Here is a 72,089-nt window from a genome sequence, read left to right as displayed (position 1 = left end):
TGGTAGAAAAAGGGTTGATTCTCCCAGAGGTTGGTGCTTCACTCACATCCTTTGATTAGAGATCCAGAAGCTTGCCTCAGATCATCAGGGGATCACATACTCAAATCACAACTTCAGCAATTACTGGAGAAGATCAGAGCTGGAAGCTTGTTTGGATAAAGGGGAAACAATATAAAAATGGCTATTTGTTAGTTGTTTCTAAAATTAGAAAACAAATAATTTTCTTTCTGAATAGATTTCCTTCCAGCAGAACATATCAATATGTTTTCTGAAAACTGGTGAAAGAAATCTGCATGGAATGTTTTTTCATGGAAATTGCCATTTTGACCACAGTTCTATAGGCATGTGGTGATTTAGAGGAAGTTTTGATTGGTAATCATAGTGCAGATGACTATTGAAAAATTTTTTACATCATCTAAAATGGTTGAAAAGTTGTAATTTTCTGTTTCAAAATTATACTTAGTACACTGTTTTTATGTTAAAGAGAGTGAAAAACCACAGTCTTGTCATTTTTGATTGCCACCTTTATATCAAGTATCTAGTTCAAAACTTCAGCACTTCTGGTTTCTGTTTCAATTTGAGGGAAAAAAAGTTTATTTGGCAAGTGTAGATTTGCTTGCAAACAGAACAGGTGTGTTGTGCATAGTCCTATGGTTTTATTCAGTTTGGGGAGGACTGTTTCTAACAAGGCATCACTGAAAGGGAATTCAGCATTTCTGAACTGTATCAATTGTTCTAACTTTACTGTGTGCTGCAGCACAAATATGGAAAAGAATTTCACTTCCACTGAATTCAGCACAATAATCTCTGAGTCAAGCAAGAGAATCAAACCAAACTAGACTGTGACTAGAAACATGTCAGAAGCTGCATGAAAAGGGGGAAAGCTAGTGAAATTATTGCCATGCTGCTAAGCTACTCAATGCCTATGTAGGTGATTGGAATATGTAGTTAGGAAAAAAGATGTAAAAATAACTGTTTTGATGCTGTAGAGAAGACAGGCTCTTTAAATATTCAGAACTTTTTTTCCCATCCTGGAATACTCTGCTCTCTGAATCCTTCTGCTCAGTCTTTCTCCCTGTTCCTTGCTTGATCAGCAGAAGGCTGTGTGCTCATGCCCCAAACAGTAACATCTTGGAGAGGGGCCTGGAAAAGCTGCTGCCTCCAAAACTCCTTGATTGCTGGTCCAGCTGCTCCAAGCCACTGCCTTGCAGGGCACTGCCTGCCAGGGCTGCACCTGGGGTTTTGGCATTGGCAGAAATTGTCTTCTCCAATTCTGAGAAAAACCTGCAAGAGCTGATGCATTGATTGAACTTGGATGAATTTGTACTGCTCTGGCAGTGCCATAGGGACTTTAAATACCCTTTTCTAGATCACTTTGAAGTGATGCAAAGCTGTGAACACACTTCAGCACAGTTGGGACTGAGGCCTGATTTTTATGTCCTGGTCCTTAATACCAGTCATACCCAATTTCAAATAATTGCTATTGGAAGAAATGGGAGAAAAGTATTTTCAGGCAGTTCATTGTGCTTTTTAAGCTAGATAGAGCATGACAGATATAAGGACATAGCAGAAAACCATACTTGAAGTCACCCCCAATTTAATCACTAAATACTTCTATGTTTTAAATTAAAAATAAGTATAGGGAATAAATCTTTGGTAGAGCACTAACACAACAATTTGAATATAGATTGAAAGCTTTAGTGCTTCAGTTCTCTTTAATCTGAGTTCAAATTTATTTTAATGGGCTATTTAGAAAGAAATAAACATTTCAACATTTTTATACACAGCTGGTAAAACTGGTTCCTAAAAATTTTCCAATGTGCTATTTCTGAGTATGTAAGACAATGTAGCCCACAATGAATGAGACTATTTGTTGGAACATTTCACTGGAGCCAATGGTGAAAAATTAGCTTTGACATGGTGAAATTTATGACCTGAAAATTCAGTGAGGTGCACTAACATAAAATGAGGACCAAGTTATTAGAACTGTACTTGAAATATTTCTACTTCTGTTTTAAAAATGCAGTGTTTCAAGCATAAGTGGATGTTCTTTTACCTAGCTGCACTAAACTTTCTGAGAATGCATGGTCTGATGATTTTTGTTTAATTGTTTATATTCTTGATAATCTTACTGATATTTCAGTGGGCCCATTTCTCCAGCCTTGGATGGCATCCTGTCCTTCAGGTCTTTATAATCTATGTTTTTTTTTCCTCTAAGTTCCCCATGGCTGATTTTTGTGTCATCCTCAACAAACTGAAGAGCATGACTGAATCTCAAGCCAAAGAAATCAGAAAGACATTTGCTACTACTGACCCTGAGCATACCAATGTGATTGGTTATGACACTTTCAGGTAAGACAGTTTGGGGTTTTAATATTTTATAAAGGCACATTCCCCAAAATGTATAAAGCATGACTGGGTTTTGATGCTTTCTGCCCAGTAGATGACAAGTGGTGTAGATTTTTGCATTTACTTGGAATTGGGTGTGAAAAAGAAAGTAACTCCATACTCCAGAAAAAAAAAAAAAAAAAAGGTGATAGTTTCAAGTAAGCTGAAAAAAACAACAGAAATCTGTCTATTTTTTATGGAGCTGACACAGACAAGGGCACAAGTCAGCAGTAATATATATGCTGAAAGATAAAGAAAAGTCCATCCTGAGAGTCAAACAGTAGTTTTGAAATTCAAGTAGGAATGTCCAAGTTGACTCCTGAAAATCATGTTAGGATTTTGAACCATTGGTAAAGAAGACAGTCTTTACAGAACTAATGTGTGTTGAAATTATAGAAGGCAGTGCTAAGCATGTTTAAAAAAGATTGGAAAGCAGTGAGAACAATAATTGATATTTGGATAGTAATTTAAATGGATTCTGGCAATGATCCAGATATGGCAATGGGCAGATGAAGAGGTACTTGAAAGAGGAAATCATGTTCAAATGCAAACTGATTTCAATTTATCCCACAGCCAGAATACTTGAGTGCATGAACTGTGTTAGGCACAGTACTGGTAAAGTTAATGATATGAAATAGAGGAAAAAACTTTACTTAGAAGCATTTGGTTTTCACAGAAGTAATGCACTGTCTATTTAGGAACTGTCATAATAACTAAGGCATGTAAGTAGATGAATACTGCATGGAATGTCATCTCCATAGGAATGCTAACCAAGGCAGGAATTGCTTCTGAAATATCACAGATGAGAAATAGATCAGCAGAAAGTTCTTTCAGCAATTCAAAGTAAAAGTAGTGAGAAATTAAAACAAGCTGATATTCAGAGCTGAAAAATAAGTGATTTAAAGGTAGGATTTAAACTAAAAGAGGCCACAGATTCTGGCAGCTTTTGGTCAAAATATTTCTGAACTCAGATATTTTACTGAACAGAAGCAAGATTTGGAATTGCTAATTGCATTTAGAGGGAAGATGTTATTACTTGAATAAGAAGAGAGAAAATTGAAACTTCATGTTTAATGGGAGAAAGTTTCTGGCACCTGGAAAAGGTTTTTAATTTATGTACTAGGTAACTATTTAAAAAAAAATTGTTTTAGTTCAAATTATGAAATAATTATCTGCAAAACTTTGTGCATGCACTAAGAGCAACTCAAAGGTTTGGAACATTTGTGTGATAGAATTAGGGAAGCAAACTTTTAGAAGGAATGATTGTGCTTTTAAATGGCAGGGAAAGGTTTTGTTTTATCCAGAAGAGGCTCAGTTGGGTGTAAATTTAATCATGGACATAATCTGTGCAGCTGTGAACAGCTCAACTGTTTAATTTAGGGTGGTGCTATTCTGTGACATGGAGAGAGGTATGCCTGATCATGTGGTATTGAGGAACTTGTTTTCAGCTACAAAAAATGCAGGAGCCCCCTCCATGAGCAGAAAATCTGGGGAGCCCAAATGATGAGGGTTTTCTGAGCCTCAGAGCTCACCTGGGCCACTCTCAACACCCTTTAATGGTCCCCATCCTTCCTATGGGGGAAGGCATGGGGTCTAACAGGATATTCACAATTTCAGAGGAAGAATTTGCCTCTAGGGAACCTTGAACATTTGTGCTCTGTAGTGATAGTAGGTTTTGTTTCTGTTGGTTTGTATTACATCCAGTAATCTAAGGACTCTCATTATTATTATCCCTGTATCTTCTTTTAGAATGAAAAAAGCATTTTTAATGATGAAAACAAGAGCACTTCTTTACATCTATGAAAATTCCTAGATACTTTCCTGTGAATAGAATGTGTGTTCCTTCAGTTTCTTATTGTGTACATCTTTGTTTATTTTTAATCTGCCATGACATTTGATGACTGTAACTAACAACAAATTATAATTTTTAATACAGGCAATTATCTGTATGACAGTTTCAATGATAATCCTCTTATCTTAAATACAGCTGAGGCTTTACAGCTGAGCTCTGTATTTGGCTGTTCAGATTTCTTCCTTTCTACATATCTAATTTTATATAATCTGCATGTAAAACTACATCCATAAGTATGATGTAGTGAAGACAATTGTAATTATAATATTTAACTTCTTTCAGAATCCAAATCTTCAGTGCTTCATCCAGGAAATAAATGTGTGATGTACACTGAAGTTATCCCCTAAGCTATCATTAGAACTATTGAAAGCTTTGTTTAAAAGAAAATTAAAAATAACTAGAACTTAGATGCCTGTGCATCACACAGCTCTATCCAGTCTGCTTTTTCTCATAGGCTACTGGCAAGACTGTTTGCTGTTAGAGACAAAGAACCATGTGGGTCTAACAAAGATGCCTATCTTCAATTCAGCTTGAGCAGCAGCTCTCTTGAGCAATTAATTATGACTTCTTCTTTCTGTAATAAATACAGATTGCAATCTGTCTTATTCTTCTAAAACAAAACAAAAAAAGAGAAGTAAAACAAGAGATAGCTAAGCTGTGGGAAAAAATATTGAAGCTTGTTTTTTTTTTTTTTTTTTGTCAGGGAGAGTTTAGATGTCATTCTGTTTGTGAGTCTTGGGTCTTACTCATTAGTCCCTCACAATCACTAAAATATTCCTTAATTGCCATGTGAAATAATTTTATCTGTGGGTTTTGGTGATTTGATTGTCACTGACCAGATTGAGAAAATAAAAGACTTTTAAAATCCTGACACTGGAAAAATCTGTGCCATGTATGGAAATCCAATCTGTGGAAATGGCTGATGCTGCCTACAGCCCCCAGCTCTGCCAGCCCAAGCACTGCAGTGCCAGCTTTTCACCCAGCACTGTCCTCTTTGTGTGTGCAGTGGTGTTTATTGCAGCCTGCAGGAAGGAGGCTCCAGCTTTCACTGGATCTCTGAATGCTGCTGCAATATAAATAATAATATCCAGCAAGTGGAAAAATAATACTGACAAGATAATTAATGATAATATTAGTAGATGGACCAGGTCTTGGTCATTAATTTTGTGTGATCTCAAATAAGGTTTGCTACTGTCAACAACTTGTCACTTCCTTGTATTTATTTCCTGCCACTGCAAATGAAAGATCATTCTGATTTATTTATTATTAAAAAAAGAAGCCATTGAATCAAAGTAGACACTTTACAGTATTTAACCTTTCTTTAATAGTTGTGTAAGTGTAATCATATTGCATGAAGTGATCTTTTCATCTGAACAGGACCACACAAGCCTCTGAGAGGATGCAAGTGAAGAACTATATTTCTTACTAAAAGTTTGCAAGTTTGGAAGGGTCCTAAGTTTCTGTGTTTCAGTTCACATGTAGATGTTAAAGAGTTCCCTCATCAGATTAATTCAACAATTCAAGTATTCTCCAGGCAGCCATTTAGGTCTTGTGTCAGAACTTTGTGCATCACTACTAATTTCTTCCATTTGTTTTCAAGGACTGGTGTTTAATCACAGTGATTCAGTGTCCTCATGGGTATCACAAGGTACAGCACTAATTGCACCAGCAATTACGGTGAAGTTTATTCTTAGTGCAGTTTATCCAGAAGTATTACATATAATTAATCTAATTTTGACCGAGACACAGAGGCCTGTGCTGATGCTTGCTTGTTAAAAAGCCTGGCTGAACGTGAGTGTACCAGAGGCAGATGTTTGGGATCATAGAGCCAATGTAGTTACACTAATCCATATTTGATAAGAGGCCTTGTAACAGCTGAGGGAGCTGACACTGTCCCATCAAATGGATCTCAGGAAAATTTCCTCTTCTTTGTGCTGGGCTGATTTGTCTGAGTAGCACACACTGACTTGCAAAAGCACATCCCAGGCTCATCCCTGCTGGGGTCTGATTTTGCACTTGCAGCATCCAAGTGTGAGCTGCTCTTGTTGCTGCCTCCTGCCTTACATTCTTGCAGGGGATCTTGTGATTTGGTGCAATCCTCTGTATGACATCTCTGGTAAAACACTTCTGTTGTGGTTAGCATGTATTTTTGTATATATAGACAGCTACTGAGGAAATTTGGACATCCTCCCCCAGAATTAGTGATTATTAATTGGTTTTAGCTTATTTACTTAAAACTAACACAGGCTGCTGTTTTTGTGAACAGAAATTGGGTAGTCAGCATCGCTGCTGGAGGATTTTCAGAACATGAAATTATGACTCTTGGGCGTCACTATGGCATGAGAGATGAGAGTCCAACAGACCTGTACCACCTCCTTTCAGTGGCTCAAGAAAAACTGAAGAAAAATGCCTTTGAAAATTTTGAACAACTGATGGCAGTGTTTTTGTACAACGACCGAGAAAAGTAAGTTTGCTCTCTTTATCCCAAGCTGTTATTTGAGAAGCTCTTCTTGTAAACCCACCTACTTTGTGTTTGCTGCTGAGCAAATGGCATATTGTGGCCAAAGAATATTATGTGTAATGTTAAGGCTCTCTCAGCACTTGGCAACAGACAGGAAGAGGACAGTGGTTTTGTCTATTTTGCATTTTGTGTGTGGACTTTTTATTGTAGATATTGTACTGAACATTCTGTGACATCAGATACCAGTTTCATGGGCAAAACACAGGATGTTAAAGAGGAGATATAATGATTTAAGGGGGAAAAAAAGGAAAGCATTTGGATTCTTTATGTGACTCATTTGCCCTTTATGTTTTCTGATGTCACAGATGAAGAATCACAGAGAATCACTGAGGATCTCAATATGAGAAAGGCTACAATGTGACCTTCAAGTTTCTCACCTTTGTAGTACCAAAATTTCATAAAACTTTGCTTTCTTTTTCTCTATCCTGATATTCCTCACATGTTTTCCTATGCACAGAAACATTCACTTGAAGTAAACCTGGAAAATACCTAATGTATATTTTTACCCTTGTCTTTCTGGTGTGCAGGTGTGGAGTGTTGCCCTATGAGACCTGCAGGACTATTTTCAAATCCTTTAAGTTGCCACTTCCTGATGATCTTCTAGAAACTTTACTGACCAGGTAACTTAAGAGCAGATAGTGTGACCTGCACGCAATGGTGCAAATTAATGCTAAATATTTACTGCAGACGTAAATCTTCAGAATCTGTCATTTATCTAATATAAATAATTTTATCATGAAGATTTTGTCTCTACATACACACAGACTTTCCTATTTATAGAATATTTATAATCCACTGAGATGCAACCATCTTAGCAACTTCTCTTCATTTTGCCTGGCAGGGTAAATCATCTGGTGTTTGGCAGAATTATATGGAATTAATCTTTCCAGAGTCAGTTACTGATACTTATCATTTCAATGAGATTCACTTTTTTTGCTTTAGTTGTTTCTGTGTGTAGATGGGAGGTAAAAACAATAAACTTATGAAAGCACATCGTGTGAGTTCCAAGGAACACACTAACTTGAATACAATGAAGTGTCTTTATTAAGTACACAGCCTCAGTAGTAAACAAAATTGGTTTGCTATTCCTATTAATCTCATCTGAAACATATTTTATTGTCATTTTTAAAAAGGAAAAGGATTGTTGGCATGGCTTTGGTACTTTTCCATAGCATATTTAGCTTTTTTGAGACAAATGGCTTTGCTAGCTGTATTAATGGGAATTAATACACTATTAATATACACTAATGCACTAATAACTACTATTTAGTGCACTTGTATTAAAGACCAGAGTTCAGAGCAAGCTGTGGTGCTCTGAACAGTCATGTCTTGTTGAGTTTGGTTTTTCTGGCAAATTTTCTAGTAATAGGTTTAAATGCATACTTACTGGTTTCTTCTTTCCCTTGAGGGAAATATTTAAATCACATGTTTTTTCTGTGCTTTCATACTGCATTAAAAACAGGAGCAGGTCTTGTCTTCTGTCATGTTTAGATGCTTTCAGGTAAATATACTTCTTAATTTCAGGAGGAGTTGCAAATTATGTATCTGGGTTTAGTCAATAATGAAAAGACTCTTGGCAGGCAGAAATGTGGAATCCATTTTGATAAAGCTTCATACTGCTGTTCATCACTTCTGACACTGAGTTATAAGCATTATTCTTCAGAAATGTCTGAATTTTAACAGTATTTAACAGATATTTTAGAACTCCCACCCAGCTGCCCAACACAATTGCTGAAGGACAATTGGCAACTCACATTAGACAAGGGGTTCTTACAGATTCCACTTCTTAAGGGCTGAGCTTGAATAGATGCACAACAAGGCACTGGAAGCTTTCCTTTATGTACTAACTTGTTCTGATAAGAAGCAGACAAGCCTGACACATCCTGAGCTCTAGGGACAGGTTTATTGTTTGTGAATTTATACCAGGGAAAGCTTTTGAGCCCTGAACCTCTGCCTTCCTAAGCAGTGAGTGTAGGCAGTTAAAAAGAAAAAGCCCAGTACACTATAATAAAAATTACAGATAAGCTTACAACACAGGGAGGAGATCAAGGGCTGGATTTCACCCAACTTTAGCAAGGTACCCATGACAGCTGGATGAGGTTTCAGCTGTTGTAGGTTCTTTCTGTAGGTGTTGGAGGAGAGAGTTATTTCCTCAGCCTGCATCAGGCTTTCATTTCTAAATTCCCATCCATTTTCCTTAGTTTCTAAAGGGGCTGAGGCCAGCCTGTGTTACAGATTTCTGTATGAGAAAGGTAAATGAGAATGGTGTCAATCTGGGCCTCAGAAATCAGTGAGAGAAGTGCTACATTTGACAAGAGCCTTGTGGAAGGCACTTCTAAGTCACAGCATCAGTGCTTCAAAGGTGCCAGTTTAGGTGGTGTCACAGCACTGCAGGTAATGAGGAGAACATTCTTCATCATGTATGCACTTGGCACTGCTTGGGAAGTTTGTTGTTTTATGAGGGTGCAGAGCCAGGGAAATATTTTTTTAAACTCTATTTAATAGGACTTAATTTCCAGTAGTCTGTAAATCGAAAAGTTGAGTCATCTTAATGAGATTTAAACTTTTCCTTTCTTTCTGTTTCCTGTAGTTTTTTTCAACAGTGAAGAACCATGAAACAGGCAGGTTTATTGTTAATGAAGAACAGTTTCATTCTTGGAGAGTTTGCAATTCAGCATGGGCCAAGTTGGTTGCAGTCTTTCTTTCTTTCTTTCTTTCTTTCTTTCTTTCTTTCTTTCTTTCTTTCTTTCTTTCTTTCTTTCTTTCTTTCTTTCTTTCTTTCTTTCTTTCTTTCTTTCTTTCTTCTTTCTTCTTTCTTTCTTTCTTTCTTCTTTCTTTCTTTCTCTCTTTCTTTCTCTTTCTTTCTTTCTTTCTTTCTTTCTTTCTTTCTTTCTTTCTTTCTTTCTCTTTCTCTCTTTCTCTCTTTCTCTCTTTCTTTCTCTTTCTTTCTCTCTTTCTTTCTCTCTTTCTTTCTTTCTCTCTCTCTCTTCCTTTTCTCTCTTTCTCTCTCTCTCTTTCTCTCTTTCTTTTCTTTCTTCCTGCATTACTGCCTTCTTTCTTGCCTTCCTTCTTTCTTTGTTTCTTCCTGCCTTCCTTCCTTTTCCTGAGGAACCATGAAATTTTGTGTCCACTGATATTTCTAAAACAAGTGGTGGTTGTTACCCTACTCTGTGTATCTGTATTTATGAAGGAAGAAAGTGGTACAATAAAAGTTGCTGGACTGATTCCACAAAATCAGTATATATAGCTAATGCACTAGCTGGACCCTATTCAGCTATAAAATGATGCTGGACAATGTGATCAGATAATAGTTGAAGGCTGAAGCTCTGTGTTTATTCAGCTTTGCTATCTGAGATTAGGTGGCAAAGACTTTCTCCAGGACTTAATGACTCTATTTTTTCATTTTGAAAGGTAGTACTCCTAAAGTATTTATTATTTACATTTGTAAATTATGCTGCAATGATCTGCCACTTATTAAAAGCATAGGATGGGACTAGACATTACTAGAAATTTTGTGGTCACCTCCAAATGACCCAAGACTTTGTTTACTGTACCCAAAGACAACTCAGTTGCCATGGAGTGAAAGGAAAGTTAGCACAAAAATTGGGGTTTCAGAAGACCTTTTCATATTGTCCATCTAGTGTAAATTTATATTTTTTATATAAATAGGATGTTGAAATTGTAGGATGTAGTTACCCAACAATGTGTATGTTTTTCCAATTTACCTGACATGTTAAAACCTATTTACTTTCTCCATCAGCATTTTCTCACTATCTTTTTTTTTAATCACAGAAAAATACAGAATTCAATCCCATTGTATTAAGCAATGCAGACAGTACACAATTGTTTCTTCCAGAAAATTACAGTAATCATTATAAACATGTCTTTAAATTTATGCAGGCATAATTAACAATTACAGTTTGTTTAATAAATAAATTTTGCAAAGTGCTGAAGTAATGAGTTTAGGATTTTTCTGTTATTTTTATTTACTACAATGCTAAATTGATGCTAAAAAGGCATCCTTCCCTGGAGGATTTATAAAAAGCTGGTACATAAGGAAGGAAAAACTGAGAGAAGAAAGAATGGATGGCATGTTTAGAAAAATTACCTGTTGATTATTCTATGTTTAGTTGCTGATTGTAGGTCTCTAGTTTTTTTAATTATGCTTTGAAATTTCTGTTAAAATCAGCTGTGTAGTTTTTCACCTCTACACTTCTGGGGTGAGTCTGTTTGAAGGGTACTTGTTTTGCAGAGGTGAATCTCCAGTCCCTCAGGTAGCAGTGCCTGATGACAGAGGGACTCCTGCATGATTATCCCAGTTCTCAAATCACTTTCAGGTCAGGTCAGATCATGCCAGTTTTTCCCAGGATTGTGGCTGGGTAATAATTTTTTACCTGTTTTCCTACCTGTAATGGTTTTTTTAAGGCTGACCCTTTTCTTTCCAGAAGCAAACCCTCTTTTCCTGCTACAGCAAGTGTCCAGTGGAAATGATCACAAGATTTTTCTCCTGCTGCCTTCTTGCTACCTTTGATGTCTGAGACTCCCTATGCCATTTGTGATTAAAAGGCTCTCCAGAATTCATATTTGAATCTCTTAAGACAAATTCTTCCTGTTGCTCAGTTTGCTGAGGAGCTGATGGTTCAATACATGGTTGTTCAAGACATGCATAAATGTAATATAAATATAAATTTTAAAAAGGAGATGGTAGCCATTATTATTTAATCACGACTTCTTGTGTTTAGTGGTTTAAGTCCTTTAATATGAGCAGTTTTTAACAATTTAGGTGCACACCTGTGATAATTTAGTCTCTGTAGAGCTGTGTTGCACAAAGTGTATAAAACACTCTGAAGAATCTCAACATTTTGTTGAAGGTAAAAGCAGCAGATGCTTCTGCTCTGTTATTATCAGATTAACTTGCTAATAAATGTTGTCTGAAACAAAGAAATTTTAAAAACTCTGTATAAAACTTTCACATAAATCTTTGAGGTATAGATTACTTGATGGGAAAGAAAAATGTATTAGTGAGTAACCTTTACTCACCAAAGCATCCTCAGGAATAATCATAAACTTGACCAGATTTTTCATCTATCTGGAGTGTTTGATTTTGAATGTATTTTTAGAAGCAGAAATGTGCAATTCTTTCAGTAATGATAAAGAAAATAAAAAGCTCTGCAAGCTGATAGGGATGGAGGAGTGACTTTCATAGCCTGAAATCCCATGCATTGGTGAAGTAACAGGGCAGAACTGAAGAGAAGGGTGGTTTAAAGATATCTTTGGTGCATCTACTTGATAAGACAAATGTAATTTCCTTTTCTGAAGAGCACTGTCTGTCTCAGCATTATTAACTCCAGCCACTGAAATGCATGACATCTCTGTCCTAACAATGCACAAATTGATAACATCTCCTCAGTCCATCTGGGTGCTCTGTGCCAAATCTCTAGTGTGTGCTTTTAGTAGGTGGATACAATAAATCACAGCATTAAAAAGATCTAATGACTATATTTTTTTTCTTTCTGGGTTATTCTAGAGTAGTATTTTAAGATGCCTTCTGTAGCTATTTAATTATGGGATTTAGGAATCTCATTTCCTCTGCTCATGTTAAAATTCTTGGTTATAGAATATATCAAACCCATATTGTCATCTCAGCTCACTAGTGCTGTCACATCAAAGGACTTTTCTCCTTGTAAATGTTTGTCAAAAGCAGCAGCAATGCTTTCCTCAACCGAAAGTTTAAGTATTTACACACCTTCACTCGTTCTTTGTTTAAAAGTCCTGCTTATACAGCTCATCATCTTGGTGGTAGAAATAATCTTTTGACTTTTCACGATGAGCAAAAGATAATGACACAATAGTAGAAGGAAAAGTAATTTGTCCTGATGGTTCTGAAATTCCAATCTGTGTGCCATTATTTTTTCAAGAGGTATAAGCTTTTTCATTATCTTATTACATCTCATGCAAAACTTGTTTCTTTTCCCTATTGCCACCTGCAAAAAAAACCTCCAAAAGCCAACAACCCTGAAACTAAGAATGGGAATGGTAATTTTCTGCTATATTGGATATATTCCCCAAAAGTAAGGCTCTCTGGATTTGTTAACTTGTGTGTGAACTATGATAAAGAAGCAGGCTGTCATAGGAGGGTTTCTCATGGCAATGTTTCAGGCTCCATTTAATTCTGGTAGCAGTAGCATTCTTTTCTGACTTTGCTTTCATCTCCAGCATAACTCACTGTACTTAACATTCCAGTTTATCGCTTCCATCTCTGTTTATGGCTCTCAATATATTTTATTATTATCTTTCCTGCTGACTATTAAATGAAAGGTATGGGGGGAGGAGAAGGAAAGGATGAGTTGCAGTTTATTGCAGTTTATTTTTGTCACCAGATCTATTTCTCCTCCAGCATTGTTTTCCAAGGTTGTGCTGTAAAATCTTCCTTAAAGTGACTTCATGCTCAGTTTTTGTTAGAACACTCTGCAGTAATTGAAGGGTTTTGAGGCCCATGTTTTATGCACTGCTATTTCATTAAAGACAAGGCAAAATGATTTTCTGAAATGCTTGTTTCCTGTGCAGTAGTTTTTGTCTCACCAGATGGCAGGGCAGAATTGTTTAACCTGTGTCTCCCACTACATGAGAGATATTGAGTCCTGCTGGGTGTCTGTCTCACCATGGACCCCAGTGAGGCACAGACATTTCCAGGCTATGTTTTTGTGTCCAAACTGGGTCCCTTTTGCAGGTGGGTGGTGTTGGGTGAGACAGGTGTCCTTCAGGAGCTGCCAGTTCTGTATTTATCACAGAGCATTCCAGCTGTTCTTTTCAAGCTTCAGCCCAAAGGTATCTTTCAACATTTGGCTGGTGACACTGAAAGAACAGTGGTTCCCAAGGGCCTGGATAACCTCAGTGTTCTGCTGAATCAAAGGCTTTAATTTCTGAAGCTGCTTCATCCTGCAAATTCTGAAAAATCAGTGCAAATCATTCTGCAAATCAATGGCAGAAGGATGAAGTGGCTTATACTAAATATGTTTCCATGGGGCTTATTAATGCAGGGTAAGGATTTTAGAAATCTGAAGGAGGAAAATAGCATTTTCCACATGTACCTGTACACCTTAGCTGGCAGCATATATATCTTCATGCATTTAGGGGACAGCCACAACTGATACATTTATCCTTAGAGATAAAGAACAATGCCATAAGCTGTTGAAACCCAGAAACCTGGGAGTTTTGAACTTTCTGTGCTTTCTGACACTGACCCCCAGCAGAATGCTGCTTTTGACTTGAGGCCTTGGAGAAGCTTCCAAATTTGAGTGATTGAGGTAAAATCACAGGTGTGTAGTTAGAATAGTGTGTAATTTGACATTGTGAAGGGTTTTGAATTTGGGGTTTTAGAATATAGTAATAGGTATGAGACAAGATGGAAGTTCTTAGGTGTTGTCTCCTCCTTCTTCCTCCTTCTTCATGGTTTCAGGTAATAGTTTTTGGTTAGAAAGAAAATCTCACAGTGCGGGTCAGAAGTGTTTGGATATTAAGTCAAAAGTATAAATAATATAAGTGTTAGCTTTTAATTGAATTGTTTAGCTTTAAAAGACCTTATAACTAGCTAAATTTGCCTCCATTTTACTCCAATTTAGATGGTAGCTAAAAGTGTTGCAGAACTCTCTGCACTTTAAATAAGATTTAATAAACAACCAAGTCTGAAGGAAAAACACGTCTCCTTTTTGTTTTAATCCTGACTCTTAAGTAAAGGAAAAAAAAAAATAAAGACAAGCCACTAATTAAGTGGTGCAATTAACTCATTACAATAAACTTGTTAGCAAATGATTATAAAATCTGGCTATTATTTGATATATTAGTGAGCTCTGTGTTTGTCAGTTGCAAATTGATCCCAAGGTGTGAGCAAACAGCATTTTTGAAAGATTACTAATTTTCAGGAGATGATTGTAGAAGTCAAAATAAAGCAGGTCAGTTGTGCTGCAGCACAGGTCTCCTGTATGATTCTGTTTCTTTTCTACACAAAGGAATCATACACTGGTCATACCAACTCTATGTTTGTCAAAAGCTGTAAGATCAGTGTTGGAAAAGGTTAAGCAGTGCTTCAAAACTAAAATGAAAATAGTTGAAATGAGGTAAAACTTGAAGAAGTTGAATTCCACTATAAGACACAATAATAAGGCATAAGAATATGGAAAATAATGTATAATATAGGAGTTCCTGACATTTTTTACTGTTTTTTCACTCCTGCCAGTGTTTGGGAATAAAGTAGTACAAAAATTATTATCCAAAAGGAAATTATTAGTATGCTGTAGATAACATGACATAACTTTGTTAAAAATTCCCTTTAACCTTGACTCATCTTATGGATATTCTGCCCAGGTTTGAAGATAACCAAAAGCAAGTAGACTATAGAAAGTTCCTTCATGCACTGAACTGGAGAGAGAATCAAGTCCATGCTTTTGAGAAGACCAAGAAGCCACCCAAGGTAAAATCAGTGTCTCAGTATAATTTCTCCAACATGACTGTTTTAACCAACACACTCTACAACATTGTTTTCATATTTGTGTATTTTTACCTGTTTTCTTCAAGTAATTATTTTTAATAGGTATAATAGGGGAGGTTTAGGATGAAGCAGACAGGTCAAACAGGGACAAGGAGGTGCCTAATAGGTATCACATCTCTGGAACATTTTATAGAAGAAAAAAGAAAAAGAGAAGGGGGAGCAGGTGTATTTATCCATCCACAATAGGCATGAGTACTGCTTCCCCCACAAATATCATTGTTACATGCCAAATTATCTGTTCTGCTGAGGTAACCAGAAAATACTTTAAACTCCACTGACACATATGCAGAAAATAGCTCTGCATTTTGTGTAACTCCTCAGAAACCTGCACATAACACACCCCATCTCTGGTAGGCATGCACAGAGCAAAGAACTGATGGATCAACTTTGTATATCTTCAGCCTGCTACTTAGGGTAAATAAAAATGCAGTATCAACAAACTGAAGAGACTAATCTGATCTTCCCATCTTGTGCTGAGTGAAACATTTTAAAATAGAACGACCATAAGGCAATTATGCTGAATTTTAAATACTTGGTTGCAGATAAATCCAAAGGCCTTCTGCCAACACATCATTTTGCTGTTCTGGCTTGGCCAATGTATTGTACAGAGTGTGTTTGATTGTGTTCAGACCATTTAGAAACACAGCATTCCTTTAAATTGCAGTTCACTCATGGCATAGTTTAAACCAGTATTCCTCAGGCATTGTGTTCCTGACTCCTCACTCCTGTCTGAGACACCAAGACTTTCTTCTGGAGCATCTCAGATTGTTGGTGGTGTCTAACAAGGACCCAGGGCTGTTGGTTTCCTCTGCTTTACATGGTTGATTATTTTTGCTTTATCTTAATGAAGAATTTTTCTGTCTTCTACAGAAAAAATCAAAACCTTTCCATGTGTTTTATACAGCAGTCCTGAGGATCATAGTGTTTATTAGGTTTCATTGAGGGGGGAATCTTTGTTATTACAGATGAATTCTGTGCTTAAGCAATAATTTAATAATTAATATTTTAAGAGAGGTAACTATAAAATGGAAAAAAAATCAGTTAAAAAAAAGTTTTAAATTTTGTTCAGCTTTAGAATTCAATTATCATTCTGTGCATGACTTAGCACAAATTTTTAGCAGTATTTTGAGGCTACAGTATGTGTATTTGACAGATTTCAGCAGCAGAGCTGTGCTTGTTTAGCTGGCTTTCTTTTTTATCCTCTTTACCTCATTATTTTGTGTGATTTTTGGTGTTGAGACACAGATGACTTTCAAGGATTTGAAGTACAAGCATTTTAATGAAGAAAATATAGCATTATTTAATTTTAAAATGTCTGAAAAAGAGTTAATGATAGAAAAGATTTTAAATAAAATATTTGGAACATTCATAAGTATGTGCATATTGTAATCTTTTAAGATGTGCTACATAAAGACCCAGTCTTTCACAGATTTGTCTGTGGAACTGAAGCAGCTCATTCAATCTTATGTTGACCAGCTTGTAATAATTCTTGTTTTCATTATTTTATATTAAGATATTCTCTGGGTTACTAATTTCAGAGGGAAGATATCTGGAACCAACTACCACGATCCCCTCCTGTGACTGGGATCAGATACCCTCCTCTTTTGGATGATCTGTTTGGCAAAGAAGAATAATCTCATCTGTGCAATGCACTGATTTAAGATTGGTGCTTCAGCTCTGAAGATTACTTAGAGAGATACAGAAAACATCAGATATAGGTTTTATTGCATTTCATTTCTTGTTCCAACTGAGATGTATACTTGTGTGTTTTTGGAACTCTTTCTAAATCAACAGCACTCTGTCATACTTATACAAGCATAATTAAAACTAGATCCTCTAATCTCTGTCTAGTTGCATGGAGAATTTGCAAGTATTGAGAAATCTTTGAGTCAAACTCTGCAAAATCTGACTGACCCTGCTTTGTTCTGCAAACAAACGTTGTTGGATGACCTCTTAAAACTGGGTCGGGCTGCATTAGCACAATAATGCCATTCCATTCACGTTTCCTCCCTTGCTCTTCAGCTCTTGTCTGTGGTTTTGCTCTATCCCCGTGGTGATGCTCAAGTGCTGTTCATGTCAAAGATGGTTATTTTGTGGAGGAAACACCAGCAAGGTTTTTGCACACTATAAAGCTGCTCTGGTATCAGAGATAATTTTAGCCTTCCAAAGTGCAAGCAAATGTTTTACAGGCACAGCACAGAAGCTGCCAGTTCTTGCTCTTTGTTTTAGATGTGACTCAGGTTAGTTCTACCCCCCTTTACTTGGGTGGGACATGTCTGAAGAGAAACGGTTTCAATGCAATTTCAGTCTGCAACGTTCTTCCCCTTTGAAAATTCATTGATGCCCTTCTCTCTCTCCATGGCTTAATGGAGTTCCTGTTAGCATTTTTGTATCTTTTTAAGCTCAAATCCATGATTAGACCTGGATTTACTTCGTGCTTTTGTGAGAGGAGTAACTACCCACTCTGAAGAATGGAAGAGCTGAGGTGAAGGTGGAGCTGATTCATCCATGAGATTCCACTGGGGAAGAGGTGTGAGCCAGTACACTTCTTCTGGTGCCTGGAAAGACTTAGAACCCTGTTTTTTCTTTAATCTGAAATTGCAGTTTTGGGGAGGAATTGTTTGATGTAGAAAGATGAGAATTCAAAGTATGTAAATCCCCAAACTGAAGGAAAGACAATAGTAATTTTCTGGAAACTTGGAGATCCCCCTTATAATTACGGTTCTATATAGAAATATCTTCCTACACTTTTGCATGACAATGCCATCCTTATTAAATGACATCCTTATTCTTTGTATACCAAATGGCAAAATATGAAGCTTTGCCTTTTTTGTAGCGAAAAGGTTTTCAGACAAGGCAAAATTATGTTGCTGCTGAGGAAGAGTAGCAATAAAATGGGTGAGGAGTGTCTGTGTCCAGAGGCTCAAAATGGAAAAGGCAAAAGCCTAACGTGTTCCAAGCTGTAGATAAGACCATGAATTGCTTTTTAATCCAAAAGAGGAAAATGGTTCCTTATATGACAAGAAATATCTGACCACAGGGACAGTGTCAGGATCCAAAACAATTTGTGTTTGAAGCCAATTTGGTGACAGCTGGATGTTTCTATAACATGCCACCAAGACTGAGATTGATACTAAATGAATGCAGTTTTCCTTAAAAATCTTTTGTGTTCCCAAGACTTTAGAAGGGTTTTTTTCAGTTGTGGAAATCATGTGCAGCTGAGGGTTTCCAAGAAAAGGGGAGTCTGAACATTGAGAACCTCTCAAGTAGCTTCTAGAAATGACAAATTCACTTTAGTTTGTTTCTCTTTATGTGTATGAGACAAAAGAATTTTTTTAAAATAAAAAATAGTTCAAGAAATATAATATTTTAGAATTAATACAGAACCATGTGCATAAGTCTATTCAGTCATGGTCTGGTCTTGTCTGGTCATGGTCAAGAAATGGACTGTAAACTGGATTAGTGCAGAAAAGAGCTGGAAAGGTGACCAAAAGAATGGAGATAAGAAAGATGACTGAAGGAGCATGACTTATTTAGTGTAATAAGATGAAGGCTCAAATTGAATGAATATTCTTTCTCTCTGTAAATACATTGTTGCCAGGTGAGGAAAATTATCTGGTTCAGGTAAAAGCATTGGTAGTCTTAAGGAAAAAATGGGTATAATTTGCCATGAATAAATTAAACCTGGACAACAAAAGGTGGTTTCTCACTTCTAAAACAACAAGGGTCTCAAACTGTCTTCCAAGACAGAGGTACTCAGTTTTAAGGTTGAGATGGGTTCATCTGATGATGGTAATTTTAGGAGGTTTATAATACCATTCTGAATGATTAGTCTCACTTCTGGTTCTCCCTTTTTCCCATGCATCTTGCATAACCCTAACAAACACATAACAATCTCCTAGGAGAGGGCAGACGGGGCCTGAAAAATATTTTCATTGCTTGTCACTGTGCTCAGTGTGTCATACACTGTGCTCCAACGTGCCATAAACACTTTTCACCAGGTTTTCTCTCCTACAAGCAGCAGTGCTTCCAGAATGGAAAGCCCTGGCCAATGAGCAGCCCAATAATCCTCTTTGTATAATGTGACTTACAGCATGTGCTGCCCAGAATATTTCAACCTCTCCTCTAATCCTGCCACCAGCTTCTTCTCTCTTTTCACATTGCTGATGAGGGGCCTGATGAAGACAATACCACAGGGTTATGTTTCAAGATGGCAGGAGGCCACAGCTTTAAAGCACGCCTGGCACAGAGGGGAGGGCAGCCCCCACAGTTGCCATTAATCTCAGCTCTGGATCTCTGCAGGGCAGCCAAGGGTATCTCCTTTCCACAAGTGTCTGTGCTGGCCCGGCAGGACAGAGGGATTCACGTTACAGCACCGGCTCCCTGTCCCACGGCTGGGCTCTGCTCTGTGCTCCGTGATAATGTTTGCTTCCTCAGCCTGGCATTTGGGAAGAAGAGGCTCCAAGTTCTCTGGAATAGCTGCTCCTGCTGCTCCTGGCAAGGAAATGGCTGCAAACAAGTTGGGTCAGAGTGCCTGGGCTGTCACCTGCCGCCTCGGACATAGGCAGCCATGGACATCTGCTGCGGGCAAAACATGGCAACATTTTCACCAGGCAACATTTTCTTTATCATGCAGGTGATGAAGACTTCTTCAGCTACTGCATTTTTCCAGACAGAGCCATTTGCACCAACATTAGGCAGATAAATGTTCATCTGCATAAATAAAAAGATGAAAGTCGTCCTGCATTTGTTCCTCATGTGCTGGTGTGAGTTCATTCTACTTTATGGAAAAAGTTTGGGCTCAGTTGGCTCCTGTGTTTGCTCTCTTTGTTTTGTCCTTTTAGCCCAGGGGACATCGCTGCCTCCCAAAGGAAAACTTGCTGTGGGAAAGCTGCAGGGATCTTAATTCCACAATAACCAAAATACTGGATGTTTTCAGTCACTTGACTGCATTCAGAGAACAGCAGTCCGTGTATCATTAGCAGCAATTCACCAGGTGTGTGCTTTCTGAGTCCTTTTAAATATTCCTGTGGTTTGAGACATGGAACTAATAGAAGAATTTTCCAGTTTTTACCATTTTGTAGTTCAGTGTCATGGAGGGAAACATTAGTTCTTTAAGCAATAATATCCTGTACCCTATGTAAATGAACTATTGCATATTTACAGAATTTGTTCAAGGCTGTTTAACCATCAAGCTGCAGTACAATGAAAAAGATAGAACAGTGGCCTGTTTGAGAAGAATTTACAGTATCAGGAAGGAAAAAGTACACAATCTGAGCTCAGTCAGATTTTTAAAATTATTTTTAGGTTTTAGAGGACAGTATAGATAACACTTGAGAGAAAACTATCTGGAAACAAGACTTTTTAAAAGTTACTCTTTGCTCTAAATAAATTTCATCTTGTAGTTTGTTTGGGGAGTGACTCAGACCCAATGAAAAGCAGCACTCCTACTTTGGGAAATGGTCAAAGAAGCCAGAGAAAGGAGTGGGGGAAGGTCCATGTCCCTGCCAGTCTCCAATGTAAAGTTTTAAACTAGGAAGCATAACCCAAGATTAGGAAGTTAATATAACTATAATATATTAAGATTTCGGATTGATCAAATGAACTCTTCCTCTGCACATTTCTGTGGTCATTTCTGAATCATCTGGAAGTTTCTTCTGGTATGTATTACACACAAATGAACGAGCTATCCTCATCTGCCCTTCACCCCAGCCATCTGTCCTCTCTGCTCTCCCCTTTCATCAGGATAGTTTCATATTTAGAACTATGAACAAAGAGAAGTAAAGGAGCTGATTCACAAACCTACTCGAAATCTGATGCAGATCCCTGGCAAGCAGCATGGTGGGATGATCTGTAACAGCACAAAATTCACTGACAGCTCTTGAGAGAGCTCCCACTCCCAAAGCAAACCCCGGGGTGGCATTGGCTTGGATGATGAGAGCAAGACCCTTTGCAGAGGTGCTGTGCTGCAGGTGGGACAAGGCACTCCAAATTAGAATGTCTCTGGGTCGTACACATGTCCCCTGCTCTTAGCTGTCAGCAGTGCAAGTGCAGCTGCACTTGCTCTCTGGATCCCTTACTGCTGATGGAAGTGTTATCAGCACCTCTAGGGACTGACCAGCCCACAGGAATATTTAGAGGATGCCTGATATCCCTGCCCTTCCCTCTGCACCAACTGAAGGGATTGGAAACAACCAGTTAATGTAGATGTTTGCATTTCTACTGGGGGAGAGGAGTCCCACCCTTGGGGACCACTGGCATTGTGAGAGGGGCTCTGAGGCCAAGCAGGGTGACCTTGCTTGGGGAGGCTGTGGCTGTGTCTTGGGTTGCAATACAGGATGTGACCAGAAATGTGTATTCTGTCACCATCTGTTGAAACCAGGTGGGGCAGTGATTCTTATCTCTGTGGGAGATATCCTCTGCTAATGGACCACCTGTTAAAACCAGGTGGGGCAGTGTTCTTTATCTTTTCCACAGCTCATCCTCCCTCCAAGAAGATATCATCTGCTGCTGGGCCATTCAGTCCCACTGCATGACTGATAAAATTACATCATCCCACTGGGAGATGCTCCAGCCAGGGGAGGGAGCCAAACCTTTCCTACCTAGATAAAAGCTGAGATTTGGAACATCAGGGCAGCCTTTTTCCACTGGGTTCCCAGAGGAAAACTGGACCTTCCCCCATCATCCCTGGACTTTTGGAGAAAAACTGCACCTTCTACAGGAGCACTGCTCCAGCTGAACCACATCTGCCACTGCAGGAGGATGCAGCCTCTATTTAATGGGACTGCTGCCACCACCCTGACTGACTGACAGGATTTCACGTTGTATTCTGACTCTGTCAGCATTTTGGGTTTGTTCTTTATAATACTGTATTTCTATTTTAATTTTTCCTAGTACAGAACTATTCCTAATTCCCATATCTTTGCCTGAGAACCCCTTAATTTCAAAATTATGATAATTTGGAGGAGGGGGTTTACATTCTCCCTTTCAAAGAGAGTCTTCTCCTTTCTTAGCAGACACCTGTCCTTCAAAGCAGGACAGGCTGATGTGTAGGATGGGCCAGCTGTGGATAGTCTGGGCTGAGCTGGGTGGAATAGGCAGAGTCCATGAGACCACAAGTCCATGAGACCAGGAGTCTGTGCTGAACATGCACAGGATCCCTCTCCTGGGATATTCTGGAGCTCAGGATGAGCAGATTCAGCACTGTGTTTATCAGCTGGACCTGACTGTGCTTGAGCTTGACTCTGCCTGGTGAGTTGTGCTCAAACTTCACTCCAGCTGGGTAAACAGGAATATCTGGGTTGACTTAAATGGAACTACAGTTTCTTTTGTTAGAGCTCTCTGAGAATCTAGCAAAGTATTGAAGTATGTCCACAAGGCTGTCCTGTTTGTTCTAAGCCACCCAAGTGTCTGTAGGCAGCTTGCTAAAATCTGTCACACAAAGCGCTGCTGGAAATGCTTTCCTAACAAAGAGAAATCCCTAATTCAAGCCATTTAGGAATTAAATGATTGTAATAACCCCCCTCCATATTAAAAGGTAGCAGTGAAAGGAGGTGATATAGAACTGTCTGGATATATTTATAGGCTATATATTGTGTGTTGTTATTGCTGTTCTTCTACAACATAAGCCAGCAATTAGCAATTAAATTCCCATTATAGGATCATGTTGGTAATTGAGATGAACTGTAAATGTGTAACTGTTTTGAATCTTTCTTTTAACTAACTCAAATACTATAGTACTTCTATAATTTAGAGATAATATGCCCATTAGTAGAGTTTATGACTCAATAAACAGCTCCCCCAAGTTCATAAAAGCCCAAACTGTAAACACTAGAACTATTAATGCAATAGAAATTCTGTGCCTCCCTCTTCTCTTGGTGGTCTGGATAGAGTAAAGGGAAATTGCTATCGCAGAAGAAAAAAAAAACAACCAACATTTATTTTGGCTATATAAATATAAATGAATTGTCTTAAAACCCATCTGGAAATTTTCTCTCCTCCCCATGTCCCAGGTGGTCTGGCAACAGTGATGCATTCTACTTTTGTCTGCAGGCAAGGGCAGGAGCTCCTGTTGGAAATCATTTATATGAAGGGATTGCATGTGAAAGCCTGGTGATATCCTCACCCTGCCTCTCCCTAGAGAGGAATAGGAACAAAATCTTCTCTAGAGTTGGGTTTCAGTGTACTTTTCTATTATTATTGTTATTACATTTATTATTGTTTTAAAGTAAAATCCTCACTGAAGTGCCTAGAGTTCACAGCTTTTGAGCTCTCTGCTGCTGACATTTTTTTTGTCAGCTAAATTAATTTTAGAGAAGTGTATCTACTCTCCTGGACATTAGTACAAGCAGAGCTTTTGTTGCTCAAGCCTCTTTCCATTTGGGGCTGGGGGTGGTAAGTAATTTAACTATTAAAAAAAAAAAAAGAGCACATTTCCTTGTCCAAAATAACTTCATTTTGCAGTGTGGTAAGGTACTGTTCTGCTTAGCAAATTCTTGTGCAGGGAACCACCTCTATCCGGTGTCTTGCTTTGCTGCTGAAGGATATTTCTTCCTGTGTTGTTAAAATCATATTGCTCAAGTTCATCTAAACGCAGGAAGTTTTTTTTCCTCACTCACCATCTGGGTTCAAGTGATTGTGAAAAGCTGGAGCAGCACACGGAACCACTGCTCCCACACTCCCTCTCCCAGCAGGTAACTCACCCTGGGATGGAACACACAGTTTTCATCTGTTTTGCCATTGCATCAGGTCTCCTGTTCTTGCCACTTTTGTTGTGAGTTTGTTTCCAGAGTAAGCATCTCAAGTGGCTGCTGGGATTCGTGTCTGTCACCTCGCTGCTGCTGGATTCCTGACCTTTATGCCTATGAGGGAGTTTGGCTTTCAGGAGCCCAGGAAAGCTCACACAAGGCAGAAACTCAGACGTTTTGTTCAGCAGAGACTGGTAAGGAGTGAGAAAATGGTCTCTCTTAGGCTTCCTGGCATTTCCATTCCATGGCCTTCCTGAAGTTTCAAGTTTCCATAACAATGGTATCAAACAGGGAATGGTATCAACGGGAATGTGCCTGCCACTTCCTCTCACCCCACGAATAACATTCTCCACTAAAGTTTCACAGCCTCACAGCAGGTTCAGAGATGCCCCTTTTGACTCTCCCTGTTGGCCCCTTTTGATTCCCTGTTGGCCCCTTTTGACTCCCTCTTGGCCCCTTTGGATTCCCTGTTGTCAGAGAATGAAGACAACACAAGACCCGAAGCGAATCAAATATGTGAATTAGAAAGACTCAGCATCCTAATGAAGCAAAATTCCTTTTGAAGGCAAACAATCATGAAGGACCTGAGCTGTCACTCCTGAGGCTCACACAGTTTCACCATTGATTTCTGTGAAATGGGGAAACAGAGTTTCCTGTGGGAACAGGGTTTGCCTTTACTCTCTGGGAAAGGGCATTTGCTTTGCTGCATTCCTACCCTTGCACACAAAGTCCCCGACTTGTCTCAGGATAGCCACATGCTTCAGCTGCAACAGCCAGGGCCCAGGACTGGGTCAGATCCTGGCAGATCCCACTCAAAATTGAGTATTGCAGATACTTAGGTGTGGGTTTGTTACAGGTACACTCATCCCCTTAACCAAACTAGTGTTGGCTCCAAAGGACATAAATGCCTAAGCCATAACTGGGCCAAGAACTCCTCCAGTTCCAGCCTGTCCTCTGAAAAGCATGAAGGAGAAGGGCTGGAAGCTTGTCATTTGAAGTCTGCAGGTGACTGTGGGTCTTGTGGGCTGCTCAGGTCCCTGTGTGAGGCTCAGGAGCCAAGGGGGGGACAGTTTTTCCAAAGCAAGTCCAACAATTATAGGATTGCCTCCTCACCAAAGAGATGTTTCATCTTTTTGATCATTCCTTTCCCTCCTGGGCTGCTTCTCTCAGTGGCACAAACCTCCTCCTTCCCCTGGGAGTGCACAGTCTTTCTCCTGCTTCATCAGCTGAGGTTTTCAGATGCTCTGGGCCTGTTGAGCCCTGCCCTGCAAAGCCCCAGGCTGAGCTTTTCCTGGCACATGGCACTGGTGGCACATGGAGAGCTATTGAAAGCACAAATGGCATGAGCATTAACACCCAGCAAGCAGGGGAAGAGCATCCACTGAAGTGTGGATGTTGATGAACACTTCCCCCCCACATAATCTTTTTATAAAATTGTACCTCTGGTGGCATTTGAGGCATCTCTGGCTCAGTGTGCCAAAGGCCTCTCCTCTTGCAGGAGGTAAGCTATAAATCATAGTGCAAGAGACATTTTTTGGATTTAATACTGCTAATTTAATACATGTTAGTGATGTTGAGCATGCAACAACTAAAGAAAGCAATCAGTTGCCCATGTCTGGGGAGCATTTTCAGAATGTTTAAGGTCCAAAAGCTGGACCCCAATTTGATGGTTTTCAGCACAGGTGAACAAGAATAATTTTCAGGATGATACAGTATAATGTTGCATTTATCTCAGGAATGTAAATAATAAATATTGTACCATTGCAAATAGATTTTTAAGTATGATATCATAGCAACCTTTCATCTGTATGTCTAAATCTTCAAGCCATCCTTGAGAGAAATGGTCACTGTCTTTATGAAAGGTAATAATGCAAGATTCAGCATAAAAAGTTTGCCTTGTTCTGGGCTACATCAGTTAATATGATGGTCATAAACAGAAGAGAGGTGGGTTTATTAGGATAGTAATGGGATTTTTGCCTCTTCCCTCCTCCTGCTTCCATCACTCACTGTATCTGCTGTGGTGATGCAGGGAAAATGGGGACCTGTGTGTCTGCCAGGAAAGCAAGGGTGGGATGCAGCAGGACGTGTTGTTTCCAAGAGTTTGTTTTAGGAATGATGAGAAAGAAGGACTGGGAAGGACTGGCTGCACAGGGATGATTACAGTTGGGTGAGTAAGCCTTGGATCACCCTCTGGGAACTCAGGGCCACTGCTTCAAGAAAATCAGATGGCCAAAGGTGACTCATTAGACAGCATGAGCTGGAATTGCACTGATGCAGTGGTGAGAAGGATCAGGAATGGAAAGTGAAAGAGACAATCAACAATTATTTTAACAATACAGAAATTAAGTTTGCTTTTTTTTTTTTTTAACTTTTCATGAGGTTGCTGTGCTCCTTGAACTTCTGTTCACAGCTGTTGCTGTTCCTTATCCAGAGTAGTTTTCAACATAAGGTGAAAGCCATATTTTGAGTTGGGCACTGGCTGGTGTGGCCAAGGAAGGCTCTGTCTCTGCCAGGCTGCATTTGCTATTCAAGTGGTAAAGATTTCAGTCTGGCTTTTTTTCAGTTTGTGAGTGTGATGCTGTAATGTTGGCCTGGTGGAAACACTTCTGCACACAGTTGCTAGGGAAACATCTTCAAGTTCATTTTTCTTTGGGTTTTGTCATTCAACTCACAGCATTGCTGTAATTATTCTTTTAAAAGTGGGACGTGGGAGCCATGAAGGGGTGCCAGTCACTGATGTAAGAGCTGGCATTGACCAAACACTCTGGCTTCAATCTCACCAAGGGTCTCAAGGTCAGCAGAGAGGTTTCTGCAGGTGCTGGAGGGGTGTGGGAAGCAAAACAGCTTCAACAAGAATTTGAATAATGTGTTGAGAAACCCTTCCAACCATGCCTGCAGCAATGAGTCAAGTTCAAGCTTATATGAGTGAGATGTTTGCCCAGACTTTGTATTTACATTTCAGTAGCCTTTTCTTCTGACAGTGATGGCCCTTGTCTTGTTAATGAGTCTGCTAACAGTGTACTGGTGGGCCCTGTAATGAAAGGAAATGTGACAGGATTTATTGACACAATACCCAAAACTGATCAGAAAATTCTCCTCTAAAGAGGAGAGGAAATGACAATCCTTTTCCAATTAGTCTACTTTAAGTTATTAAAATCACCCCTCATCAGATGCCACAGAGGTGGTGATGGGTGTTATAAACACAAACCTTTGTGAAAGAAGAGGCCTCTCAAAAAATAGGTGCATCTCCCAAACATTTTATGTCTAAACTCTACCTGGAAGAGATAATCAGGCACAAAATCACTAATTCCTCTGTGGGGACCGAGCTGGGGATTAATTTTCTAATGGACAGTTCTAGGAATTGCTTTGTGAGCAGAGGCAAAGCAGAGATTTGAAAAAACAGCCACAACTTTTGTCACTACCCCTCTGTAATGCCTGTTTGTCAGCAAAGCTGCTCCCTGAGCCTGGTTGTCTCTGCACAGGCACTGCAGGAGTTTGGTTGTGATGAAGGCACTGCCCTGCAAGTACCTCCACCAAAAGCCAGGAAGGGATCCTGGGCTGTGAGATGAGGTGGCACATCTGAGATCAGCACAGCAACCCAAGCAAAACCCTGAAAGCTCCTTCTCCAGTGCCTTCAGCTTCTCCTTTTCCCTTTTGGATCTACAGCTCAGGCAATGTCTCCAGAGGCAGGATGCTCTTCCCCAGGACCAGCTGAGCTCCTCTGTGGTTGTGTCTTCCCTGGGAGCCCAGTGTCCTGCAGAGGGGACACCAGGAAGGTGCCCACATCTCCCAGGGCCATGCAGGAAGGTGACAAACTCTGGGCCATGAGCTGCTCCTGGTGAGTTTGCCCATTTCTGCTCCTGTCCTTGGTATCCTGCACAGCCACAGGCTGCCAAGCCCAGGGAGGCTTTTTGGGGTGAGGTGGGATCCAGGGCTTTGGGAGAGAAGAGGAATGGTTCCCTACCAGCTCCCTCATCCCCCACCCTTGCTCTGATGGAAAGTTTGGTCAGCGTTGTTTTTGTTTCTGCTTCTTTCTCCCTTGCCAAAGAAATCATTGTGAGTAACTCCTCATCATACATGTTCAACAGTGTTTCTGGGATCAGGTCCTCCTCATGAAAACAAAAATAATCCCTCTTGTTTCTCCTCCCAGCTATCCTGTAACATACGTAAGTGTTCAAGGAGGCCAGGAATGTATTTTAATTCACATCATTATAAATAAGTTCAGGAGCTATGAGTTTTCCCCTCTTCATTCAAAATGAATTATGGCTTGGAGAAAAATATATCCATCTTACAAAGTTTTAATCCAAAGGGGCATCTCTTAATTAAATTAACCAGCAAAAAGGAAATACTTGTAATAAGGGTACAAGATAAATATTTGTATCATGCACATTCTAATTTATCACAGCCTTAAAAGAGTCCATAAGGTTTGTTTTTCTTCACTGAAATGTGATGCAGTCAGATATCATTCTCATTTATAAATTAGTGTGTGTCACATGGGACATCCCCCATGGGCTGGGGTGCTGCCTGCCAGTGATATATTGCAGCTGGGAGAGCTGAGAGGTGAAGAAGAGTAGTCCTCAAACTCAGGCCCTAAATTTAACATTACCCAGAGACAAACAGAGCCCTGAACTGACTCGAGGCTGGAGGCAAAGCTGATGTGTTATCTGGTGGGATTGCACAGCTCAGTGGTGCTGCCAATTTTGAGGCAGTGAGGGGAAAGCACCTACAATTCCTCCATTAATCTGCTTTTATGTACCTGAGTGGTACCATGGTGATACTCACTGAAGCCCTGGGTGGGCTAAATATTTAACTGGGAACTTATTTTTAAGGCAGCAGATAGATTGTATTAATTTCACAGGCAGTCTCATATTTTTAGTTGTTTTCACGATTAAATACTTGATGCCTTTGCTGCTATAGGTAACTTTTACATATTTGGGGTTTATTTAGCAGTATTCAGGAAAAAAACCCCAAACCACAACTCCTGTACATATGCATTTGTTACATTTATTCTCTCCAATGTCTGCATGAAAGCTCAGGGAGTATTTTGCATAATCACACAGGTGCTCGGGTACACAGGACACACAGACACATCAAATATAAACTTTCATGTTTTTACCCAGTCTTATATATCTGACCCCATTTTAAAGTATGAAAATTTCTAAAACTGGGAATAATCAGGCTGAAGGGAAATATACTAAAATATAAGTAAATATGCACAATTATTCCAGGAATTGAGTGTGCATAAGGAAAGGTCTGATTTAGACTAGACTAGACCAGACTAGACTGGAATAATTTCAGTTGGAAGTGACCTACTAAGATCCTCTGGCCACCTCAGGGCTGACCAAAAGTTAAATAATATTTTTAAGGGCATTGTCCAAATGTCACTTGGATAATGACAGCCTTAGGGCATTAATTACTGCACCAATATAACTGAAATTTTAGAGACAAGACAATACTAGTGCATTTCCCAGTGTAGGAGGGCTCTAATTATGAACTCAGACCACAGCATTAATTGCAGATGGCAGACAATTTGACAATGTCTGGGTGTTCAGTTGGTGTCTTATATTGTGTTTGACCCCTTAGAGGTCATAGGAGTGAAATTGTCAATACAAAATTGGAATTTACAGGGGAAAATTTTCCATGGAAATCAATGCTTTATTTAAGGAAAAAGGAAAACTTTTAAAGTATTTTAATTGTGGATACACTTTTGCCCAGTTCGTGGAAGAAGCTGCAATTTTAGCAAGAAAATTAGCACAGATAACTGAACTTGTCTACAGTGAATATTGTTTGTCCTGTTAATTATTAATAAAACCTCACATTTGAACATTTTATTCCAGATGTATTAATTATAACTAGAAATAATTTAAGAACAAACTAAGAACTGTAAATGAATGTGCTGACCTTCTATACCAGTCAGGGATTTGAAAATTCTGTCACATATTAGAACTGGCAGACATGGATGGATCCTGTGTGCATGAGAGAGATGCTGGGAAGAAAGAAATGTTGCTTTTATTGGGGAGATCCAGGCTTTCCAAATCTGTTGGCAGGCTTTGCAGAGGTCAGTGAGGATGTGCCTCAGCAAGGCATCACTGATAAAGCACATCCAGCTTCCCAAAAATAGCACTTTGCTCCAGGCACATTGGGGAGCCAAGCTGTGGGTGGAAAAGGACTGAAGTTCTCTCATGGAGCTGCTCCAGTCTGGAAAACAGTGCAGTGTCCTCCAATGGGTTAATCAGATGTCTGTAGGACGGGATAAGCAGTGAGTGAATCACATTTGTGGGTGGTTTCATCTCTTCAGAACTGCCAGCAGCAAAGAATTGCAGGAGGATCTCACTCACTCACTCACTCCCAGCTGAGTGACTGGGAGATCAAATGCCAGCAGAAAGCCAGGGCTGGGAAGAGCAAAGCAATGAAACAGAAGGGAAGTGACAAAATGACCACTGCACACTGCTGCCTTTCAGCAAAGGATTTGGAATATTGATGGAAATTCTCTGAGAGCTCTGATACTCAGCAGTGGAAGGAAAAAGTGGTCAAATGAAGTACTGGATACTAGCAGGAGAGGAAGTTGTCATATGAATCATAAACCCAAGCCATGTCATGCTTCAGCCACCCTAAAATGGATATAGGGGAGCCAGAGGTAGAGAGAGAATTAAAACAAGAACAAGGAGGCTGTGACCAAGCTTGCATGAGAGGGGTGATGGAACAGCTTATGAAAAAGGCCTGTGCAGGAAAAAAAAGCTTATTCAGTGTTCCTTGTTGTGTAAGAACAAAGAGTCCCACAAGGACATGACCAGGTTTAAAAAGAGAGTGAGGATTTGCTGATTGCACAGCGTAGCTGCCTCGTGCTGGTGCCCTCACAAGATTCTGCAAAGGCCGAGGGGGCAGAGGGGCTCCAAATTAGACAGAGAGGACCAGGCTGTCAAACTCAGCATTCCAGCTCCAACTCAGGAATCATGGAGCACAGCAGGGACACCAGGAAAGGTCCTGTGGCACCAGCCCTGTTTCCTCTTTGCTGTGCTCTGAGCATCTGCCATGGTCAGAAACAGGACCCAGGGTTGGACCAACCCTTGTTCTGACTTCACAGAGCAGCTCTTGTGTCCCTCTGTCTCACCAAGAAGTACAGATGTGCTGTGCTGGTTTCTGAATAAAATAAAATTAAATAGTCTAACTCTAAATAAACGGAATGTTCTCCTTGAACTTAAAAAACAAAACAACAAAAAGCCCCAAAATAAAACCAAGACAATGTTTATACTGGGAAATGTGCATTTTTTTTTTTTTTTTCTCTTCCTGGATAACTCAAAAACAGCTGTAGGGGTTTTATTCAGACTCCCCCTCTCCAAAGTTCACTTTTAGGTTGAGACAAATGTTTTCAGTGCCAAAGAAGACATTTGAAGAAGACCGTAAATGAGAGAAAACAGAGTTAAGATGCAAATGGAGTTTTGCTGCAACCTTAACCAGGAATCTCATGATTTACAGTCATTTCACTAACATTTGCTTATCTTCAAGGAGAAAAGGGCTCTGGCTTAGCGGAAACTGTGTTTTACCAGGAGATAAACAATGGTCTTACTGACTAACCAGCATTTCCCAATGCTGTCTCGTGAAGATTTCAGGAAAAATCTCCTCAGAAGAATGCTCTTGGTGGTAGGGTGGAGAGATTTGAAGGAGAGCATTAGACCTGATAGCACTTAAGCAGTGCTGGGACAGGCCCTGTGTCACAAGATGTCACAAGAACCTAAGGAAATCTGGAACTAATCTTGGTGGCAGGCCCTGTGGGGGATTTTGCCTTCAGTAAAGACAAGATTGCCCAACATTTCCCATTATAATCTCTTGCTTATGCTTTCTCATAACATTGGCAAGCTTTACCTCTTCAGGCCAGCATTATGTATACTGCATATCTTTCCCTAGCTTAGAAGTTTGGGAAAATGTCAGTGCAAATGGAAACTTCTGAGGAGGAGGAGAGAAAGGAAGCAGAAATGGGGGTTTACAACCCACCTGCCAGCTTGTTCCTGAAAAAGTTATGAAGTCCCTATGGAGGTGTGGCAGTGACTTGAAACTGGGAAATTTTTCTGTCACCACAAAAACTCATTGTCATTTAGATACATGATCCCCTAAAATCCCATTTTTACATGCTCAGAGATGAGCAGAGAGGATGCCAATGCATCAGCAGAACTGACAGTGTTCCTATCCCATTGTACCATTCCTGGGTGGTGGGCACTGGGTGCTGGAGAGGAGGAATTATCCTGAACAGTGTTTTGGGGGGTAGGATGAACCATGCCTTGTTGGTTTGGCTCTTCCCCTTGCAGGTTATGGAAGATGATTTTGGAAGAGCAACAGTGGTGTGATTTCAGGCCCTGCTGCATAAGGGAGTGCTGGAACACAACGTGCAACCTTGGCAAGGCTGGATTTCAAGGACTCCCAGAGCTTCAAGGAGTCCCAGCACTCTTCCATCTTCCAGGTGGGGTCAGCCTGGTTCTCCAGTGTCAGAGGCAAGGCTGTGCTCACAGGCACAGTCCTCCCCCTCTGAAGGGGAGATGAGAAATGACCAAAGGTGATAAGTACCAAAAAGCTGTTGACATGCATTCAGGACTCTGGGAGAGAATGTAGGAAATCTGTGTTTCCTGTTCTGCCAGAGACACGTTTGATGAAACACCCATAATATATATGTGCAGAAGGTTTGAATGAAGGGTCATTATATGTTAAATTAACTGTATTGCAAGAACATTAAAGAAAACAAGAACAGGAGAAACTCTTCAATCCATGAGAGGATTTGTGTGATGCCTCAGAAAAACAGATCCTTGTGTTAGCAGGAGGCCTGTGACTCTTGCAGGGTCATTGGAAGAGACCCAGGGCCTTTTGCACTCTGCATGTGCAGCGTAAAATAGCTCTGCGTTTGCTTGATCTTTTCCATTATATTATACAACCTTGAAGAAAGAAAAGCAAGCATCGAGTTTGTGATTTATGGCTGGATATTTACTTGCTGTATCCGGGTGCAAGACCTAGTCCAAGAACCAAAAAGGGACCGTGAGCCCAGAAGGAAAAATACACGCTTAAGGACTAAATGTATTTTTCTTGGAGCGCAGTCCCAGCGAGCTCTGCTTGGAAAGCCGACCGCCTGCTCACCCTGCGAGGCTTTCCAAGTTCAGCTTCCACGCTGAAATCTCTCTCTCTCAACACTCTTTGCACTTGGCTCAGCAGACCTTAACCCCCATCCTGGCTGCTCCTTGTGGAGGAGATCCCTGCACCCCTCGGCTGGGCTGAGAAAACCCCTTTTTAATAAATTAGCACAGCGGGATGGGATGCGGCAGCATCTGGTGCTCCCAGAACTGATTTATTTCTGCAGGAGCACACAAAACATCGAGTGATAAATTATTGAGAGTCAATGGGCCCTTGGAGAACGGGGCTGTGATGAATAGTGAGCAGTTGGCATCCCACATAACCGTGGGTCCCAGAGGGCTACCTAGGGAGAGGGTAAGGGGAAGGAAAAGCCAAAGCCTTTGAAGGATACAGCTGTTGGGAAAGCCCTCCTTACAGTGAGACATTGCTTTTATTTTTAACGCCTTTTTCAGCACTGGGAAATGGGGTTAGGAATCCTCTGAGGATAAACATGTTACCTGCAGCCTGGTCTGATACAGGACAACAATAAAGCTAACTATTGATCCACCTAAGTGAAATTTTCATTGAGAACATCAAGGGCTCATTTAAAAGATGTTGCAGTTACCAGAACTGTCTTTTTCAACTTCCAAGGTAGAGAAATCCCCCACCTGTGTCTTACCAGCAGAGGCCACAATGTGCTTGTTTGGTATGGAGTGTTTAAAGACACGAGAACAAACACCAGATAATGTAAACACTATCTGATTGCCTTACTTGTCTTGCACTTTCACAAGGCAGTGGAAAAAAAACACTGAGAAATACCTTTCCTTAATGGCCCTGGACTTTGTGATTATAGGGAAAAATTCCCCAGGTGTGGGGACGTGGTGACTGGGATCACACAGGGAACTACTGGGTGGCACTGGGGCAGGAAATCACTCCCTGTGCCTCCATCCCATCACCTGGGAGCTGGGTAGAGAGAAAACATCACTGATCATGCAAGACCAGTTGGCAGAAGGTTTGTTGTACACCAGGTTGTGAGAGCAGCCTGGACATACCATGAGCTTCACTACACCCTCCCAAGCAAAATACACCCATGTCTGGCATGCAGGGGTGTGAGAGTCAAAATGAGCCTTATGCCCAGAAGTGAGAGGATTGATCCAGAATGAGAGCTAAAAAGGGCAGTGCACTGACCACTCCTGCCTGAATCCAACTTTCCACACTGGATTTCCCTTCAGAAGGGCAGGAAGGAACTTGTTCATGGACATCTGGAGCATCCTTGTGGAAGCACTTTAAATATCTTAAGCTGCTTCAGCCTGTCATACTTTCTGAGTTATCTGTATTATAATTGGCAGGCAGGTTATAGCCCACACTCACCTGGCTATTTGTGACAACTTCACTTTGGCTCAAAAATTTTCCTTTTAGTTGCCACAGAAGCCATCAAATGCTACGTCTTCCTGGCTGCTTCTTCTTCAGACAGCTCTGCTTTCACATACTTGAATTTGGGGGAGTTTTTCACATGCACAGCTACCACAGTGAGAGGAAAAAATGAGTATGACATTTTGGTGTTTGTTTTCTCTTGTTCGCATCTGCAGCTGGTCACACGTGACAGCTTTGACTGTCCTAACCTAACTGGGTCTGCTGTGGAATCTGGAGTAGACAAACTTGTGCAACTCCTCTGGACAGCTTCACAGCCCAGGCTGGGCTCTGGGCTGGCAGGGGTCAGTTCAGGCTGCATCTGCTGATTCAGGCTTTATCCATTTCTATTTACACCCTCAGCACCAGTTTGCTGCAGCTATCACAAGAGAGTGGCTTCTGAGTCGCCCCTAGAAAAGTGTTCATAACACACCCATGTCAGGACATTCTGGTGCCCATTCAAAAAAAATTTCCTTGATGCCTCTCACTCTCCATTTCACAATCCCTAGTCTGAAGTGACATTAAATCTGAATAACTTCTGGCAGTCTATTCCCTTTGCCAGCCCTCTGAATTACTGACTCTGCCTCCTGGGCTGGGAGACACCCTTGGGGTGTCCACCAGGACGTACCTACTCTGCTCATCCAGGGCTTCATTTTTATCAGAATTTAACCAGTGGTTTTCATTAGTGCACTGCATGAAAGGAAAACACAACACAGATTTGTCATTGAATTATTAATTAGAATAAATTCACCACTGATGTTACCAATAGTACTCTTCATAGAGCATGAAAACAAAACATTTGTTCTTTTTAATGGAGCATTTTCCCCCTCTGCTTCCCAGGTGAACAGGGGTTTATTACCATTGTTCCCACTCCTGTATTCCATATGTGACTCCAAATCAGACCCTGAGGTATTTCATCTCTTACCTGGCAGGGTCAGTTTAACGTATCAAAATCAGCCTGACTTCCATCTGCTTTGCAGATCATCACTGGCATACTTTAAAAATTGTTATAAGTCTATAATGATGCTTTCCTCCCCTCCCCCAGTGCTCCAGTAATGTCAAGATTTATTGAATCTGAAGGTCCAGTTGTGACCTTGGCTCCCACTCACTAAATCTGAACCTCAGGGGTCCATAAATCTTTGTGTGCTGCTCAATTTATAGAAGTGAACATCTGCTTATCATACAATATTTAAGTTGCAGGTGTATTCCACCAGTGAAATAAACACATGGGTTCAGTTGCCTGGGCTATAGGACATTAGGCAGATGTTGAGGGGATGGTGATGGCTTTGCCTGAGGAGAGCCCTCACCACTGGCAGAGCTGCTGTGTGGTGAGGTGGCTCTCAGGACTGCATCCCTGAGAAGTGAGGATGGCACAGCTTTAACCCCCAAACTCAGCCTAATCCTGCTGGAGAGCAATGCCTGAGATGCACACAAATCACACAAGAGAAAAACTCCTGTCTTCCTGCCTCTCCTACATCTGGTGGGAAAGGCATCAGCCCACGTGAGGATGGTTCTGCACAACCTGGGGAATGAGAGGCAGAGCAGGGCTCTGTTTCTTCGTTCACGTGATGAAAAATACAGTGCACAAGAGAACCCTGTCTCAGAGAGGAGACGCCTACAAACACCTGAATATGATGAGAAAGGCTGAAATCTCCTGCTCCACAGTGTAAGCAAAGCACTGCTGACCCCAAATCATTGGAAAGAGAGAACAAAAGGAGCAGAAAATATCCACTGTGAGTGAAAAGGAGGGAAGAGGAGTGAGCAAACAAATATAATTTGAGGATCAGTGGAGGCTGAGCTGGGAAACAGAAAGGCAGCACAAAACCCAGTTGCCTTTGTATGACCTATAGGAGATGACAGGACACAGGATTTTTGAGCAGTTCCACAACAAAAAGAGGGAGATGGGACAGTGAGATCCCCCAAATCCTCTGCTCTCTCCATGAACTGCACGCTCACACTGCACAGAGAAATGCTGCTCCAAGCAGTGCCTGGAGTAACTGAGCTCAGAGTGTTGTGGGCATACACAGAGGCTGGGGCAACATGTCTGGTTGCCTTGCATCCCAACAGCTGGCAGGGAGAGAGCCCTCTGCTTTGCCCCAGAGACTCCTCCTAAAGGGCTTTGGCTCAGGGCAGGGTAAAGTGCCAATTGCAAGCAGGTAGTAAAAGTGACTTCGGGCATAGTGCATTTTAAAAAGTGCTCATGCTCCCTTGGGGAGTGAAGGAGCCCTTCTGCCAGAAGCCCAGCTCCCACTCTGGAGAGTGGGGCTCTCTTCTCCCTGTGAGCAGCTGCCTGAGGAGGGATCTGGCTGGGATGGAAGCAGCTCCATGCACAGCAGTGAGCTGGCACCCAGCTCAGTGGCCCTGTTCTGCAGGAGGACAAAGGAGGAGCAGCACTGCAACATTCCCAAGGCAGACCCTATTCTGTGCAGGCACATGCTGGACACTGTCCTTCCTCCTGCTCACTCCTGCCTTGGTGCTCCAGGGTGCCCACGTGGCCCTGGAGCAGCCCGTGAAACTGCTGGAGATACTCAGCACAGCCTTGCACTGAAAATGGGAATTCTCTAACTGGACATGAGTTGCAGTGGTGCAAGATGTATTTTCCATTGGTTTTGTGCCTGTCCCAGCTGCCAGAGGTGTCCACATGAGCCCACTGTGCACACGTTGGAGGATGACCAGCTCAGACCATTGTTGCCTACAAAGAAGGGCAAAAAGGTGTCTAGTTAACAATAACAAAGCACCTGAAGAAAAAAAAATGTTATGAAATATTGTAGTTCTACTTCAGTAAAAACATCTATTAATATATTTCAAGACCTTCCACAGTTGTTTTCTCCTCCCTCCAGAGTAGTCTAACCCCAGCCATAATTTAGCGTGAGGCATGAATATCTTCACTTATTGTACCCATAAAAGAAGAAAATTGGGAATTTGCTCAGACTGCCAGGAATCTGGAATTTGTTGATGAATGGACATTTGGCTGAACATAGTGAATTCCCAGCTAATTGAAAGCAGATAATGAAATAATGCATTTACCTTGAAAAACATAATTTTCTTAATAAATTATTGAAATGGCATTCTTCTGACAAATGAAATAAGGAAAAAAAAAGAAAAATTCAAGATTAATTCCTGCCATATATATGATAGCATATTTCAGTCATACCTTATGAGGAGATTAAAAAACATAAATCTTTTTTTTTCAGCAGAGTGCCAGAGAGTGCTTTGCTCTAGAAAATGCATGGGCCATCCTGTTCAGGGGAGTGTGGTTTCAGTCATCATCAGCTTGTGTTTCTGTCTCCAAATATCATACCTAGGAAGAAGAATGCAGAGGTCAGGGGCAAAAAAACAACCTTGGAGAAATGTAGAGGGTATGCAGCATGATCACAAATACTTGAATTAGCATATCTGTGTGTGCTCACCCTTCTCATCTCCTTCTCATCCTTGGGGTGGCCCAGCAAATCTGTTTCACATTGCACTGGTGGGAATCTGTGGCTAGGAGTTACCCTCCAGTCAAGGAGCAATGATTTTCAGCTGAAGGGAGGCTAATGGCTGAAAACATGTCAGCTTGAAACACTTGCAGATGATATGATCACACCCTCCATTTTAAGGAAAAGATTAGCAAAGGATCCAAATAAGAGCATATGGGTCCAAATACCCCAGTCTGGGTAGGGCTATGACTTGGAAACCCTTCTGGATCTAGAAGTAGGTTCCTCCCATATTTATGCAACAGGACAAAATTAAACTGCAGAATTGAACTCCAAAGTGTGGAGCTGACAAAATGCAAAGGTGGATTTTTTTAAAAATAGCTTTAGTTTGACAGTAATAATTTCTTGTCTGATTGTGGTTTGAGTGGAACACAATGTTCCCAAAGAGACACGAAACCTGACAAATTTTAATCTGCTAAACTGCAAAACTTGGCTATCCTAATTGGAAGTGTTATTAATCTGGGTTAAGTTTGGAATTATTTTTCAATGAATTTGCAGCAGGTTGTGGTTTTGGGCAAAAGCCATGGAAAACTTGGTAGTTACATAGATTTTTAATGGGAATAAGAGGGAAACCACAAAGATTTTGCTTGAGTTGTGATTTAGAACTTTAGACTTGGTCAAATTGACGGGCTGCGAGGCCATGTGAAATAAAAGAACAAGTCTTGGAAATGGAAACTTCCCCACCAAGTGCAGCAGATCTGCTCACAGAGGTGCTTCCTCTCAAACTCATATTGATTTTAAAGCACAAATACATGTCCAGCTTCTTCCTAAAATCAGTGGGCAAGAAGTCCTACAAGGCCACAAAAGGAGCTGAGGCGTTTGAAGAAATAGCATGAATGTTTTGAACCTCTGCCTTCCTTGCTGCTAAATGTCCACTGATTTGCAAGTCCTGTTAAGTCCTCTGCCTTGAGGAAATTTCTGTATGGTCAAGATAAAATTAAAAGAACAACTACTGAAAAACTTCACTGACTAAACCTGGTTGCACTAGCTAAGACATCTTATTTTGTTTGTAAGAGCATCCATCTGGTAAAAGCAGTAATTTTGGGAATGTTTGAGCATTGAGTAATTTTTGAATGTTTGAGGGTCTTTCCAGTTGTCTCAGTGAGAGACAGTTTGATGGTTGAAAGGCTCACTGAAAGAATGTATGTGTCACCATTGCCACTCTATTTTCTCAGATTTTTGGGGGGGTTAGAATGGACCTTAGGGACTTCTTGAATGATCTTTATTGTAATACAGCCCATGGGAGCTACATCAAAGTCAGCTTGAAATTCCCAATATCAATGTTTTAGAGTGCCTTTTAAATTTTTTCTTGTTGTTGTTGTTGTTTGTTTGTTTTAATTTAGAGAATACTTCAGGCTTTATTAGTAACTGATTAATAACAAGCACTGGCACGTACTTCTGGCAGTCAATTATTTTCCCCTCTGAAGAACAATGCATTATTTCCATCAGAATGAATCTATCCATCATGAGACCATGAGATTTGCTAAACCTTTGTCCAAGAAGTGAAGGACTTTGTCTTTGGGCAAGTTCTGCTCTCTGTGCAGCCGTAACTCATTAGCACCATGTCATCCCTGAGCCCTCCATTGGACATGTCACATAAATTGAGCTCTTCAACCCCTCAGAATAAGGCATGTTTTCTTATCTTTGATCAAGTTAGTGTGTTTTTTTTGTCTGAATCCCCTCCATTTATTTTTCTGAGCACCAAAACAACTGTAGGAGCCATGACACCATTGTGAAACTCAGCAGATACCTGCTCCATGGTGGACCTTGTTTTGCACAGCCAAAAGCTGTCTTGGCCCCTTCAGACCCTGAGCTGAAGTTTGACTGATTTCCTCTCTGCAGAATCACCAATCTCCTCACTTGGAAAGTCTGGCCTGCTCTCCCTGATTGTGCTCTGCCACAGTTAAGGAGCAAATGGGCTCTGCCATTCACCAGCCCCTCAGTTTCTCTCTCTTTGCCATCAGCAGGGAACAGTTAAACAGTGATGAGCCAAAAACCCTGCTTGTGAAATTGGACAATTCCCCAAAGACACTTTTATCTGAGGTAAAATAGTCCAGTTGGTAAAATAGTCCAACAGTATCATTTATATCAGCTCTGTCACCTTTACTGATTAAACATGTTCGTGTTCCAACATTATAAAATATTTTGATAGGGTCTGTTTTTGATAAGCTCAGGATAATTTCAATGTAATTTTATTTTTCCCCTGTAATTCTTAAGAGAGTTTCCAAATAAACATTTTATTATTTTGTTCAGATTGGTGTCAGGCTGACAAGTCTATATTTATTCACATCATCCTAGTTACTGTGTTTAAGTGCTGGCACAACTTTATCTTTGCTTCACATCTGTAACTTCTCTAGTGTTCCAAGGCCTATTCAAAATCAGCAGCAGGGGTTCAGTGAATATCTTTCCCTTTTGGTTGCAAATTGTTCAGGAACTGCCAATTAAAAATTTCCAAGTTTAGAAAGCATTGTTATAGAAGAAAGGCTTGTTTTTCTTACATAAGATGCAGTGCATTATCTGGCTTTTTCCCAAACAGAAGTGGGAAATATTTACTCATCATTTTTACTGCTTTAGGTTTATTATTGGCAGTTTTAGCCAATAGACTTTGTCCATTTAGGAGCAGTCTGGTACATTTCCAGTGATCCCATTTGTAGCTCACATGCTTTTAAAACTCCTGCTGACCATAGATGTGTACATTTGTCCTTCTCTTGCCTTGATGTTATAGTTTACAGCTTGTAATTCATAGTCACTACCACCAATTTACTCAATTTTTTTGATTAGTGACTTCTCTGGACTTAGATCTCTAGTACAGGTTTTCAGCTGACTAGGCATCAGAGAACCCACTCCAGAATGTTTGCTCCCAAGTTGCTGGAAATCTGAAAGCAGGCCAAAACCTTTGTCACCAACTGTGCAAGTCCTCTTCAAATGGTGCTCAGCTGATCCTCCTGAAATACCCAATGAAGATTGATTGAAACATTCCAGCCATGGGAATCTTCCTGCCAGATTTCAGCCATGGTGACTAGGTCAAAATTGTGTTTCTAAAGGAGTAAAAATCATTCCAAATTCACTCTATGAGCAATTACAGATTATTTTTTGCTGGACTTTCTGATTTGATGCTTAATGAGTGGTTGGATCTTCTCTTGCTTGCCACCCCTCTGCTCCAGTGAAGTCAGTCCCTTCCTGGGACAGGCTCCCCATCCCACCACAGCCCCTGCACCAGAGAACAGAACCAGCCAAACCACAATGTCATGACAGCTGCTCTTGGTATTTCAAAATGGCCAGTGGTGATTTTGCTCATGAGATAAAGTTTTTAGCAGTTTCTCACGTAACACAGGAGACAGCCTGTCTCAGTGCAGATTGAATTATTATAATGAAGCAATCATCCTTTCATTGCAAGTTTACCCAAGTGGTAAACAGAAACAATGCACAGCTAAAATATTGGCTGGCTCCCTTCAAAAAGTGCCCTCAGGTCTTTACAGAGATGTAGAAAAATAGTCTAGGTTAGGCCAATGTTCTGCAATAATTAGGATAAAGAAAGGAAACATGAGGTCATTCTGCTTTGAGTGTCTCATCCTATTTATTAGGATTATCTGGCTGGTTTTAATGTTGATTTGATGGGAATATATCACTTCTTAAAATTCTCAAGTTTATTTCCTTGTTGATAGTCAGTGTTGGATGAAAAACACAGAAAGAATAATACAACTTGAAACAAATTTGACATCTATTAGCAAATGCTTATTCTGCATTTTGTACATACAAAAGTGGGATAGTAGTACTGAGGCTGAGCCCAGTGATCATTTTCTAGAATAAATCCACTTGGGGTTCATTGCTTGCTCAAGTAGATTCAGGTGGAATCTACCCAAAGCAAGTAGGTGCTCAGGGTTCAAATAAACCTAGGGCAGGATTCATCTCACCTGGTTTTAAGAAGCTGCAAGGAAATTTTATGTCATCAGTGGAGAATGGCAGGTTTGTCAGGGGTGTCAGCTCTCCTTCTCTCTAAGAGGTGTGCACACAGAGCAGAGCCTTCAGTTTTAATTAACCATTATTGTTTTTTCTCAGCAGCCCCAAACTCTGTGGGCAGTGCTGGTCCCCTCAACAGGACTGTCCCAGGAGCAGAGTCCTGCCCAAGCTGGGAGAGGTGGGCAGAGAGCAGGTCTGAGCCAGCACATCACTGTGTGCTGAAAGTGTGATTTGATCCTCTCACATTTTGGAGTTTGAGAGACAGCAATGGAATTCCCACAGCTCTTCCCTTCCAAGTGTCCTGCCAGATTTGGAATGCTCTTCAGCAATTTGGGAAGGCATTAGACTTGCAAATCAATTTATTACTTTGACTTTGGCATTCTCCTTAGGGCCCTGGCTGTACATCTGAACTGTTACCCCAGCTCAGTTTACCTTCTTGTAAATTTTGCTGATATGTGAAGTGTTGGATGGGTCCTTCCTAAAACATATTGTCCTATTAAAACACATTTAAAGAGTCTTGTAAACCCTGGAGATTAACCCCAATGTTTATAGAGAATTATAGATGCTAATACTTGCATATTTGTCATTCCAAAGCATTCCAAAACATTCTTCCTATACCACAGCATTTGTGTCAGTGGGATTTGTCCATGCTCTGATTCCTTAGGGCAGAGAAAAGAAATGGTGGGAAAGTGAGGAATATGGGCATTTTCTATCCTAGACTACATGAGCTGCTCATAAAATCTTAGGGCTAGCTCATAGCAGGGGACTGGGAAATAGAAGGATCATCCTCAGATGATGGTTTGACTAAAAGCATAGAGATAAGAGATTGTCTCACCCTGAAGAAGAAGCAGAATTTTCTCTTTCAGGGTTTGCCAATGCTCCTGTTTTGGAGCACCTGTGTGTATGATCTGTCTCCCTTGTCTTGCCAAACACACTGAGTTGGCAGCAGCAACCCCACAAACCTTCATCTTCCTCACCAGGTGTGGGTGCCCTAATCTGCCCAGGACTCATCAGTTTCTTTTGTAGGGATGGAAGATTTTTAACATTTGCAAGTTTCTGTCTGGTGGCAGAATAGTAGATATAACAGTGATATAGATATAGCCAACTGTTTGGGGTATATAGGTACAACTGTAGGGAAATATGTCCTGTGTGATTATAAAAATATGTGTGTGCATTGGTTTTGTGAGTATACATACATATATACACATATATACATACATATATAAAAATACACTGGTGCACACACTCATGAAGAGTTTTGTACATATTTATATGGCCAACACAAATCTGAACAAATTCAATTTGTCTCAGTTAAACCTTTATTGTATCTCCATATCCAAAGATAATCCTGGAAAATTTTTTTGAGGAACAGGAAGCACATTTCAGGTGATAAAATTCCTTTAGGATGTATGATGTATCAATTATGACACTCAGAGGAGTCACAAGCAGCTCAAGAATGTAAACCTCATGGATAGATGGGCTTTTTGGGGAGAGCTGACATTGGAAAGAGAGACCACTATGGAAGGAGATTGATGATGATGATGATGATGATGATTGATGAAGATGATGATGATGATGATGATGGAAAGGTAACACAGCTCTGACCAAGCACTTTGTGAACAGCTGCTGTCCAGAAATGTTGTAAGAGGTACCCACAAAGATCTCCAACAAATTAGGCATGAATTAAAAAACCACCAAAACTATAAAGACCTGAAGGTAGGGATAATCAACATTTGTTAGATAAACAGATGCCTTCAATAAGTCAACTGGATTTATCCTCTATTTAATTTGACAGTCTTCTGGGTCTCAAATTTTGGCTGATCACTGTGACTAAGTTGAGTGAAGTAGATGGAAATTAATCATCCTAAGGAGAGCCAACTCAAATCCGATTTTTGTCTTTTTGATGGAAGATTCTTTTAAGCTCAAAGAGAAATATTCTTTATACAACTTGGAATCCAAGAAGCAATTACAGGACAATTACAGGAAAGTAGCTCATATAGTCCCCTGCTGCTACTTGAAAAAGCTGTGTTAAGAATTTGCAGCAAAAATTAATCTAATAAATTTAATTTTTTTTTCCTTTTTAATGCATTTTCATGAGAGCTCATTATTTTACATTTAATTATCAACAATATTTTCTGGAAAACTTTAAAAAAATATTTCTTACTCCTGGCCTAGACCAGGACACATTGAATAGTAGATACTTACAATGCCTTGGTTGTGTGTTTCATTGTTTCACACTTCTGCTCTCTGCCTAAGGAAGTGCAGCTTAAAAAATCAGGTTTCTAGTGACCATATCTCTTACCCAGCTATATCTGTGTAACTCAGAGAAAGGTACACTCACCTGTCTAAACAACTTTTATGTGCAACATTGATGGTAAAAAAGACATGACCATTTTGGATTTTGGAGCATGTTAGGGCTCTGGGTTTCTAGTAACAGGTAAATCTTTGGAAGATCTTTCCCTTAATCCCTTGCAGTGTCCAGCCTCAATAAGCAGATATGACTAAGAGAGGGCAGCCTGTGAGCAGGAATGCAAACCCCAGCATGATTTTCTGTCTGTTTATTTGGTTGTACTTTACAATAATTAAGTTCTCCTGTTAACAGTTGTGTTGGCACTGCATAGAAATTTTACTGATAATGCTTGAATTTCACCTCTTGCCCTTCCTCAGCATCCCATTCAGGAAACTTGCCTCGTGTGGGAGCAGCTTCTGTGTCCTGCTAATCCAAGAGCACAGGTCAGAGTGAAAATGAAGCCATAACATAAAGACACTTTGGCCTGAGGATGACTAAGGAATTTGAGTTGGTTATCTCAAATAGCTGAAACTCAGGAAGCCAAAATTACTTCATCTTGGAGCAGTGTAGAGTTGGATGCAGACAGCTCATCCAGAGGCAGAGGGAAGGCTCTCCCTCCCAATAATTCATTAATTTCACGCCTGCCTCAGGATGGGTGATGGGTTCAATACTAAATCCAGCCACTGCATTTCATGGGAGCAGGCTGCAGCAGCTGATCCTGGGGCAGGGTGTGGACCTGCCATTCCCAGGGCTGTGCAGGATCCTTCCAGCCACAGCTGGGCCCTGGGGCTGCCAAAACAGAGCCAGGGGTGTTCTGAGTGTGCTGCACCCTGGCTAGGTACAGCCTCTCCCCACAATGATAGAAACACTTTTTAACTGGTAAAGGGGTGAGTAACAAAAGCTTGGCAAGTTTGGTTCATATTCTGGGAGCCATAATGGCCCCCTCAGGGTTTGTGTCTCCACTTTCTCTCAGCAGAATAAATTTAGACCTTTATTTTGCAACACATGCTATGTGCAGGCTCCTTGTGCTCTGCCTGAGCTGGAATTCCTGCCATGGTCACAGCAGGTCTTTGTGTGGGCAAGGGTGCTCATGGAAGTGGTTTCAGTCTCCCTCCTTGAGGGAGAGGAGGGGAAAAGCCTCCAGGAAAAGCCTCCAGGCTGCTTTGTGGCCTCCCTCTGCAAAAACCTTGGGCAAGGTGCTGGGCAGCAGGAATCAGGCTTCCAGCACTACAGGGACAATCTGAAACTTCAGATTTCCCAGTCCTTATCAAATGAAGCCTGACTGGGTAAAGATGGTATTTGCACCACTTAATTAGTGGCTTGTCTGAAATTTCTTCTGTCTTCACTCAGAGCCAGGATTAAAAACACAAAGGAGACAGATTTTCTTGTGTTTGGGCTTGGTTGTTTATTGAATTTTATCTAAAGTACAGGGAGCTTAGCAACACTTCTAGCTACCAGCTAAAAGTGAGAAAAATGGAGGACAATCCAGCTGCTATAAGGTCTCTTAAAGCTAAACAGTCCAATAGATGATTAACACCTATATTATTTATACTTTTGACTCAATAGCCAAACTCCTGTGACCTGCAATGCAGGACTAACTGTCCAACCAGAAACTACCACCTGAAACCATGAAGAAGAAGGAAGAAGAACATAGAAAGGAAACAGCACCCAGAATCCTCCTTCTTGTCCCATATCTATTACTATATTATAAAAACCTTGAATTTAAAACCCTTCACCATGTGAAAGCACACACTTCTATTTAACTACACCTGTGACTTTAACTCCATCACTCAAATTTGGAAGCTTCTCCAAGGCCTCAGGTCCAAAGCAGTGTTCTCCTGGGGGTCAGTGCCAGAAAGCACAGAAAGCTCAAAACTCCCAGGTTTCTGGGATCCAACATCACCGTACCTGGTGTCTTTCTTCCTTAGTGGAGAAAGGAGATGTGGTTGATTTGGTCCACAATGAAGACTAAGGGGGAAGAGACCAGAATACTGAGTGTCTAACAAGCTAAAAGCAACTTGCAGTTATTGAGTTTGGTCCAGGTGCCTGAGCCCTTATTGTGCAGCTACCTCAAAACATGGGGTGAGTGCCAGTGCAGTTTGTCATGAAGCCTTGGGAGACACTGCATTCCCAACAACCAGAAAATTCAGGAGCCAGGAAAGGCAGATGAGATTCCTGTTGGCATCACAGGCTCTTTGTGGAACCCAGAACTGCAGCACCAACAATGGAATAAAAAGTGGCAGCCTCAAGTGAGAAGAGGCTTCTCTGGCTTTCTGTTTGCAAGAGACTGAGGCAATACCCCCACCACAGAGACACCCCCCAGCTCATTGTTTGCAGGGAAGGGCCTGTGTTAATTGCTGTCCCAAGGAATTGCTTCCTGCAATTAGTCTGTGGCTCCTTCTCCCTTACTGCAGCTTGTGATGCAGGGCTTTAGCTGCTTGGGCTGCAGTGGGATGATTTGATTTTAGCATTTGTGCCACTTTCAGCCTCCCAGGCTCCCATTTAGCCCTGAAGGGCTGAGCCAGGGCTGCCCACAGCTGCTTCTCCACCTCAGCTCTGCACAGGAACTCCTTTGGATGAGCAGGGCTGGAGGGATGAGTAACTCAGCTTGTCTGGGCTGACCCCTGGATGGTGTTTCCCTGCTTGGATGAACACAGGGGAAGAAAGAAGGTGCAGATCATGGGAAAATGGTGAGAACCACCCTCGATGAGCCAATTACTCAAAGTTTCCCCCTTGGATTGTGTCAGGTGCCTCTTGCAAAAACCTTAACTCACACTGTTAGGAGTTTAATTTTAGGTTCTTGCCTCCCACATATGGCTTTTATACTGTGGGAAGCCTTCAGACATATCACACTTAATCACTGTTTATCCTTACTCATTTTCTTGCCATGCTGGATATTTGTTTTTAATCAGGAACAACTTTTCTGTGTCATGCATTCATCCAGCTAAACAGTAATGTGGCTCCAAGAAGCCACTATGTCTTACTGTATCATTTCAAAGCAGGGCTTGCTGAGTTGGGTAACAATATGACTTTTTCTTCTGCCACCCTGAGGCAGCTGGCACAATTCTGAGGCAATCAAATAAATTATTTCTTTTTTTTAATTTTTTTTTTTTTTTCCTTGTCCAAAGAAATAGAACATACATATCCTGTCTCTGGCCAGCTGTGTGGCATTTTGGGGATGTAGGACTTTTCCTAGAAGAGGAGTAAGGATGAGAAAATTCCTGTGTGAGTGACACTATCGGACTATTACAAAATGAGGGAAAACTTGTCCCTTCAGAAGCCAGCAACAGCTTTGCTGCAGACTGACATAAAACCAGGATTAAACTCGCCTGCATTTAACACTAATATAGCAAATTTCCCATCCAACACATCTGACATGTTTCTCATTGAATTTACTAGTAGCCCAAGTGGGATATTTGGTCTGAGAGATAGTAAACTCAGAGCCACAACCATATTCCACTGGGGAGCCACTGCTCTCATACCACAGCTGACGTTGCCAAGGCAGAAGTATGTGGAAGACAAAAAGCAGTTTTAGCTCTGTAAACCTTGGATTCAAATTGGAGGAAGAACTGGATTAAAGGAAAATACACTCTTGTGTCCCATACTGCCATTGAAACCATGATGGAGAGAAAGGAAATTGCTTGCCCACAATTTGTGTTAATGCAAACATGAGATTGCAGGGTGTTAGGGGAAATAACTTCTATGAAAACAGCTTTGTAAAAAGATAGGGAAAAGATGAGTTTGTTGGAGATGTTTTTGGTTTTTTTTGTTGTTTTGGATTTTTGACTGTTTGTTTCTTGTTTTGTTTTGTTGTTGTTTTTTTGTGTTTTTGTTCAGCCATCACATTTTAATCTGCTTCTCTACTTCCACTGGCTATTTCCAAGAATGTAAGTTGTTTGGGAGTACCTGACACACACATCACATATTTTTCATGTCAGAATCACCAGTAGGAGATATCATTATGTTGTTGAGCATTCATTTTTATCTGTTAGTGAAAGAGATGAGTGGATGAATCTAAGTTTCCAGCAGAGCTGCCTGGGTGGGATGGACATCCTGTACACACACCAGCACTTTAAAACTGCTTATCTTTCACCTTCTTTTTTACCTGCAAAACACCCTGCAAAAAGTGCATGTTCTGGAGAGATGAAGGGTTGGGTGAGACACAACCATATCTTGAACATTTCCCCTCTCACAGACAGCACCCTCAGATTTTCACATCAGCCTTACTCTGGTTTATAAAGAGTTTATTTTTTCTGCCTGGCCAAGTTTTACAACACCTGCATCATGTTGGACAGTTCCTTCAGCTTGGTGGCCAGGAGGGCAAAGCTGGGGTGAAGGGGAGGACAGGGCACATGGGGCTGCTGCTTCTCTCAGCCAGAGACACAAGGACAAGTTTTAGCTGATCTTTGTGTAACCCTTGGGAGAGCACAGCCCTGGCCTGAGGCTTTGTGTCTTCTTGGGATCCAACTTGGCACTGCCTCAGTTCTCATGTGGTTTCTGGAGCTGACAAATGAAAAAAACCACCTACATCTTGCATTCCTGGATGGTGCTGCACTGGTGGGACAGCTGGGAAAGTGGTGGCATTATGAAAACCAGAGTGACCACAGGGCAGAGATGGGAAGAGATGCTCAGTCAGTTTGCTCTTCACTGGGCCAGAAATGCTCCCCTGCTGCAGGGACAGCCCAGTGTCAGCTCAATCTGTTCCCTGTTCTGCTGACACACAGTTCTGATTTTGGTTTCTGTCAACACTCATGTGAGTCAGTGACTACTTGTTTATGGAAATACCTATTAAGGACTCAAACCATCTGACACTTCACAGACATATTTCAATGACCAATAAAAAAATCCATAATGTCATCAAAACTTCTAGAACAAAGATGAGATCTGATTTTTTTTTTTTTCAGACAGAGACAGAAGGCACATTTTTAGACTTTGATCATCATTAGCTAAAGCAACTATAATGCTAGGTTAAAATAAAATATCCTTCTCAAGTCCTTTTTAAGTTAGTCTTACATTTCAGTCAGGTACCAAAGAAGCAAAATAAAGCAAAGCAGCTCATAAATCCAAAAACTTTTCCCATCTTACTAAAGTTTTGTGCCAGAATGCATTTTATAGATAAATGTACACACATGCTCTTTCTTAAACACCCTCAATTGCTAGAAAACTGAGAGGCTTTGAAGGGTTAAAACAGAGCATGGGACCTGCAAATAAAGATTGAATAATTAGGGTTTATTTCAATTCAGTGACAGCACTGCAAGAATTAAACCACAGTTAGTTTCAGGTTGCCCCAAAATAAGAATATTCAAATTGTTTTAGATGAACCAAAGAGTGAAAAGAACCATTGTGACTGGAAAAATGACTTTTTGTGCCTGTATTCAAACATTATAATCAATTAACTGAAACTAGAACTATGCTTTCAGACATGAAAGCATAGCATTTATTCCTTAGAATATGAATATTTAATAATTTTTTTCACTTTGTTAGGGTTTTTTAGGGTCTTATTTATCTGATCAAGTCCAAGGCAACATTGGGCATAAATTAGAACTTATTCTTTTCAATCTGTGCCAGCATTTTCCAGGAAAAAAACCTGTAACTGTAAACAACATTCCTCTGTCCAGCCAGAAACCTTGATGTTACCTGCTTTTAATTTGTATGACAAGTGTGATTCACCAATGACATTCAACTGCTCAAAAATTATCATAAATCCTCAGCCTTACAGCAGACCTCTGGTTTTTCATCCTGCAGTAATACTGAAGAGAAGATGGATGACACTGGTCTCTGCTACCTCCTTGGGAGATGTTTTTTCCCTGAACTCCATTTCCCATGCAGTTATGTGAATCATGGAATTTGCTAGGGCTGCCTGGCATGATTTAGTTTATAGATCTCAAGTGAAAAAGTTCTTGAGTGTTTTAATCAACCAACATTTTTTAATGCTGGGAAATCTCTAACTCACAATGGGTTCTTATCTAAAATTCTATATATGACAGATTTTACCATCCAGTCCTGAGGTAACACAGAAAGCTTTTGAAAATGCATTATACATGTTATTTTACACACTAATGTTTTATGTGCAGCACATATTCCAAATTATTTTCTGTGCAAAGACCTGTGGTAACACTGATTTGGGCAGCATTTCCTTGGACCAATGTCCATGGCTGTTGGAGAGCCAGAGCTCCCCTGCTCACAGAAGCTGCCCTGCATTTGAGAGCCAGGATGAGAACAGAATTCCCATATAATGGAGAGGGAAGGTATCTACCAACCCCATAATTCTTTATGACATATTAATGCACATTGTGGGTGCAGAGCCTCAGTTTGTGAATATTGGGCCCCAATATTGAGCAACTTTTTGGTTTGAGTTTCTTCTGAGCAGTGTACTGTGCAGAACAGAATGCAATACAACAAAGCAAACCCACTGAGCCTGGAGCAACTGCAGTTTCGTAACCCAGAACATGAACACAGTGGGATGTCACCAGGACTGCCACAGCAGCTGCCCAGAGTCACAGCTCCTGGTGGGTTAAAGGCTGTGCCTCAATCAGTGGAAATGAGGACTTTGTGAGAGTCAGCATTTGTGTTAGTTGGGATAACTGAGATGCCTCTTTGGTTTTTTTATTTGATCTCTACCTTCCATGGATGAGTGTGGTCAAGCTGAAGGGTGTTCCTCAGACTGGGAAGCCCACAATGCTTTTTGTTCCTTGATATTGTTTCACAGAACTATCTCCCTGGACACAGTGGAGAAGGATTTTCAAAGGGCTGCTCAAAAATCTTTTATTTGCTGGAGGCTGTCTACAACCCCAGGAACCAAACTCAGGGGAGGGCTGGGAATAGCAGCAGACATTAAAATCACTGTCACACACTTCTGTTCTCAGAAAACCTTGTTGCATGCACTGCTTGCCCCCTGTGAGGAAGAGTCATGGGGGTGAGGGCAGGGAGGGTATCTTCCAGTGCCCTGAGGAAACAACTCCCCCCTCCCTTCTCCAAGCTGCCTGGGACCCCTCCAAGAGAACCCAAAGGGATGCAGAGTCCCACAAGATGTGCTAGCAATAAAACACAAGGCTTTGCACAACTTAGCAGACGTGCATTAAATCATATCCTTTGATGGGAAAGACATTTCTAGCCTGGGTAAGATCACAGTGCTGCAGATTTACTGCTCGGTTGGGATGGGCTCATGGAAAGCCCTGGGTATTCTGGTATGAGCTGTGCTGGGGAGGGGGAAAACGTTTACACTTGCCTAGGGCAGGACCACTGTCAGAGAGTAGTGGAACTCTCTAATGTGATCCAATCCTGGGCTACAGAGGACAGCTACTCAGAAAATTACTCTGAAACCAGCAAGTTGATGAAAAATCCAGAAATCAACAAAAAGAGTCCTCTTCAGTTCCAGAATCAGTCTTGAATAGTTTATCACTAACCTTCTTTCACCAGGAGAGGTGAGGGAAGACTGAAGGGCAGTGCAAAAGCAGCCAAGGTGCAGCTTGTGAGTAAGGAAGTCCCTGGATGTGTTGGTCTGTACAGTGCAGTGCCAGCCAAACAGTGACAGCATGTTCTTATTGCCATGACCTGCAAAGCAAAGTTCACAGTCACTTTGTGATTTTTCAAAAAGGACCCAGGCAGAGAGGACTGTCATGTGAAGCACAGGAAAGGTGAGTGAGATCTTGGTTTTCAAAAAGGCAAGCAAGCCTAATTCTGGCAACTGCCAGGCACACATGGGATATGTCCCTCACCCTCCCACCCCAAAATGAGTGGTACTTGGCAGAGGTGACCCCAGACTGTACCCTGCCCTCACCCTCCAGACTGATGACTGCTCATAGGAAGACAGTCCTGGACAAGAGAAAAACCTCCAGCTCAACTTCTCAGCTGACTCATGGAGTTAACCACCTGCAGCTTCACATTCAGAAATTATTTGCTGTTATCTTCTTCATTGGTTCCTTGGTGATGGTGGTGGTGGTGGTTTGGTTTGGTTCACCTTTTTGGGGGTTTGAGAAGTTTTGGGGATTTTTTTTTTTGGTAGTTTTACTTTTTCTTTTTGTTGTTCTTTTTTGTTTGTCTTTGGTTTAGTTTTCGATTTTTTTTTTTTGTTGATTTGTTGGTTGGTTTGTGGTTTTTTATTTTTTATTTTTTTTTTTTTTTCAGGAGACTATTGTTCTGCACTCCTGTCCAGCCACCCCAGGGTTCCATGTGGCAGAAGAGAGACTAACAGCAGGGTACTGTCCCTCCCACCCTGCATGCCCAAAGCCCATCAGGGCATCCTCAGGGGCTCAGCACTTCATGGAAATCAAACATTGAAATGCACAGCATGGGGCTCACTTCCCCTTCAGCAGAGCTGCCAGCTGAGACCAGGGCTTCACCCCTGGTAGCTCTGGTGGGTTTGATCTTGGCCAGGGAGAGGGTGGGGCTGTGAAGCAGTGGCCTGGGAGCTCAGCAAGCCCCTGTGTCTCTGCCTTGGCCCTGGCAGCCTGTTTGTCCCCAGCAGTTTGGACCAGTTCCCCTCTTCTGTGCCTGATGTCTCTCACAGATCACCAGCGTAGCTGCCACATGCCATGAATTCCCTCATTTAATATTGTTTTGTGTATTATTTATGCCAGAACCCTTTTTACAGCCTAAACAAATTCCTCCTTCTTCCTTTCCCCATAAATAATCCATTTCAGTCCCTCGCAGCTCCTCTTGCTCCTCTTCCCTATATGTTCCCATCTGCCTAAATCCTCTGCAGAGCCTGGTGCCAAGGTTGCACAGGGCTGCTCCTCAGGGTTCTTCAAAGCACAGCAGAGTGGAGCAATTGTCTGCAGCACTTGCTGGCCTGTCCCAGAATGACATTTGCCTTTTTTCCAACAATATCACATTGTCAATTCATGCTCGATCCCCTTTTCTGTGGTGCCAGACTAGTTTGTGCTGCAGCCCAGTCCATCTGCCCAGCTTGGCTTTCTTCTGGGCACCTGAGCTCTCCTTCCTGAGTGCTGCCCTCTCACTGAGTGTCACCATGCTGATTTTAGATCCATTTTATTTTCTTTTATCAGGGCTGCTTTGAATTCCAGTTTTATCAGTGAAAGTGCTGCTCAGACCTCTCCAGCCTCATGCTGTTGGAAATCTTTTTGAAGCCAAGATGCACCACATTCACAACACACCCTTACCCACCAGCCCTGTGACCCTGCCAGAGAAGGAAATTCAGTTGGTTTGACACAATCTGCTCTTCACAAATCCATGCTGGCTCTTTTCCTTCCCTTTATGCTCTCAGAGCCACTGTCAATAACCAGCTGAGTATTTTTCATGGTGTTGAGCTTCCACTGGCTGCTTTATCATTGTCCATGTGGACTTTCTTTTTCTTTCTAAAGTCAGCCACAGTGTTTTTCCCCTTGGTTGGTGAATCTCACATCTCAAAACTCATTCATATCTGACTTTTTGGAATTCTCTTCCTGGGATTGCCAGGAATGCTAGCAATAATCAAGGGGTACATGGCCAGTCCTGTAGGTAGGTCAACATGCCCTGACTAACCAGCTTTAAATGAGCTGTGTGTTCCTAAAAAGCAGTTTGCTCCTTTCCAAAACACTGCAAGCATGATGCCATAGGAAAAAAACACTACTGCAAATTAGTCAAGTCAAAAACTTCAGTGTAATTCTGTGAGCTGAATTTGTTCCACAAGAGGTGGGACTCTGTGTACAGGTCTGGGAGTGATCCCTGAGCTGTCCAACAGAATCACTGTCTGTCTTGCTGTATTTTTTTAAAAGCCTCATAAGAAGACAGTTCAAAAAGCCCCCCCAAACTCATAAAAACCCCCACAAAACCACAAAAAAAACCCCACTGACCAAAAAAGTGCAACATCCCCTCATTCACCTCTGTCTTAAAGAATTTTCTATTGGAGTTCTCCCCGTTCCTTTGAGATTCACTCCTGAGTTTTCTGAATTTGGGAATGATGTAACTTCCTTAATCTTAGCCTGGTCCCCCAGCCACCTAATCCTGTGCTACTTGCACCTGCCCACATGACTTAAATCCCTGTGCAATACCTTTCACAGGCACCTTCTTTAAAGATAAACATATGTTACAATAACAGTAAAATAACACATTACTCTCTCAGCCCTTTGCACTCGTTAACACTCATCTGGATCTATGCAACCTCAGTTTTACGTTTGTAATTTTATTTCCATAAATTTTAAATCCATACCTGGGCCATGGGATTTAATCACAGGTAACTAATGGCTTTCTTTATGAATCTTATTGTTGGTGCACTTCAGTGTAGTGCAGAGCACAAAGTGTAAGAGAAAATTTCTTTCCTGGGAACCATATGGTAAAAGAATAAAACTCTGACTTAATGTCCTTGCTTTGCAGAGTAGCACAATCAACAAACCCCTATTAGATCACAGGATAAATATTGACAAGTTCCAGAGTATGGTTTCAGCCTGTTGCTATAGTAATTTGAAATTTCATTCTATGATCCATATTAAAAAAGGGATGAAATAAGACATTAGTATTTAATTATTCCCAAATTTGCTGCACTGGTACCACTCAAACCAGAATTACCTGCATTTAAAAGAGAAGTGGGATGTGGGCATTTCTAGGCCAAATTGCTCTGTGTAGGCTTTCATCCTGGAAATTCTTTATTCACATTAATGGAGAAGAGCAGGCTTTTCCCTGGTCTTTAAGCCAAAAGATTTAAGGTTCACAACTCCAAACCAGATGACAGTGCCTATTTTTGGAGCCACATGAGTTTATAATTTCAAGTGAAGGGTAAGTGCTTTACTGGGTACTCACAGAAGGCCAAGGGGTCGTGTGGTGACCTTTCCTGAGCAGAGTGCTGAGGCACTCAGGCACAGTGCAGGAAGGCATGTATCATCCATAATGCATGGATTGAGCAGCCTGTCTGTGTGTGGAGAGATGCTGGGAGGGCATCAGGGAGCAACAGAGACAAAGGTCAGGAAGCAGGGCAAGCCTGAAGGGATCAGATCAATTGTAGGATGTGACATGGATCAAGTGACTCTTATCCAAGTTACTGCATAGCTACAGCAACTGTGTGATGCTCATGTCCCTCAGCAGGACCTGACTGACCAGCCATATTTTTAACTTGTGCATTTCCTTCCAAACCCATAGTAAATCACAGTGGAATCTTCTGAGACTGCTTCACTCCCCTCCTGCTCATACAAGTTATTACAAAGTGTGTATAATTTGAGAAGAGTCTTCTTTTGCATTTTCTCTGAAGTTGGCAATATTCTTTAGCCCTTTTGTATTTTAACTGCTACCTTTATGATAGGTTAGAGGTTTCCTGCTAGGTTGTTTCTAGGGACTTTTTAGTTGCTCTTCCTTAACATAAAGCTGTAGTTTAGCTCAGCATTTTGTAATGCCAAGGCTCTGGAAGGGAAAGTGCTTTTCAGTCTGTGGTACACAACATGTGCTGGTCTGTGAGGCAGCAGATGGGTGGTCTGAGGATGGATAAAAAAGGCAAGAAAATCAAAGTATGCCCTTACACATCTAACAAACAAATTAACTGAGGGTGGAGGCGCAGGGGAAACAGACTTAAAAGTTTAGCACTGGAGATCAGCTGCATTTGTCTGCAGAGGAAAAGCAAACTGGCAGCACTACACAAGCTAAGCTGTCCTTGCCTTCTCTTTTTGCAAGATGCATATTTTCTGAAATGAGGAATGCTGAACAGTATGGGGCACAGCACACAGTTGCATAGACTCGTGGAGACTGCAAGACCACCCTGTGAAATATGGTAAGTGCCTAAATGTCTGGGGATAGTACAATTGCTGTTGTGCCTTTGATTTAGCACCCCACTGCAAATTATTAAGTAGATGTCTGTCTGCTCTGGAGGTGCTGCATAAGGGATTTGGATGGCCAACACTGGTGAAGTGAGCTTCATCAGCTTGTGCTAGACAAGATTTGTCACTGGTGAGTTTTGGTACACTGGGCACACCAGCTGCCCCCGTGGCATTCTGCAAAACCAACCAACCCTGGAAGGGTTAAATCTTCCCAGTGCCTGGGTCCAGCCTTTCCCGTTCAGAAGCAGGCAGCTGGCACCCTGCCCACAGTTTGTTTGCCAGAAAAGGGGTTCCTTTCTTTGCTGAGGGCATGGCCCAGGCTGGTGAGTCTGGCCTGGCACTGCCCTGCCTGCCCGGGCTGCAGCGAGGTTCTCACGGCTCAGGGACTCACTGCTGCTGTGGTGACAGCTCAGGGCAAACACTGCATGCCATTTTCCTTTTTTTCCCTTTTCTTCCTTTTTTTTATTCTTCCTTGCAGTCCTCCTGGCAGGTACAAATCTTCTATTCACGTCTCATTAAACCAGATTTTTCACAAGGAAGGGTTTTGTCCCCTCCTGTGCACTGGTCCTACAGGGATCAGCCAGAAATGAGGGAGAGCAAGGAAAGGGGAGCAAACATTGCTCTCACCCTGAGGACTCATCAGGAGTTCCCCACAAAGCTGAATTTCATTCAGAGCAGGTAAAGGGAACTCAAATGGTCTTATTTGCATCTGCAGCTCGTTTGTAAAGTGCCACGTTTCAGGTGTGGCTGAAAGCTCTGGGACAAGTTTTTTAAATTATCTGCCCTGAAGCAATGCTCAGGCTGCTGGCAGAATCACTGGCTCAGTGGTGGAGCCAACAAATGCTCTTGTACATTCATTAATTCTCATAAATGCAGGGCTCCACACCCAGCACTCATCTGGACCCAGGCACAAAGTTTATAAATGTTCAAGAAGTTGTTGATCTGGGGTTTTTTGCATAAGTAAGTTGTCTGGGCAGCAGTAGGTGCTGCTCCAGCTTGGAACTGAGGGAATTTTTTCTCTGTCTCCTTTTTCCACAGGAAGCAATGGCCAACAATTCCATTCAGCATCACCCAGAACATCCAGCCCCATGTCCTCTTGACCACCTCTTCTGCAAAACTCATCCAGGGAGTTTTCCTGTAGCTACACATGGTGATTGCAGTTTATCCACCTGCCTACACCATACAGCCACCCTGAAGCTCTCCAGGGGTGCAGAGGAGCTGTCTCTGAACCCTCCACTGAAATGCCCAAGGTACACACCCAGAACCATTTTTAAGAGTTTCCTGTGATTTTTGGGGCAATGTGAACTTCATGGGCCAAACTCTCTGTTGGCATAAAACAGGAGAATGTTGAGGACCTGGTTAGCCAAAATTAGCTGTGCACATCAGAAGATTTAGATCAATAAGGACAGTTGTGTTTTTTGTCTCAGCATAAGTTCAGTTCTGCTTTTCTCTACTGGATGCTGTTGTCCCCTTGAAGTTTAAAGCTTCAAGTGTCATCACTCTTGGCTGTAAGGGGGAATCTGTTTGGGGTGAAGCCACCTCTTCAGTGTTTTTTATGACAAAACTAAAGCATGAGAGCCTTTATTCTGGAGCCACAATCCCTGTGCTTCCTTGCACCTTGCTAAAGTGGGCTGGCAAAGACAGACATTGCAGGTTCTCACCTCCCCAGGTGTGAGAATTGGTCTTTTCCCTTAAGACCAACAGGAGTTTTCTCATCTCCAGAAAACCAGAAGTTGTCATAGATGGAAATTTTGAGTGCAGGAAGAGGAAGAACATGGTGCACTAAAAATCAACACTGTTGGGCAAGTAGAGCTCTGGGGCAGCACTTTGCAGATGCCACTGGCAGCATCAGTGAGGATCAACAGAAAATCTGGAGCCCTTTGTGAAGCAGTAGCTTGAATATGGAGCAAGAAAAGCTCTTTGTAGTGCAGGGAAAGTCTCTGCAGTGCCTCTGTAGGGAACTGTAACTCTATTTATGATACCTGTGGATTTAGGGAGGGAACAGAAGCAGGTAACTGTCCTCTAGTGAAAAGGCTCCTGAAAAGTGAGAAGTGAGCCTGTAAAACTGAGATGCTCTCTAACAACTGGGAGCTGCTGGAAGGTCTAAGCATTGGACAGGGCTGGAGGCAGGTATGCATAAGCAAACATGAAAACAGATATGGAACTAGATAATATTTATTTTGCTTAATCCTTGGTAGGGGCACATTCCTGAAAGTAACTGGAGCACCAGGGCTCACGTGCATTTCAGGAAAGCTGTTTCTGCAGCAGAGACTGTGCCAAAGAGGCTCCAGCCTCAGGATGGCAGCTGGCCTGTCCCTGCATGGGAAATGGGAATGGAAATGGGAATGGGAATGGTGGGAGCAGCAGCCACTGCCATGGATGCCACAAGGCACAGCCAGTGCAGCCAAACTCCTGGAGGAGGGATGAGGTTCCCTATGGTGCAAGGGGTGTCAGCAGGGACTTGGTCTCAGCTCTCAGAGTTACAATTTGTTTCCCATCTTGGATTTTTTTGTTAAGGTTCTGTTGACTTCTACCTGATTTGAGTGTATTTTTCATTTCTCACTCAGCACAGGTTAGTGGGCACAAGAAACACCTGAACTCTGTTCCTTGTGGCCTAAGGAAGAAGGTGTGTGATATGTTTTATCACAGCAGAATTGTCTGGACATGTCATCGTGGGTGAAGGGTCCAAGAGCATTATGAAATCTATCATTAGACCAGCTGAAATATTTAAAAACAAAACAAAAAAAACCCCAACCAAACAAAAACAAAACAAAACCAATAAAACCAGAAAACAAAAAAACCCCCAAAAACCCAAAAAAACCCAAACCAAACAAAATACTGGCAGTTACATTGGTGGACACACAGCTGTCACCTCATGACTCAGAAACCAGTAGCAGCATCTTCCAGACAGGAAGCCAAAACACAGGTGAGAGACATAAACTCTTTGTTCAACACAGTTGTGCCAGATGACCAGTCAGCTTGAGAGAAAAAGGGTGGTTACAGTCTGTGACCAGATGAGGTTTAAGCAAGGGGAAGTTGATAACATGTCCATTTCTTCAGAGAAAAGCAGGGGGAAATATGTTGGCAGACAGCCCATGTGGAACAAGCTTTATTCAGCCAGACAGAAGGCAGATCAAAGCAGGCCTTAAGTGCTTGGACTTTGTTGAGTCCATGATTTCTTTCTTTTTTAACTCTAGTAGATTTGAGGGGTTTTTTTTCCAGTGTTGCCTTTTGGAGTTGTATCAGAAGTCACTTTTCAGGATGGTCCTTTGAGAAGTCAGTGGGAACAGTTAGTAAAAAACATCCTCTAAATGGTAGTTGGGTGCTCTGGTCCTTTATTGATTGTCCAGCACATACACATTGCCCAAGTGCAGAGTTTCCATCAGCCCTGTAGTGCACAGGTGTGTTTCAGGCTCCCTGGGTTGCAGTGGGGCTGCTTTGGGGGCACCTGTGGCAGTGGCTAAAGAAATGGGGTTACAGATTCTTTATTTGCTGCTTGTTGCTGTTCACTTTTTTGAGGGAGGGTTCAGTTTGTATTAGATGCTGGGGGAAATTTCTTTCAAAACACATGGCATTCTATTGCTGGTTTTAGTTACCTGATGATTTTCCATTTGGATCCCATTAGGGTTTAGTATGTGAAACCTGAGGGATAGAGGCACTTGGCTGGCTCAGATTTCTGTACTGAAGGAAACTTCTGGTTCCATGTAGAATAAACTGAGTTGGAAGAGACACATCAGAATCACTGAGTCCAGCTCCTGGCCCAGCACAGGACACCCCAGGACTGTCTTGGTTTGAAGGACAATAAAGGCAGAAGCTTCTCTTTGAAATAGAGAATGTCAACCCCCTTCCTCCAAATTATAATAATAATTTTGAAATTAAGGGACTCTCAGGCAAAGACATGGGAATTAGGAATAACAGTTCTTTAGTAGGAAAAATTAAAACAGAAATACAATATTACAAAGAACAATCCCAACCCTGACAGAGTCAGAATCCAACCTGACACCCCATCAGTCAGTCAGGGTGTTGGCAGCAGTCCCATTCAATGGTGGCTGCATCCTCCTGCAGTGGCAGATGTGGTTCAGCTGGAGCAGTGCTCCTGGAGAAGGTGCAGTTTTCCTCCGAAGGTCCAGGGATGATGTGGAAAGGTCTGGTTTTCCTCTAGAATCCAGTGGAAAGAAGGTATTTTGGTGTCAAAAATCTCAGCTTTTATCTAGGTAGGAAAGGCTTGGTTCCTCGCCCTGGGTGGAGCATCTCCCAGTGGGATGATGTAATTTTATCAGCCATGGACTGGGACTCAATGGCCCAGCAGCAGATGATATCTTCTTGGAGGGAGGATGGGCTTTGGAAAGATAAAGATGATTGCCCCAGCTGGTTTTAAAGTTGGCCCATTAGCAGATGATATGTGCCACAGAGATCAGGGTCACTGCCCCACTCAATTCAACAGATGGGGACAGAACACACATTCCTGGCCACATCCTATATTGCAACCCAAGACAACCCTGTGGCTGGCAGCATTGTCCAAACTCTTTTTGAGCTTTCTCAGGTTTGGTGCTGTGACCACTGCCCTGGGAAGCCTGTTCCAGTGCTGAACCCCACTCAGGGTGTAAAACCTTTTCCTGATATCCAACCTTAGCCTCCCCTGTCTCAGATCCATGCCAATTCCTGGGGCCCAGAGAGGAGAGATCAGTGCCTGCCCCTCTGCTTCCCCTCATGGGGATGCTGAGACACAGTGAAGTCACTGTGAGGTAAGGGCAGCTCTTTAGTAAGGCAGAGCTCAGCCTCACACCAGCAAAGCAAGTGCCATCACTGCCCTCCTCCAAGGGACTGGTGATCCCTGAGAGTCCCCTTTGAGGCACAGCAGTGTGACTGATATTTTTTGAATATATCTGGTTCCAAGTTCAGTGGCAATATGTGTGTTGATCTGCAGGCATGCTCATGCATGGAAGATTTAGGGTCTCACTTCACTGATGATAGTGCCCCTGAAGTTGATAGAGGTGTAAGAATATTTCAGAGACAGCTTGATGGCATTGTTGATGAATTGTTGATGACTGAATTTGTGATGGGAGCTGAAAATAAAATACAGGCTTCCAATCCAGCTGGTGGACATGTGATTTCTGAATGTTGGTTAAGCATAGGATTGGTGACAGTTAAAAAGAAAAATCTTCTGTGAAATTGACTTAAAAAGGAGTTGGAATATTTTGGGATAAATTGGGTTCCTGTGGCCTAAATTTATTAAAAAAAAAATAAATTGGCAGAGTCAGAGATGCAGTGGGTTTGGTGGTGTGTTTGAGTTGGGAATCTGTGGGTACATTTTATTTTGTAGATTCTTAAGTCAGGCTGCAACACTCTTACTGGGGATGTAGTTGCACAGGCAGTTCTTGGCTGTGGCAGCATGAATGGTGCTAATTTGGGGTACTTCATTTTACACAGACCATGGGAAAAATCCTCAGCTTTCTGAGTGAAGAAGGGCTGAGGATGATTCCTCTTCCTTGTGATAATTCATCAGGAAATCTAGAAGCAGTAGATCTGCCAAAGTTGGGGGGGGGGGGGGGGATATTTTTCATTGGCTCAGGAGAGCAAAGCACTGAATTCAGGATTGTTGTCTCAGTGCAACAGGGCTTCATGTGCCAGTGCTTCCCAAACCCTGCAGCCAGGCAGCCCCTGGCTCCCACAGCCAGAGCTATGTGTGCAGGCATCTCCTGCTCTGCACTGCCTGAGCCCCCACATCTCCCTTCTTTCCCATTCAAATCCACCCAGGAGGAGGTTTCTGCACGGCTGAGATGTTGCACAGGCAGGCAGCTCAGGGATGCACTGGGACATGTCATTCTGACTTGGGGAGCTGTTTGTCCTCCTTGTATTCCAGGCAGCCAGCCTGAAAGGAAGCTCTGATCCTGTGCTGCAGGCCAATGTGCTCACAAAGATCTCTTTGTTACACCCATGTCTGTGGCATTGCTCCTCTCCAAAAACCTCCCCTGCCAAAGCCCTGATGTGCTTGGCTCTGAAAGTGCCAGGCTGGTAATTCCTGCTCCTTCACCCCATCCTGCCTCCTGCATCCTTCTGCCCTGCTGCTTGCTGCCTTCCCAGGCTGTGATGGGTGGGAATACAGGCAAACTGTGATGGTTTAGACCCCACATTATCAAATCCTGCTCTCCAGTCAGGTTTGCACAGAACCATAGAATCATTAGGGTTGGAAAAGACGTCTAGGATCATCAAATCCACCTGTCAACCTAGAACCACCACCATGCTCACCACTAAACCATGTTCTCACAGTGTCACATCCACACATGCTTGGAATATTTCCAGTGATTCTTTCCTGTTCCAATGCCTGACAACATTTTCTGTGGAAAATTTTTTTTGTTATATCTAACAAAAGCCTCCCCCAGTGCAACTTGATGCCTCCTTTCAGGTAGCTGTAGAGCACTTTAGGGTCTCTCCCCAGCCTCTAGGTTTGCCCTCTGTCAGACCCAGCACTTGGTTTCTGAGCAGATAATGGTAAATGGCTTTTCAGAGCCAGAGCTGGCCCCTCAGCCCGTGGGGAACAGGAGCACTGCATCATACAGGGGTTTTTAATGCCTGTGTGGAGAGATCCTTGGTGTGTGTATACGAGCATTTGACAGATTTTTAATCTAATGCACTCATTTCTGTCCCCTGGGGCAGACACAGTGAGGACAATGAACTCTGAAATCCCAGCACAGCCAAAGGCTGTACCCTGAGCTCCTGTTGCTGGAAGCTTTCCCTGGATTGCCAAGCAATATTGTTTTTTCTACAATACTTGCCCTGTTCTCCTTCATCTACTCACTACTACACTTTTCACTACCTTAGAGGAAAATCTGGAGCCTTTTCCAATCAATATTTCTATGCAAGCTGACTTGTATTTCATAACATGAGGCTTTTTTTATAGGGAGGGAACACAGGTAGGGAGCACTGAAGACCCTCACCCTTTCCTCCTCTCTGCACTGAAATGTCTCTCTAAAGCATCCATCTGCCCTGGCAAACACCAGCCACACACCTGTGAGCCAGATGGAAACAGCTGCATGGTAGGTGTCATTTGTGATCCAGACTTAATACAAACCATGCTAGGGATTGGTTACAAATGGCTCCATTAAAAAAAAAAAAAAAAAAAAAAGGCAAAATGCATAGCACAGGTAAGTAGCACCTCTTTTCTTATTTTCCCTTCCATTTTATCTTATTTGCTTTCATATCTGTGCTATGGAGGACACTCTTGTGTGGTGGGATGAATAGCAGTTGAATTTCATCAGTCTGGCCAGAGTGTATAAAATTACTTAAATAAACACTTAAACAATATGCACACTCTAAATATTTGTTTAAGTTCTTACCTGAGCAGGAATACTTCACTGCTATTACTTACCTGCACCAACCCCAGTGACTAGTTCTCTCTTTGATATTTCACTTGGTGCCTGTAAAATTTCCTAATCCAAGAGCTTCTAACAGCAAATCCTTTAAATATTGCAAAGCACCTTCTGAAGCCCCTCCAGGTAAGGGTAATGTGCCTGTTGTTTTTGAGATATCAGGGCTGCAGTTGCCCTTGTTCACCCCTCCATTCTGGATTTTCACTACTTCTTTCCCATTGAATTTTCCATTTTTGTATGTTTTAAGATTTGATTGCTATGAGAACCTTTTAATTTATCTTTACATTGAACTTGCAATTTCTTGCCTTGTGCAAAGAATTCTGGTAGCAACTCTAAGGTATGCATTGACTGTTCTCCAATAGTTCCCATTCCTTTGCTGGCAACTTTAACAATATATTGATTTTCAATCTGGATCATGGTATTTTATCATCTCATATTTTATAATCTCACATTCCAGACAGTAATAGTTTGATTCTCCTGTCATTATGAGCTATTCTTATTTTTACTAGGCTGCTGAATAGCTCATGCTGTGTCAGATCATGCTGGTTTCTCTGTAGTAGTTGCATTATAAACCCCCAAGGATCCATATTCTGTATAACAGGTCTGGCTCAGACTGGGTGTTAAATCAAGGTTATAAAACAGTTTGCACTTTCTTTTCTGAATTTCTCATCTTTGCATTCCTTCTTTCTTTCTTTCTTTCTTTCTTTCTTTCTTTCTTTCTTTCTTTCTTTCTTTCTTTCTTTCTTTCTTTCTTTCTTTCTTTCTTTCTTTCTTTCTTTCTTTCTTTCTTTCTTTCTTTCTTTCTTTCTTTCTTTCTTTCTTTCTTTCTTTCTTTCTTTCTTTCTTTCTTTCTTTCTTTCTTTCTTTCTTTCTTCTTTCTTTCTTTCTTTCTTTCTTTCTTTCTTTCTTTCTTCTTTCTTTCTTTCTTCTTTCTTTCTTTCTTCTTTCTTTTCTTTCTTTCTTTCTTTCTTTCTTTCTTTCTTTCTTGTTCTTTCTTTCTTTCTCTCTCTCTCTCTCTCTTCCTCTTTCTCTTTTTCTCCTTCCCTCCCTCCCTCCCTCCCTCCCTCCCTCCCTCTCTTCCTTCTCTCCCTCCCATTCCTTTCTTCATCCATATCTGACTCAACGTTTTAATTCTCCATACAAAATGGGAATCCTCAAGGAAAAGAACTTGAGTCTGTTCTCACCATCAGCAAAAGTTTCTGAAATGAACTTGTGGCCACATGAGGCAGGATCAGAAGTAAATGACAATAAAGGCAGCTCAACACTCTGCTTCTGCAAGCCAATCTCAGTCACCTTTCAGAAAGTGGCATGCCTTTAAGGAGATTTTAGTGGTTTTCTAATCAGACCTCAGTAAAGCACTGCAAACTCGATACTTACAGTCAATTGCTTCGTGTTTACTTTATAAAACAAACAGCAGCCAAGAGCTGGTATCCTTAATTGTACCCTCACTAAAATCTGAAGAGGTAAATAAACACAAATCTAGAGATAACAAGCACATGCCTATCAGCTTGGTTTGCACAGAACACAGACCTACAGCAACTGCTGAGCCCAGGAGGGAAGCAGAGCTGGAGATTTTGTCAATGCTCCCATTAATCAGGAGATTAATTAGTGGTGGTCTCCTGCCTGGGTGTGTATTCCTGGCCATCTCCACCTGAGCTGTTTCCATTGCATCCTTTGGTGACAGGTCCTGCAGAGGTGGGGAGAGACTGGAGGCAAGTGTGTGCTGGTACTATCACACATAAACATGATTTACCTAATCTTCAAATGTCAAAAGAAAATGTATAAACGTCAGGCTTGGCTGGCAATAGCAGCTTTAGGTTGGATACTTGGAAATGAGAGATTCAGTAGAATACAAGACTATTTTTTTTGCCTTGTTTGCTCTCAGTATCTCCCTGCTCTTTCCAACCAAGTGACAACTTGATCCATTTTTGTTCTAGTTCCAGGAAGTTTAAGAGCAAGCTTCAAACTTTAGTAGAAAGCAAGAAATGGGGCTTGAAATTTTTTTTCCTGAGAACAAATTTGCAGAACAATAGCAAGATAATCTAATTTATAATGACAGAAAATGACATTTAAACATGTTTAGTGTCTAGGTAAATTCATAACATCAAAAAATCACTCTGACTTTCTTTGAAGTTTTTGCATTATGACAGAGATTTACTACTGAGGAAATAAAATGAAGGGAATAAAAAAATGTGGAAGGGATGATAGATATGTTTTTTTGTTTTTTTCTTTTTTTTTAAACATGACTGAAAAATATTTTTCATTTGGAAGGCAAACAAGAAAAAAATTTGACTTTGCAGGGTTGAGTAACCCTTGCTACCAGTTTCTGGCACTGCACTTGAATTTAAATGAGAAGTGAGTGTTACATTGGTCTGTGTATTCACCCTCTGAACTGCTCAGCAAAGCAAGAAAACAAAATTTTGCCATCTCTGTATTCTATCTAAAAGCACTGGCTTGTTTTGGGAACATGAATGATAGAGTACTACAAATAGACAAAGTTAAAAAAAACCCACCATGCAGTGATTCCTGAAAAATTTCAGGTAAAGCAGGATGCCAGACAATGCTTCATCCAGACTTTTCTGTGTGAGGGCTGAAGGGGCTGTTCATCCTCCCCAGCCTTAGTGTGAGTTGAAGACCAGAATAAACCTTTCAGATGAGGTTCACAAGCCCCTGTTGTGACTTAGTTCTGAGTGTTGCAGCATGCATCATGGCAAGTAGGGATTTGCTGTCTATCAAGGACCTTCACCCTGGATATAAAGCTAAATGCTGTGAGGGACACAGCAGGGATGACAATGAAATGCCCTGAGTTGTTGCAGGAATCTCTTTTTGGTCTGCCTGAAACACAGTACCCCACAAACATGCCATGTCTATGAAGAAATCACACACAATCACAGAATCACAAGGTTGGAAGAGACCTCCAAGATCATTGAGTCCAACCCGTGCCCTAACACCCCACTAAACCAAGGCACAAAGTGCCACACCCAGACCTTTTTTTGAACACATCCAGGGATGATGACTCCACCATCTCCCCAGGCAAACCATTCCAGCACTTTATCACCCTTTAAAAAACTATTTCCTAGTGTCCAGCCTATATTTCCCTTGATGCACCTTAAGGCTGTGTCCTCTCGTTCTCTCAGTTGCTGCCTGGAGAAAGAGACCATCCCCACCTGAGCACAGCCACCTTTCAGGGAGCTGTACAGAGTGATGAAATCACCCCTGAGTCTCCTTATCTCCAGGCTAAACAACCCCAGCTCCCTCAGCCATTCCTCACAGGGTTTGTGCTCCAGCCCCTCACCAGCCCTGTTCCCTCCTCTGGATGTGCTCAAGTGTCTCAATGTCCTTCCCAAACTGGACTCAGCACTCCAGGTGTGTCCTCACCAGTGCTGAGTCCAGGGGAAGAATGACCTCCCTGCTCCTGCTGGCCACTATTCCTGATCCAGGCAGGAGCCATTTGCCTTTTTGGCCACCTGGGCACACCCTGGAAGTGCAGGATCCTGATGCCCTGCATGTCATGACGGGATGTGCCTGGACCCTCCCAGTGGGATGCTGCTGTGACAGCCCCATCCCTGACACCACAGCCCCCAAACCCATCCCAACAAATTCCTCTGGCACCAAACACTTGTTTTTCCTCTGACCATTTTTTAGGGTGCCCCTGGCCATCTAGAATCTGTTAATGAGCAGAAGGATTTTGGTTTCCCTTTGGGTGTTGGATGTCACCTCTGGATCATCTGAGACCTGGATGTGGTGATGTCTGTTAGTGGGAGCTGGAACTCATCTTTGCAATGTTCCTGCTCATTCCTGGGAAGGTGCTGGGGTATTGATGCTGATGGAGTTCTTCCACCTGAAGATGTGAAAACTAATTATATGTTGACTGGTGGGTTTTCCTTTGATCTTTAGATTTCCTTTGTACACATCAGACTGACCAGACAAGTCCATCAGATCATCTGGGTCTTTTTATTTTTCTTTTGGTAGCACTGTATTGACTACAGGCATTCTTTTCATTCAAGATCATATAAATGAAGTCACTGCACAGCTCCTGGAAAGAGTCATGTATTTGGGAGAAAACCTGTTTTATTAAGCCTGTCACAAATTAAAGATATTTGTGCCTGCAACTACAGTTACAAAAAAAAGTTTTATTTCTTGTTCTCTAATGTGATTCTTTTATGTCAGACAAGATGGTAATGTACATAAATTATATTTTATATAGTCTGTCAAGCTTCATAGCAGGTGGTGCTTTGTCTTACCACACTGTAGATAGAATGCTTTGAGATCAAAGCATATCTCACTGCACAGGAGGATGCCAAGAGACTCTCCTTCATGACAGGTGATAAATGATTTCAACATTTCAGCAAAGTGGCTGCCTTTACCTGGAAAATCAGAATTGGCAATGGTAATTAAAGAAACTGCTCATATAGAGACATCAATGCTTGAGTGTTATGAGCAGTCTGAGACTGCTGTGGGAAGCAGGGATATTCATCAATTCATTACAAACTGGATGGATAGAGCTGGCCATTAAAATAAGAGTGCTTGATTTACAGCTACAGACAATCTGAATTGCAATTTTACTATTGCTAAACTCCAGAAGAGATAAATTATGTTTTCTAATGACATTTTCTACAGGAAAGCACAGCATAAATGCAAATGAAATGTTCTGTGAAAGTGTAATAATCTCAGAAAAAAACCCAACCCAAATCCCTAGAAAAGCAAAGTTATCAAACCATGATATTGCATTTCTGTACCAGAAGATTTGATTTTAATTATTTTGAGAATTTCTGCTCCGAAGAAGCAAAACCATTTTATTTGGACTTCACTGTTTGATTCTCTTAATTCTGTAAACTATTGTGCCATGATGCAACACATCTTACTGCATCAATCACAGAGCACCAGGCTGCTGTCCTCCCAGCAGAATCCTCTCCACACTGGCCAGCAGTGGATGCCTTGGGGGGAGGCTGTTCCTGGGAGCATCCTCGTGGTTTGGAGCAAGAGGCAGCACCAGGGCTGGTGATGGTAAACTCCTCCTGCCCTCTGCATTTTCTGAGGCTTGGCACTGTGACTTTTCACTGCTGTGGAAGCTGCAGTCTGGATCTGGAAGCTGCAGTTCACCCCCAGTAACAACTGGAGAGAGATTTGGATGGAGAAAGGAGGACAGGGATTTCTCCTGCCTGTAAGCAGCTTTAGAAGACACAGTTCAGGAGATGCTGGTGTCTTGTCTACACTACATCTCTTTGTGCTCCAGTGGGCTTGATCTACTTCCAGTGTGGCCCTACAGCCTCAACTCTCACTTCAGAAGCACCAGAAAGGTGATTTTGCATTTACAGGTGCCAGATCTGGGCACAGGCAGCTCAGGCACACAGGGACTACAGCTGTGATAGCAGGGACCAAAGACCTATTTTATGCACAATTCCCAGAGCCTTCATTTTACCACAGTCTGCTCTGTGGCATTGAAATGATTGCTCTTGTTGGTTATGAGTGTATCTCCCTTTTGACAACTAATTTTGAAGACCTTTCATTTTTTAAATGAGAACATCAACAATGAAGGAAGAAAGTAACAACAATTCCTACAGACTGATCATCCCTTTTCTGTGTTCAGCAACAGTACAATAAACTGGAGGTACATGCAGGTACCATATTCCCAGTCTCCAGAGGGTTTTAGGAAGCTCAGAGCACAGCCAGGATTCCTTCCCCAAACTACCATGAGAAATCAGCATCCTACAGACTATGTTTTAAGCATTGTAAAAATGCAATTGCACCATCCCAACAATTGGATTTATTAGATCGATAAATACTGAAAATACCAAAATAGGTACTATCACTGTATGGATGGAAGGGGAAATTTAGTACATGTATGAATTTAGGAGACTCACTGATGAAATTCAGGTTAGGCCTCCTGTTTTGCAAACAAGGGATACAACCTGGATGCTTTCCAGACTGGCCTTCTGAAATGGAAGGGATGGATGGGTGGATGGAAATGGAAGGATTGAAATGGAAGGATGATGATTGCTTAACTGGATGAGCCCATCCAGTTCCAAAGCATCACTGCAGTCATTGCAGAGATGTTCCAGGCTGGCAGAAGATTGTGACCTCAGCCAAGTCTCACAGAAGCTGTATCTGCCCAGGGTCTCAGTGCAGCCAAAGGAAGGTACAGTTGAGGAGGGGATAAACCATCCACAGCTTCTTTGGGCAATATATTCCAAAGCCTCACCATCCTCACAGCAAAGATTCTTTTCCTAATATATGATCTCAGCCAACTCTCTTTTAGTTTAAAGCCATCATCCCTTATCCTATCCCTATATGCCCGTTTGAAAGTTCCTTTCCAGTTTAAATCTCTTTCCAGGCATTGAAAGGCTGCAATAAGGCTGCCATGGAGCCTTCTCCAGACTGAACCATCCCAATTCTCTCAGCCTTTTCTCCTGTGAGAGGTGTTCCATCCCTCTAATCATTTTCATGTCCCTCCTTTGGACTCTCATCACCAGAGCTCTCCTTGATGTGTCTGGTGTCATTTGTGCTATCAGGTGTCCCCTAGAAGCCATTCCCCCTGGGCAGAGAGGAAAACTTGCCCTGTTCACATAATCATTTAATTTTCCTTATTTGCTAAGGAAGCAACATTTCTTCCTGTGGATGGATGTGGAGTGTCTCCAGGGCTGAATTTCTCCCTGGACCACTGATTCTCACAGCACTGTGCTTCAAACCTCACCCTGGCCTGGGGGTGCAAGGCTCCAGCCACCCCTGTGGAGATGGGGACAGAGAGGTGTTTTTGTGCTCTCTTCTGCAGTTTTAGGAGTCAGAGAGATGTTTTTGTGCTCTCTTCTGCAGTTTAAGGAGTCAGAGAGGTGTTTTTGTGCTCTGTTCTGCAGTTTAAGGAGTCCTCCAGCCATTTCTGCCATTGTTCTGATCCAGTGTGCTCACCCTTGGGGTTAGATAAAGGATGTGACATTTTAAAAATCTCTGACATTATTGTGAACTCTCTCTTTCATTTGCACATGCCTTTATCTCCTTCAGTGAGGAGCAGTCCTCCTGAGCCCTTTCTTCTCTTCCCTCATGCTGCCTGCAGCTTTTCTCTCAGTGCTCGTAACCCTGTCAGACCCTTATCAGCTCATGCAGCTCTGTCCAGCTGAAAATTGATTATTGCCATTTGCCTATGTGCTGGTTGTCCTTTTATCTTGCCCCACAGCATTTTTCATGGCTCCTGTAAATAAGCCCTTTGCCTCTAATGCTGCTGTCACCATCCTCCTCTCCCATGCTGTGCACCACAGGTTCACGTTGATTCTTTCCCAGAAAACATAATCTGTTGTTACTCTTTTCCCAAATGCTGGGCTCAGCTGTGACTTGCCAAGGTATGCACATGATATGTGCTTTTCAGTGTCTCCTGCTGCAGCAGGCTGGGCTTTGCCTTCCATTTCAGGGCTCTTTTCAGTTTCTGTGCATCCTTGCATCAGCCTCAGCCTGTTCTAATTGACTTCCTTTGATTGGGAAATCCCTGTTCCTTGCTCCAGAGTGAATTGTTTCTTTCAGTAGCCTCCAAGTCCTAACCCAGGCAGTAATTCCAAGAAAGGCTCTTGCCAGGACTGTGTTCCTGAAGCTCCTGGAGCTGTGCTGTAGCTTTGGCTCTGCTTAGTGAGGGCAAACTTTCCCATTTCTAGCCTCTGTTTGCTTTTTAGCTTTCAGATGAAGTACAGGACTCACATTTCTACAATGATTCCTTTGCCCAGCAGAACTGAAGATAATATGGAACCACCAATGAATGGCTCTTTCTGCTGCCTCTTCTGCCTTTGTCCTGCAAGCTCTCTCACCCTTTACCACTCAGTACACCACAATTTCTACCCTTTTCTGGTCTCCTTTTCAACTTCAGCATGCTTCAGGACTTTTTGCAGCTCTGCTCTCACACAAAGAATGTTTTCTCAGCTTGCTTTGCTCCTGAGGCTGGGTGCTGATGCTCTTGCTACCTCCCCAAAAATCCCTCTGTTGTCTGACTCACAGCCCAAGCAGCAGCAGAAGGAGGATGGTGAGTGCTTTGGCTTTCCATGAGCTGTCACCTCTCTGTGCCCCAAGCATCCACTGCTGTTCATAGGGCCCCAGGAGCTCGACCAGCTGTGGAGAGTGACTGGCTTTTCTTCTGAGGTCTTTGGTCATGCTGCTGCAAAGCATCTCTCCTTTTAGAGAGGAATTCATATCCCTCTTTTCTAAAGGTAATAGTGAGGCAGTGGTTCAAAGTGCTTTTCTCAGGCTCAAATGTACTTAAATTTATAACTGCATGAGTCTAATCTCTTTCTTTACCTGAAACCTGCCTCTGATTTACACTTGCAGTTTTAAGGCATATTCCATATTAGAAATATATTTATGCTTCTATTAAAAAAAAAACCCTCAAAATCATAAAAGATTGCATAAGATGCCAAAGCTTTACTTACACCAAAATCCATAGCAAGATCTGTTTAATTCTTTATTCTAGGCTAATGTAATGGTGGAATAATTAAGTTCATATGTCCTTTTGGCCTGAATAAGGGGCAGTACTCTGAGGAACTTCAGTGAGCTTCACCTCTGCTGTGGAGATCAAGTAGCAAATCATCCAGGTGCCAAGAACCAGGCAGTGGTGGCAGCACATTTGCCCCTGGTGCAAGGTCACAGCTCACAGCAAAAGGCACAGAGCATTGCTGGCTCTCACCAGGTGAGGACCCAGCCCCTGGGCTCTCTCATTC

General features: G+C 41.8%; 1 protein-coding gene and 1 long non-coding RNA gene across 3 annotated transcripts in view; one reads left to right on the top strand and one right to left on the bottom strand.

Annotated features, from left to right (window-relative positions):
* Window positions 1-17,149, top strand: part of EFHC2 (EF-hand domain containing 2) — a 57,259-nt gene extending 40,110 nt beyond the window's left edge. For both annotated transcript variants that reach the window (XM_079305836.1, XM_079305837.1), the window contains exons 11-15: window positions 2,219-2,352; window positions 6,507-6,704; window positions 7,289-7,381; window positions 15,126-15,231; window positions 16,848-17,149. In XM_079305836.1, coding sequence (XP_079161962.1) covers window positions 2,219-2,352; window positions 6,507-6,704; window positions 7,289-7,381; window positions 15,126-15,231; window positions 16,848-16,943 — 627 coding nt within the window. In that variant the 3' untranslated portion in view covers window positions 16,944-17,149. The remainder of the gene's footprint in view (window positions 1-2,218; window positions 2,353-6,506; window positions 6,705-7,288; window positions 7,382-15,125; window positions 15,232-16,847) is intronic.
* A 19,746-nt stretch (window positions 17,150-36,895) lies between these two features.
* Window positions 36,896-38,009, bottom strand: LOC306804809. Its single transcript, XR_013775007.1, has 3 exons — window positions 37,942-38,009; window positions 37,714-37,860; window positions 36,896-37,251 (listed from the first exon to the last, which is right to left on the bottom strand). It is a non-coding gene; the product is annotated as an uncharacterized lncRNA (long non-coding RNA).
* Window positions 38,010-72,089: the final 34,080 nt, after the last annotated feature.

Source organism: Erithacus rubecula (assembly GCF_903797595.1).
Source record: "Erithacus rubecula genome assembly, chromosome: 1".
NCBI classification, from domain to species: Eukaryota; Metazoa; Chordata; class Aves; order Passeriformes; family Muscicapidae; genus Erithacus; species Erithacus rubecula.
The sequence above is the reverse complement of the archived record's forward strand: the minus strand, read 5'-3'. Positions and strand labels throughout refer to the sequence as shown.